This window comes from Bidens hawaiensis, unplaced genomic scaffold (assembly GCF_021521415.1).
Source record: "Bidens hawaiensis isolate Kalapana, Puna unplaced genomic scaffold, B.hawaiensis_p1.1 tig00001647_1, whole genome shotgun sequence".
Taxonomy (NCBI): Eukaryota; Viridiplantae; Streptophyta; class Magnoliopsida; order Asterales; family Asteraceae; genus Bidens; species Bidens hawaiensis.
The window spans coordinates 2,933,719-3,005,807 of record NW_027491093.1 but is presented as its reverse complement, the minus strand read 5'-3'; the positions used below and the strand labels follow the sequence as shown (position 1 = coordinate 3,005,807).

The 72,089-nt window shown below is 40.1% G+C and overlaps 1 protein-coding gene and 1 pseudogene across 1 annotated transcript; both read left to right on the top strand.

Moving 5' to 3' along the window:
- Positions 1 to 32,100: 32,100 nt before the first annotated feature.
- On the top strand, positions 32,101 to 34,795 carry LOC143590272 (receptor-like protein kinase FERONIA). The gene has a single exon (XM_077070806.1). The coding sequence runs from the start codon at positions 32,336 to 32,338 to the stop codon at positions 33,809 to 33,811; it is 1,476 nt and encodes a 491-aa protein (XP_076926921.1). The 5' UTR covers positions 32,101 to 32,335; the 3' UTR covers positions 33,812 to 34,795.
- On the top strand, positions 33,976 to 34,470 carry LOC143590627 (probably inactive leucine-rich repeat receptor-like protein kinase IMK2 pseudogene; annotated as a pseudogene).
- Positions 34,796 to 72,089: the final 37,294 nt, after the last annotated feature.

Below are 72,089 nucleotides of genomic sequence, written 5' to 3'. Positions count from 1 at the left end.
TTCAATACTAGTTGGCCTACTGACACATCCCAAGCTAAGTATGTTTTCTTTTATTTTATCTTATATATATTAGTAGTTTAAAAGACCAATTCTAGATTCTACTGTGATCTTTCATTTTTATTGCAAAAACGAATAATTTAAAATTTTGGGACATTTTAATTTTTTTTCGGTCTTCAATCAATTAATTTACTCAATATTTTTCTTATTTTTATTTTTGCCGAAAACATCAATTTCCATTCCAAGACTTAAATTTAACATTGTCCTCAATATAAGAAAAAGAAAATTATAAATAAAATTATGCAAAAATAAAAATAAACTAATCAATTGGAATAGCTCCCCTAGTAAATTGAAGATATGCCTCATGAGTTGTGTTATGCGCCTTCCAATTCAAAAGCGATTAGCAAACTATCTTCAAATAACTTAATCTTTCATAAATAAAAGCGGCAATAACGAAGCAAGTGGCATCCCACACTTGTTTAAAACCATATATTATCAATAATCTCATAAGCAACTCTGTAACAATATGCAAGTAAGAGAAGAAACACCTAGCAGAGCAAATAATTAAAACCAAAATAAAAATAAAACTAAAAAGGAAAGATAATACATGGGTGCCTCCCGAAAAGCTCTAAGTTTACAAAAATACTTCATCCAAACTTACTCCTAAAATAAAACCATATATTATCAATAATCTCATAAGCAACTCTGTAACAATGTGCAAGTAAAAGAAGAAACACCTAGCAGAGCAAATAATTAAAACCAAAATAAAAATAAAACTAAAAAGGAAAGATAATACATGGGTGCCTCCCGAAAAGCTCTAAGTTTACAAAAAGCCTTCATCCAAACTTACTCCTAAAACCTCAATCACTAGGCTTCTCCTTGATCCTCTTCCCATTAGTGATCCTCAACATTCTCCTTTTATAATTAGTTGGGAAGAAACTAATATCCAAAATCATATGGGCACAAAAATATGCATTCTGCTCGACCCACAAATTCTTGAAATTCTGATGATTTGACAAATTCGGCACATTTTGATTCCTGAGTCTAGAAATCCTCCTTCTTGGGTTCTTGATTTACGTGGTGATCCACGAACAAGTATTTCTAAAAGCCGATCAGCTTCACCACGCAGGTGCATATGATATTTCACAATGAGATGCAGTTCTTTATTCTTCAATCATTCAGATATCCATATTGATTCCTCTCTGACATTTAGTTTATTAATCGGCTCCCCGAATAACAATACTTCAAGCTCCTCAATATCTCTTTCGGAGTTAAAATCACCCTCATCCGTATCATATAAACCCACCAAATCTTCATCAAATTCATCCCTAAACTTGTCCTCCCAAGAGGGAATACACTCCTCTATCTTATTCTACAACCCAACATCCTCGAACTCGATCATGGGCTCATTAAATTGTATTTGACTCATTAAGCCTAGCCGAAAATCATCTATATTTAGTTCATGCATAATTGGTGTAACTGTATTACAACTATGGATAACACATAGGAAATCTCTTCTGGATGTGGTATGTGATCCATCATTGCGCCAGATGAGTCTTTACAACCGATAGCATTCCGCATATTATCACATGCAGAATTTAGGATAGTAGTAACACTCCATGACTATCACTGTAAATATAAAGTTAAACAGAAAAGGATCACAAGCACCAAATACTAGTAGTAAAGAATATATTAAAGAAAAATAAACTAATTTAAAGCAATAAAACTATACTATAGTAACCTAACTTCTACGACTCAAAACATACACGAAATCATAAAGAAAAATAAAATAAAATTTATATTAAAACTACTTAGACTCCTATGACTCAAAAACAAAAACGAAACAATAGCACGTATGTAGCAAATAAGTCTAATCAAATCTAATGAACACAATCGCCTATAATCCCTGGAAACGGCGCCAAAAACTTGATGTGCTAAAAGTAGTTATAAAATTATTAACTAATATTATGCTAATATAGACACTAAGTAATAATTTTAGACTCTTAACTTAACTAAAACTACTAACTGGCAAGTGTACTGGTAGACTCTAATACAATTTAGTATGTCCAAATATCGAATCCACAACCTCTTTAAATTATGTTAACTAGCTAAATTAGACTTAATTACAAACATGGTTATTTTTTTATTATTAAAAGTGAGGGTTTTACTAAAATACTAAATTTAAATTTATTAAAACTAACTAATAAAACTAGACATGACTTAACTTAGTACTCGAACTTAATTCAAATAATGACAAGTAACCACCTAGGCTAGAACCCCTAATGTGTCAATTAACAACTAGTTGGAAAATGCATGTTATGGAACCGGGATCTTAAAGTATCCACGTAATGAGAAACCCGATCAGGACCCTCGCTTACGGTCGCTAATTTTTTTATGACAAGTACTTTTATAAGAAATCCATCCTTACAACGCCGAAATCAAAGGTATTCTAATGAACTCACTCGATTAGATAGACAAAGCTAATAAATCAAACCTAGATGAACCCCTTACAGAGAACTAAATCTAGAAATATAACCAACTAAGACCTATCACATAATTTATTATCATACATCTATTTAGATTAGCAGCACACTTAGGACTACTTAATTAATTATTACTATTTCTATGGTTTTAATGTATATCAACCACAAACTAGTCAAAACACACAGTAGATTACCTAACAGAATTCTATTATATGACAGACAATCACCAAAAACTCTACGAAACAATAAAACTCGTCAAACAATACTAAGCATACATACGCATCGAATGAATATCAAGAAACCTCTTATTCAATCATAAACCATAGCCAAAGAAAGTCCAAACTAAAATCCAACGTCAACAAAAGTTCATCATAAAACTAGGTGGTGTAAGGGTTTAGCCAACAACGATACTCAAGAACAAAATAAAATAACTAGGTTCAAATAATGAATTCATGACGAAAACAATAAATTCGAACCAAATAATAATGAGGTTTGGATGAGTAGGTGGTAAACCCCCACACTCTCTACTCGAACCAATGACTTGCTTCACACCTCTTTCTCTCCGTAAAGCTGCCTAGTCTTAACCACTCTGTCGATCTCTCTTCCTTTCTTGCGTAAGGTTCTCCCTATCTTGTGCCCCCCTAGAGAATAATAATGACACAATCCTTCTTTTTTTCTTTTTAACCGTCAGCTCCACCGCCTCCCTAAACCCTATTTTGTGATGGCCTAGTATAATTGAAATCAATTCAGCCCAAGTTCTTAGTGGGTCCCCAACTCTCTCCAACCGTTTATTTTACTTGTTTTGTTAAAAGCCCATATAACAATTCATAATTATCCATTTGATTTGCGTTAGTGACTCTTTAGCGTCTTCTAACTTTATTAACTTTTGTTTTCATGTTCTAACTCATCAATTATATTAACATTTGGTGACCGACATATTTCTTTCTTTTTTTCTTTGTTTTTAAATCCAACAAAGAAAGAAAACACATTAAATAATAAATTAGATTTATTCTAGCATTCACTCATTGGTTAAAGGTTTATAATATGTACTCTATTTTAGCTCGTTGTCTCTTAGATTCCTAAAATCCAAATACGAACCACTTAGGAGTAATATTCAATAAAAACATGCTCAAAAGTATAGGAAATATGTATATAATAATATGTATATTGTAGACCACATCATTCGTTGTCATCAATGTAACTCCCGGTGTACTTGGAGTACTAGCACAAACCGGAACAGATATAACAACCCGTGGAATACTAGGTTGTGATCCCGGAATCTCAACACCCGAACCTCTACAAGGTCATTTCTTCTCAAGATTTTCAATAGCAATAGCCTTACCTTTAGCTTTACGCTTACGAGCTTCAAACACCTGATCATTACCAGCTTGTCCACCATCATTACCACAATCGTTCCCACCTTGATCACCTTCACGTTCGGAATCCGAATAGTCGTGGATCCAACAATCATTAGGTGGAGCTACATAATCCTCCCAGAAACATGACCAATCAACCTATTGAATCTTGGCTTTGTCTCCACAGTTCGACCACAGTTTGTCTCCGGGTCTTTGATTAAGTCAGGCTCGATGTGATTAATGAACAATTGCAGGAACCGAGGATACATCAGCAACTTCTCTTTCAGATGACAAAACACCATTTTGGATAAATTGAATGGTTTATTCAAGATCAGAGCGACAGAAGCCGACTATAACATGATTCTACATTCATCGAAGCCACCCTTTCTTCCTCCTAGGCAATTAATTAGTACATATAGAATGTACTTGTAATGTTTGCATAAGTTGGCCTTGTTGTACATAGGCTTGTCCAAATCTCCTTTATATCTTAAACGCCGGAATAAACCCTTGATTAAGTCTTTTTCGAACTCACATCGGTAACCTTCCGTATCTTGAAATGCTAATACTTTACGTATCACGTCAATGTCCACAATAATCTTCTTATCTTGTTTTGTTGCTTCAATGTGCTTCTCGTATGGAATGTACTTGGCCGTATTCCAGAAAGGTCGGATAATGTTGAAGTGCACAGGAAAATCAGCCGATATAACTTAGTGTATCCTGGACCTCTTGAGAAAAGCAATTACGCTTCCGAACATAGCGTGCCCAAAGAAATCTTCATTTAGAAAAACACATATGTTATGTTTTGAATCGTAAGATAACTCGATCACTTGTGCTTCAACGGGCTGTTCTTGAGCAAAGGGCTGATATTGCTAAACATTGGGTGCATCCAACTGCATATTTTCAGCCATTCTGTAAAAATGCACAATTTAGAATTTTTAAGAATACATTAAAGTCAACAATCTGTCAACATTTGTTAATAAAACTTTAATGAATTGCCTTCATTCGTTATCAATCATTAATGAATAGGCACATTCGTTAAAATTATCAAACGAATTGGCACATTCGTCAACATTTATTAAATGAATAGGTAGATACGTTAGCAATTGCACATTCGTCAGATAAACAAATGTCTCATTAGTTAGATAAACTAACGAATAAGCTTATTAGTTAAGTATCATAACGAAGGTGTACCATTCGTTATCAAAATAAACGAATGAGAATACGAATTTGTTACTAAATAAGGAATATACATTAACGAATCGTCACTTTGACCAATTAAGGTAAAACTCAAAATTAAGATGAACATAAAAAAGTCAAACAATGCAATTTGAATTTATGAATCATTCAAACCTCAATCTTATACATTAACAACTGGTTCAATGACATCGATACAACTTCGATAGTCAACCCTAATAGTCTAATTTGATTTTAGAAACCATTTTGATGTCCATTTAATTAGATTTGAGATCGTTATCAAATGTATGTGTAATACATGCAAATCTGACTTAAATCTATCATTACGTGTATCCTTATTTACCTGCTTAGTATACTCAGATAAGCAAATTCGCAAAATAATGATATTAATGATTTTAAGAAACTTTGGCAGGGCTTCTTTAGTATTTGGGAGGTTACAAGGTAATGATGAATGAGTTTCCATATTTTTCTAATGGATATATATACAATATACAATTACCCATTTCAAAAGACAACGAATTTCTCATTCGTTAATCATAACATTAACGAATGGGTCATCATTCGTTAAGAAACAAACGAATAACCTCCTCATACGTTAAATGCTAACAAATACCCCTTTGTTCGTCCTTCATTCGTTAAAAGTTTAACGAATGAGCCTTCATTAATTATTGAGTGAGCGGAAGCGAATGTGCGTGTATAACAAATGTAATACATTTGTTGTTTGAAATTCATGAATGAACACTCATTTGTTACACTATCGTAACAAATGTAACAATTGTTGGACTCGGTTTACCCAAGACACATATTATAACTGATTTGGCTAATATGTTATGATCCAAGTCAGGTCATACCCAATAACAAGCTAGACAAACACCACAATATTTATTTGAGATATTATCTAACAAATAAATATTTACACTTAGAATATTTGGAAATTGGGTTTCTAAATATTTGCACTTGTGAAATAAATTATATGGATAATTTATGTTATGAGAGATTTTGCATTTTGCATGTTACTTATAATGTTATTTAAGTTAGTTAAATAACAATATGCAAGACTTATTGCATTTTACATTTTGCATATACCATGTTATTTAAATTGGTAAAATAACAACATGCAAAGCATATTGGATTTTGCATGATTCTTGAATTATATTATGTTATATTATAGCATAAGTAGTAAATATAAGTTTTGAGTTTGAAATGTTTGGGTGGGAATCCCTTTTTGTTAGAGCATTAATTTCTAATGCTAGGTCTCGTGGGCTTTATATGTCATATTTGAATTGTAAAGGGTTAAAAATGTCATTAGTTGATAGTTGTTAAGTGGCGTATAAGTCTTAGAGACGTATTAGACTTATACGGCCCAACAGGTTTAGTATATATATGCTTACCATGTCATTATTTTGTAACAGTTTTTGAGAAATTCTCTGATCAGTTGTACTCACTTTGTTATATATCATTATATTTGAGCTTATGAGTGATTGTGTTGTGAATCATTTATGATATTATTCCGAAATACTGTTTAGTATAGCAAATACAATTTAGTCGATCCTTATCATCTCGTTTACACATTCACGATGTTATACATCATTTGGATCATGTTCTTTCAAGTGGTATTAGAGTAACAGGCTCGTATTTGCTACTGATTGCAACACATTCTTTGGTTAATTTATGAAGATTTGAATATTCAAAGTCAAAGTCTTAGCCGTTCACATATTCTTCAATTAAACACTCATTTATGGATCCATTATAAATTGCTTAAGTGAATAGATTCGTTATTACTTATTAATCACTTGAATGTAACAACCCCAACTTGTATCTTTAATGCTCCAAATTAGTTCCTTTAATCTACGAGTACATGTAATCATAAAACCACTCAAAGTACTCGTATTCGATATATATAAACAATTAAAACACCAAATATTAAACACTAAAAGTGCATCATTTCACTACACATCAATTATTCTTTCTAAATCTAACAACAAGAATATAATTAAATCCATATATGTACACATGTATGTGGGATTTTGGTTCCTCCATCCATACACTTTAAAAAACTCACTGACACGCACAAATGCACACTCTTTCTCCATTTCATCTTTCAAATTTCTACAACCATTGTAAGAAATATTAAGACATAACTAAAATTCAAAATACAACACTTATGAATTATGATTTTAGCTTGGATTTTTGGGTGAAAATAAGAGTTAATAAAGATGATAAAAGCTCCTAACAATTACTTGATTTTTTAATTCCTATAGCTTCCTAATCTACATGCAATCCACTTCAACCTCCATTTTAGCTTAGAATAGCTTAGAAAAAGAAAATGGTTGGATTCTTATAGATGAAGGAAAATTAGTGATATTGGTGGGGTTGGGAGTAGCCGACGGTGGAGAGAGGGAGAAAGAGAGATGGTGTTTTGCTTGTTGTGTTTTCTTGATTTGTGATGAGAAGAATTTGTGGTTAAGTCATTTTGTGTGCGTTTTTGACTAAAATTGAAAATGGTGAAGGTGAAGAGTTGTAACACCCCGCAACCGCAGCGGAAACGTAAACGGGATGCGACAGACACCTCTGATATCAACCACATTGTTTATAAAGAAAACTGAATGCATTAATATACTTCAAAATTACATTATCTCGTATTTCATTACCGTCTAGGTGATACACGCATCATACAATACGGTACACAATTCTATTTGTTATAATGTATCCTAACATCCTGCACGCAAATCTTACACACATCAAGCACTTAGCACGTAAGCAATCAGTTCATCTTAATTGTACCTGAAAAGCATGTGAGAAAACGGGTCAACTACGAATAGTTGGTGAGTTTCACAATTTTAGTAAACCATGATAAATCCATATCATAATATAATATTATCTGGGGACACTGTTAACCCAGTACTGTACTCATTCCGGGGACAATGTTAACCCAGAAACACATCCAATAACCTCTGGTGACACTGTTAACCCAGAAACACATTTAATAACCTCTGGGGACACTGTAACCCAGAAACACATTTAATACCCTCTGGGGACACTGTTAACCCAGAAACCCATTTAATAACCCCTGGGGACACTGTTAACCCAGAACACTGTTTCGGGCTTACACTGTTAGCAACTCAGACAATTACCATCTTAATACATTACCGTACGATTCCCGTACAATAAACATTATATAAATACATTCATTTCCATGCGATCAGCATGTACTTAAACATTTTGATGGAAACATGCTTTCCGCCCCGGGAAAATATTTAAAACAGTTCAGTAAAAAGGGGCTCGTGAAACTCACCTTAGCACATGCAAGCAGGTAACAACAATCATTATCAATTAACGCGTCCAATCTGTAATATGATCCCTAAGATCGTTATTATACACTTATTGTTTATATAATCTTTTAACCGTATCGACTGGTACATCTGGGGACACTGTTAACCCAGCACTGTACCCGTTCTGGGGGCAAGGTTAACCCAGAAACACTTCTCCGGACTCAGATTGTGATGTCGTTTAGAGTTCCATGGTCACGACTACTATTAGTCGTTTTTCTCGTTTTGCGTGCCTAGCACGGTTATCCGTTTTTATATTTCAAAAATGAGTTTGGTCACACACGACCCGAAAATAGTGGTTGACTGATAATTTAATTAAAGATGTGAAATTATAGCTCGGTTTAGACGTCCCGATTGGCCGCGGGACCCGTTTCCGTCTTTGGCGTACCGGAAACTGTTAAAATAAGTTAAAATTACTCAAATCATCCGAATTATTTTCGGATGATTTATTTTTACTTGTTTAACTCATTTATATGAAAATAGTCCATTTTTAGGGTTTTTATACACCAGTCAGCTCGCTTAAGCGGTCTTCACCGGGTTACGCGTTTTAACTTTAAAAGTTTGATAATTAGCACTATACTTATCCGTTTACTCTCGGATCTTGAAATTTTGCACAAATCACTTTTTAACAGTGGGGAATTTTATAAAAATATTTCCAGAATTAATTTCTATATTTAAAATTTATTTATCTATTTTTAAACACCATTTAAACACTAAATATGTCGTAAATACCAAACGATCTTAGAAAAATCCCAAATTTTTCCTGGATGTCCCTTGCCATCCACATAGTCCCCTGTAATTTTTCCAGAACCAAAATCCCCTTTTACATGCCATTTTCACTAAAACCGAGCTAGAAATCCCTAGAACTCGTTTAACCGAAAAGCCTACTTAGACATCTCCAACTGAACTCAAATTTTGTGTGTGACTAATAAATGATATAAAAAGCTTATCTGCAATTTTCCAGAATTTTTCATGATATTTAACTATTTTTCACCATTTTTTGCCAAAACCGAGCATTAAATTCACCAGATATTCATCCTTTATCCAAAAATTACCAAAAATTCACAGAACTCATATTTTCATGTGTTTAACACCTCTGTAAAATTTCATGACCTAACTCTAAACGACCAACAATCTGTCCAAAAACACATACACCGACATAAACCGAATATACCTTTCGTTTTCCGCCACTACAAGTTACAAACTCATCTTTCCGCCTTATCTACCACAAAACACAGAGCCTGCAAACAACATACCACAATACCAAGCAAGTTACACTCACGATCAAGTCTCTTACACTATAGTTTCGGTTATGATATAAAAACAAAGATTCTAACCGTAAAAATTCGTTCTTGGCTCGTTTAACTCCTTTCTTGAACCAAGATCCCTTGTATAACTTGTATACATCACTTGATCATGCAAGAATCGGTTTTCATCTTTGAAACCTCATTTTCTTGCAAATAAACTCAAGAAACGAAGATGGAAACGTACATAACTCGACTTTTTACCTCGGTTCTCTTGCTAAAATCTCGGTTTTTGAATCATCTTGTGGAGAGGAAGGATGGATAATATGGAATACTTGTGAAAAAAAAATGAAAGAATGGAATGGGGATAGGGATTCCGATCGGGATTGTTAATGGGGTGGGGTGGGACCCACCCCTTCAATTCTAGCCACATGTTTGGATTCTCGTAATCCGGATAATGTTTTGGATAATCTGGTTCAGTTCGTTTTTCGGTTAAACGTTTAATTCGGCTTAAAACGAGGCTAAAACGGTCGTTTTTCGACTTAAAATAAAATTTATATAAAACCGATTTAAAAACTTTAAAAACTTAATCCATGACATTTATTAACTTGAAACGTCATATTATTAGTTATTACGCATCTTTTTCGACTTGATCGATCGTCTCTTGCTCGGTTTGGTATTAAAGGTTTCGTTTAACGTACCGACGTACTATTAAATCGAAATCCTTTTTCTGTGCTTTAATCCACTTATCCCGAAGCTTTAATACTTCGTAACATCACTAAATATCATATATCTCGTCTATAATTGAACCCTCGATTCATTCGGGTTTCAATAACTATCGATCGTTTGATCGCATATTCAATACGGTGAATTATATATTCACGTACAATCAATACAATGAACCATGTATTCTCGTATAATTACCATGGTAACTCATGTACCCGACATTACATATGACGTAACTAACGTCTATCGGTTAGGGCATACCTGGTTTCGTCGGAATCGTTACATTCTCCCCCCGGTAAGAAATTTCGTCCTCGAAATTTTACACGCCCTCTATCTCCCTTCGAGAGAAAGGTGGGGGGTTTTTCCTTCAGAATTCACCCTCGCGTTACCAAGTATTATCTGGTCCTCGCTGTGAATTCCACTTAATCTTAATTAATAAAGCTTGGTATGTCCAAACTGTTTAGTTTTCCAGTCTACTATCTTTACGGAATTAGTTATGATATCAAGCATGTCTTCTATGAGTACCTCTATTACTAGTACTTTCGTTGCCTCATCGCTTAGGCACTTTTCAATCCGTATACATGGCAAAATATCCTGTATAGTACTTAGCCCCTAGAGTACTTTAATCGACAAACTAAATGACCAACCATGGAGATAGTTCTCATGGGGTCCAATTTATTAAGAAGCTATTTTCGGTTTTGCCAAACCTCATATCACCTCTCTCTAAGGTGATGCCTTAAAATGCCTTGTCACCCCTATTCAGTGACAATGGTTTCCTTTGAACGTTGGCATAAATCCTTTGCCAACCTCGCGCTACTTTCAACTTCTCTTAAACATTATAAATCCGATTGGTTGTTTCTCGAATCAATTCAAATCTTATGGCTCGATCGACGCCCATTTTCAATTTAACAAATTGGTGATAACTACTTCACCCATAGAAAGCTTCAAGCTCTCGATGCTTCCTTCCCCTCCTTCCAATAATGGAAGTAGGATGACTATTTCGATCTGAGATCATTGAAAATGGTACTCCACGACGAGTTACCATTTCAACATCATGAATTTGGGCGAGAATTCATTGTGGTAATCGTCATAGATTGGGATGAAATGCGAGGACTGGTTAATCGATCCGCGATTACCTAATTTACCTCATGCCTTTGATATATCATGGGAATTTGCGTCCCGAAATCCATTGTAATTTATTCCCACTATCATTGGCAAATTTTTCTGTCGTTGTGGCGTTCCCTAGGGTTTTCGGTGTGCAGCCTTATCTCTTGCATAACTCAATATTCACCAACACACGTAACCATATCTTTCTCCAAACTCGACCATTAATAAAAATCCTTTCAGATATCCGTATCATCAATAGTCAAATCCGATCCCGGATGTAAGGATTATTTCGATCTATGCGCTTCGTCAATGATTAATTCACGAAGGTCATGGAGGGTCGGGATCCAAACCCGATTTTTGAAGTAGAGAATTTCGTCCACGCGCTGTTCGAAATTCTTCTCATTGCCGTAAGGTTCCTTCTTTTCCAATTGTTCCTCTTTCAACGCCTCACGTTGAGCGACTCTAATCAGGTTCGAAGGTTCGACTGGACTATCATCCCCAGCACTCGCACTCGCAATGGCTTAACCCGATCTTTCTTACTCAAGGCATCGGCTACGACACTAGCCTTGCCAGGGTGATAACGGATGTCACAGTCATAATCGCTTAACAACTCGACCCATCTTCGTTGCCTCATATTCAGTTCCTTCTGATCAAATATGTGCTGCAAACTTTTATGATCGGTGAAGATGGTGCACTTCGTATCGTAGAGACAATGTCTCCACATTTTAAGTGCGTAGATAACCGCTCCTAGTTCTAAGTCATGAGTACTGTAATTTTACTCGTGTACTTTTAACTGTCGGGAAGCATAGGCTATAACCTTAATATACTGCGTCAACACGCATCCTAACCCTTTACGCGATGCGTCACAATACGCGACAAAACCATCGTCTCCATCGGGGAGACTTAAAATCGGCGCTTGGCACAATTTTAATGGTTTCTATCTTATTTGGATCTTTGTGAAATCTTTGTTGCTTTACAACATGACCAAGGGATTATGCCTTCTTTATTCAAAATCACATTTTGAAAACTTCGCGTATAGCTCTTCTTGTTTTAACACTTCCACAATTTTCCTTAATCGTCGTTCGTGCTCTTCTTTACGTTGCGAATATATCAAAATATCATCAATGAATGCTATGACAAATTTGTCAAAGTAAGGTTTACAGACTCGATTCATGAGTTCCATGAATACTGCCTGCGCATTTGTTAACCCGAACGGCATGAATAAGAATTCATAATGGCCGTAGCGAGTCCGCAACGCTGTTGCTGCAACGTCCTCCTCTTGGATTTTTTCATTTGGTGATAACTATATATAAGATAAACTTTCTAAAGATAAATCGCCCTTTGCAGTTGGTTAAACAGATCATTTACTTCGAAGAAGTGAATACCTATTCTTGATCGTCACTTTATTCAATTCTCCCTAATCAACACATATCCTAACACTTCCGTCCTTCATTTCCCAATTAAAACTGGTGCACCCCATGGTGACTAACTAGGTCGTATAAAATCTTATCCAACAATTCTTGTAACTGATTGGATAATTCTTGCATCTCGGACGGTGCAAGTCGGTAGGGTGCTTTAGCAACAGGGCCAGCTTGAGACATTAAATCGATTCTGAATTCGACCTTTTGGGTTAGCGGTAATCCAGGGAGTTCTTCTGGGAAAACTTGTGGAAATTTGCGTACCACCGGGATATCTTCTATATGTTTTCTTTTAAATACTTTGGCAATCACGTTTGTTAAATACACCACGTCTTCTTGTTTTAAATATTATAACATCTCAAGATGAGATTTGAGTGGCAACATAATACCGTACACTTTTCTCTGTATTTAATCGCTTCATCGTCCGAAAGAGAGCTTCTAATCATCTTCTTTTCGTATTTGATTTCTGCTTCATGTTGAGTTAGCCAATCCATGCTAACTATTTGTAGGTTCCTGGACGGATCGTACACGGGATGTCGCTATCTGCGCAGGTGCGGAATCCCTGCGTAGTTAGATACGAGCGTAGAATACGTATAAATCAAACACACGAGCAATAACCGAAACACGTTATATTGATAACACGAACACGTGACACGAGGTCACTATAACAGACTGACTTGTAAACACGTAACTCGCTAACCCTCGAACTCACGAACTCTTGAACCCCACCAAACTGTTACAGTGAACAGTTTATATAAGCACGACAACTTCGCCTCAGGCGAAGTTGTCCACAACTTCGCTTGTTCAACAAGTTCGCCTGAGCGAACTTGTTGACAACTTCGCTCGTTACATAAACATAAACATAATCAAAAACATAATTACATTACAGACTCGATTACAAACGTTAGACTATGAACTACTGACATACATGTACCAAGAGACTCCCCCTTGGCAGTAGCTTCATATCTTGATCTTCAAAGCTTGAGTCTTGTAATCTTGTAGCTTTACGCGTGCGCTCCTTCTCTAACACATACCGACACCACCCTTTGATATTTCCTTGCTTGATCCTTCCAAGCAGGAATGTAGAAGATCTTCTTTTCGTTGAGCATCTTCAGATCAGCTTGCGATAGATTAACAAGATGCATCGGGTCGTAAACCCTAAGCACTTCTTGTTCATCCTCATCTTCCATTACCGCCTCCGCTGTTTCACAATCCACGAACCACCATTTTAGGTCTTTGAGCACGTCCTTGGGCATAAGCTTCATCGGTACTTCTTTAAGGCACCGGATCGGTCTATACTTCATAACCATCCAAGGCTTTCCATCAGCTCTCAAACCTCTATCCTTGTCTTCGACAAGTTTCCCCTTTTGTGGTTTCAGTAGCTCAAACTTCTTCTCCTTAATGCTCTCTTTCCATACGATCTTTCCGATGACTCTAGCCATGTTATTGTCACTTCGATTTATCAACCCCAATCTGGCTAAGTCTTTAACCTCACATTCAGGCAGTGTGTTTAACGATCTCAAAGTTCTCCTGAAGTACTGAATCCCATCATATCTTTTGATCACGAAGAGCCGCAGCTGCTCATCATATATCCAGCAGATAATACCTTTCTTTGCTTCAGTGTATCCCTTAATATTGTAACTCTTTTTGAACATTTTAGGGACCGCTGGTTTCTTCGTCTTTACGAACCATTGAGCACAACCTTCCTTCCAATTCGGCTGCTCTTCCCATTCAGTATCTTCCACAATCGTCTCATCACCCATATCGGGCATCTCAACCTCTGGAATCTCGTGTTCAATATCTTCATCTACTATCTCCCCTTCTTCTATCACACTTTCAACAATAATTTGCTCACCGATCTTCTCAATCTCATCACTCGGCAGCACATCTTCTTCAAGCATAAAATCATCATCATCATCTAGCTCTTTCAACGCGTCGATTACATCATCAACATCATCACCAGCATCCATATCTACCACATCATCACCAGCTGCGCTTGTAGACTCCCCCTCAGCTGTGGAAGTACCAAGAGCTATGGAAGTTCTTGGCAGCTCACCACCTGCACCTTCCGGTGCATTGAGATCATCGTCATGATCTTCTCTCCGTTTTGTCCTCAACTCATCTCCCCTACAGCTCATCTCCCCCTGAGATGCCAAGAACGCTTTCATAGCGTCTATGATCTTCCCATGCTCGACCAGGAGGGAGGCCTGTAGTTGGTTTGCTTCCACTAGGCTTTGAATGGTCTTGGACTGCTCAGCTACAATCCTCTCTAGTGAAGCTATCCTTTCGGAGTCTGAAGTAGGCGTTGGAGTTGGCGGGACATCAGCAGCAGAAGTGACCGCAGGTGGTACACTTGGTAACCCTGCAGTAGTAGTGACTGTTGACTCAACAAATCGTGCTACTACCACCGATGGAGTAAGCGATTGAGGTGGCAGAGACACAATTGTTGGAGTCGATGTCTGGACGGCAGTAACCTGTGCTGTAGAAGTAATAAGAGACATACCAGAAAGGCAGGTGGAGCAAAACGTACCAGCCTTGAAGTTTCTCCAACTCCCGAACCCATACCTGTCCGTTCTCTTCTTGAACGTCTGAGCACTAGCTGAACTGCTTCTTCTTCATCATCTTCCTCGACATCGTCATCAACCGTTCTCATCCTCTTCCCAATCGTTCTCTCCCTAGACACCATCAATCGTCTAGCTTCAGCAAATGTCTCATCAAGATCGGAGTCAGCTACCGAAGTAACTGCTCTAGTAACATCCATGGCCTGAGAACCCGAGACATCCATATCAAACATTCCTTGGCCGCTAAAAGCAGCATCAAGGTCGACGTCTTCAGCAGTAGGCACAGCAGGCGCAGCTGATACAGCATGAGGTGCTGCCGCCTGTTGTGGTCTTGGGTCTCTGAACTCGTCCCCACCAGCAGGAACATACTCCGGGTTGACAAGATACCCGAACAGTGGAGTATGCCTGGGACGCAGCTCAGGCTTGCTTCGCGCGCTAGAAGTGCGACACTGAGCAAAGATACGCTTCGTCACACATTCAACGTATCTAATAGGACGTCTCTGAGGTAGCAACGGAGCCACATGATTGAGAATCATTTGTAAGAATCGAGGATACATAATAAATCGCTCACGCGCCACAGCCCTTCGCTGACGATCAATCTCGTAAAATATCAGCTGACTAAAAGAATATCTTCTGTTGTAAGTCAGGGCAGTCATGGCAGATTGCATCGTCGCGCCCATACCATCAGTTCCTGCCTTCCTCCCAGACATGCACACAATCAAGACGTGCATTAGGAAGCGCCACTGATCTAGCAAAAATCCTTTTCTCCTCTGCGTGTCCCCCAACGGACCTGAATAACCCATCCTGAGATATGCCCCATCACGAAAAGGAGCGACGAACTCCGTCGGGTCATCCCTAGTTTCTTCTCCAAACTGCAAAGCCAACCGTATATCTTCTGAAGAGAACTGCACAACATGACCATTTACGGTTGCTCGCATCACCGGTGGATCAACCCGGCAATCATACTCTACCGACTGCCAAAAGTCTTCAATGTTAGGTAGTGATATAGGCAGGGTATTCGTGATCGCATGGAAGATCCTTGAGCGCAGGAGAAATGTGATTATTTCCCTGTAGTCCTCCACGCCACTTGCGTCTGGGTCTAACATGATGTACTGGTTATGCGCTGGAAAGAACTGTCTTTGATCATTACCGTCATCACCACCAGCACCGCCAACAGCAGCCATATCTGCACTAAACGAACCAAATTAAATAACGGTAAAGCAATTCATAAGTTCGCGTTATACCATGAGCGAAGTTGTGATTAAAACTGTATAGGCGAACTTAAAGGTGAGGCGAAGTTGGGAACAACTTCGCTTCATCTGTAAGTTCGTCTAAATAACTGTTAAACAAACTACTTTAGGCGAAGTTGAAGATAACTTCGCCTGATCACAACATCGCCTCAGGCGAAGATAAGTGTTAGGCGAAATTAAGCTTCAGGCGAAGTTGTGGATAACTTCGCCTCAAGCGAAATTAAGCACCAGGCGAAGTTGCGGATAACTTCGCCAAAACCCTAACTTCGCCTAAACCCTAACGGCGACTGTTAGAATTCCAACATCGGAATTCCGGTGTTGTCGGCTAAATCCGACGATCAAGAACATCAATACACATGATATTAAGGATGTGAAGTTGAAAAGGACGTCCATGCACACGTTAACACAAGTTTTTAAGATTTCGGTTTTGAAGGTCCGACGACCCGAGGTCTCGAACCGGGTAAAAACGATCAAGAACGAACAAGTTTGTGATAGATATCGACAACACATACCCTCAATGATAATAGAAACTTGAAGCAAAGATCGAAAACGGAGATAAAAATCAAGTTCGCCGGAGCTCTCGCAAGTTCGCCGGAAAAACTCAAAAGTTCGCTGATATATAATGAAAGGTTACTGTTTAAAAATCAACTTATATAGGGTCAGATTTGGTCAGGCGAAGTTAAGGATAACTTCGCCTAGGCGAAGTTAGGCACAAGTTTGCCTGATTCAACAACTTCGCCTATATTTTCAGAATCAACCCTTTAAGTTTGAACATTTTGCAATTAACATTTGAAAGTTTCATAAAGAGTTAAACAAAAATGATCAAGTCTAAGTAACCAGTTATAAAATAATACAACTACAAAAATAGAAAAACTTATAAAAATTTAACGAAATAAGGGATCAAATTTCAGTCTAGTCAGGGACCACTATGTTTTTAGAAAAGATCCTAACAGGAATCACACTCACTACGTGACTGTCATATAGATCCGTGTTTAGCCGTATTATGACATAGAGAAACAGGTTGTAAGCATGTAAATAACTTAAATGGTTTTCATCGTTTCTGTGATACGGATTAAGGTTCAATTTAGCTCAAAATTTAAGTGGGCAACAACTCAGAGTTAATGAAACCTTCTTTCAATTCTCAAAGCGTATTTGGCTATACCCAAGTCACCCCGAATTGACTTCGACCCATAGTGTCTGATTAACTTGTAGATACTCGTTGTCTGCTTCCCGTTCTCTTCTTACTCCAGAATTGAGAAGTCTTGATTGTTACAATAACTCATAAGTACTTAATTTTTTTTTTTTTTTTTTTTTTTTTTAACCACACATACTTATAGACTTCGGAGTACTAAACCACTGCAAGTCCTGAATCTGGATCACTGCAGTGTCTTGAAATGCTTTCTTCACGGGAATCAGAACACTTACGGGCTCGTGTATGACTGGGTAGTCGCTTTTCTGCCTATCATTCGGAAAGAAATGCATGAAGACATTCAAAACTCTTAAGGAGTTTCCACGTAAAATCGAGTAATTTAAGTTAATATCACATACACTTTTTCGCACCATAAAAATTACCATGACATACAATGGCTGTCCTATAGTCTTTTAAGCCTAATAACTTCACTAGTTAAGCACACATAATCAGTATATATATCATTTTCCAAGGTTGGATCAACTTTCTGTTAAACATAGCACATTTACTTCATACGAAGTAATAGACTTGAAAAGTAATTTCATTTCCCATAAAAAATTTTGACTTCAGTCACCCCGATCAAGTCAAAGTCTTCAGGTAAACGGCAATCCTGAAGATCCAATGGATCAACTGGACCGACCACATACAAGTATGTGTCCTTCTAACTATGTATGACCGACTAATTTTCAGGGACAGAAAGAAAACACATCATAACTGCCCCGGTCACTTTCAGTCATCTGGTTAATGGCGACCCGCATTTTCTAAGTAGAAACGAGGACCAAAACATATCCGTGGATATGTCCATCAAACTGAGGTAACCGACTAATTTTAAGCAATAGTGACGTTTTTTTTTTCTTTTTTTTTTTTTTTTTTTTAAATAAACACAAAAATATGGTTACTCGGGATTGATCATCCCGTTCAGCTCAATTAGGTTTTGAAATCTGGATTTATCAAACGCTTTTGTAAATAAATCAGCGAAATTTTCGAGCGTATCAACTTTTTCGATCTTAATCAGTTTCTTCTCAGCACAATCCCGTATGAAGTGATGACGAATGTCAATATGTTTAGTTTTACTATGCTTCACGGGATTGTTAATTACTGAGATGGCAGCAGTGTTATCAATTAAAATAGGAGTGAGTAAGAAATTCAGACCATAGTAGCGCAATTGTTGCTGAATCCACAAAACCTGTGAACAGCAGTTGGATGCTGCCATATATTCAGCTTCACATGTTGAGATTGCAACTGACGTCTGTTTCTTGCACTGCCAAGAAACTAATCTTCCACCGAGAAACTGACAACCTCCAGTTGTTGACTTCCGACTCTGATTGCAGCCTCCATAATCAGAATCAGTATAAGCAACTAGTTCCACGTCTCCTCCCTTCGGGTACCACAACCCTAGCTTCGGCTTGCCCTTGAGATACCGTAGTATCCTCTTTGCACCTTTCAAGTGAGATTCTTTCGGATTTGCCTGAAAACGTGCACAAAGACAAACAGCAAACATTATATCAGGCCTAGAAGCAGTTAAATACATTAATGAACCTATTATCGCCCGATACAGAGTTGGGTCCACATCTGCGTCACCATCTGATTCAGTGCCCAATTTGTGATTGACGCAGATTGGAGTGTCATATGGAGAACTGTCCTCCATCTTGAATCGCTTGAGCACATCATGAACGTACTTCGTCTGATGAATGAACATCCCGTCCTTCTTCTGATCAACCTGCAATCCTAGAAAGAAAGTTAGTTCACCCATAGCACTCATTTCGAACCTTTTCTTCATGACATCCTCAAAATCTTGACACATGGAGACTCTTGATGCAGCAAATATGATGTCATCCACGTAGACTTGAACTAGTAGGAAGTCGCTTCCTTCTCTCTTCACGAACAGTGTGCTGTCAATTAAACCCCTTTCAAAACCATTCTCGAGCAAGTAGTCCGATAACGTTGAATACCAGGCACGAGGTGCCTGATGTAATCCATATAGCGCCTTGCTCAACTTGTATACGTGATCTGGGAAATCTGGGTCAGGAAAACCCGGAGGGTTGACCTTCTTGGGTCAGGAAAACCCGGAGATCCATGTGAAGTAGTTCTAGAGTACCGGCAATAGAGTTGACCTTCTTGGTGAGATGGGATTTCTTGTGTTGCTTTCCCTTCTTGCATGCTATACATTTGTCTTCAAAGTTAAAACTTTTTAAGGGAACGCCCATCACAAGCCCATTCTTGACAATGAAGTTCATCTTCCGAAGATGAATGTGCCCCATTCTCCTGTGCCACAACTCAGATTCTGATTCGCTTGCCTTTGTCATTAAACACGATTCTCCCGTGGCCATTTCAGTATACCTCATATCCATCACATATGTATTTGTTTCACGTGGAGCTTTCATTACTATCCACTCGTCTGGTATCTGGAAACCAGGCTTCAACACGATCGCTTCATTCGTCGTAAAATGGACAGTGTAATCTTTATCACAAATCTGCGACACACTCAGCAGATTGTGCTTCAATTCCTCCACAAAATTCACATTCTCAAGTGTCATCCTTCCATTTGACACTGTACCTCTACCAGTGATTCTTCCTCCGCTTTCACCAGCAAAACTAACTCTCGCTCCCTGAACAGGTTTTAAGTCTTGCAACAAGTGTTTGTTGCCCGTCATGTGCCGGGAACAGCCGCTATCTACAATCCAAAGACTGTTGGCAGCCCTGTTCAACTGTTCCTGCACAATAAAACAGAGAATTAGAATCTTGGGACCCAAGACCAATTGGTCTTGGATCGATACGTCCCGTACCCTGGCTTTCCAAAGTTAGCATCAGGATAATTCCTGTAAGTCCTGTTAGGAAATCTCCTTGAAGATTGAGTGTGATGCCTTCCAAACCTATGTGAATTGAAAGTGTTATATCTTGTGGTTTGGTTGAAAAACTGAGGTTTGTTTTTATGAAAACTTGGATTAGTTACATTTTGGCATTTTGAAAAGTTCTCATTTTTAGCAGTATCAAATTGATGCTTATTCTCAGTTTTATTTGGCCTCACACCTCTGTATCTCGGTGTCAGAGGGCAATCTGCAACAAGATGTCCTAATTTATTACATCTAAAGCAACACCTACTCTCCATTTTCTTTTCAAATGTTGGTTTGGATGTAGAGGCAGTGTTACCAGCCGTTCGTCTCACATAAGGTGGGACATACGGGTTGAGTGGAGCACTCTTTTTAGAAGATTTATCTTTATCTCCACCAGTGGGTAACACCACCTTCTCTTTCGTCTTACCTGATTCGGACAATTTATCCGAATCCGATGAGACTGGACTCATAACAGAAATATTTACACTAGAAACAGGCGAACTCGTTTCGCCATTACTAACAGTTGGTTCTTTACATGTAACCTTGATGGGAACTGTCTGAGGAACTTCAAACTCAGCAGATTTCTGTACACTAGGGTTGAAAGTGTAGTTGTGGTTATAAGGTGGTGGCACCTCGTGATAACCAATTCCTCCTCTCTTTGAAGAGGTACCTTGATCACTAACAAGGTGATCAAGAATAGCTGAGGAATTTCGGAACTGCTCGAGTTTTCGGTTCAGTTCCACCACACACACCTGGTGGTCAGCAATCTGCTTTTCACGTTCAGCAATAAGTTTAGTCTTTTCTTCTAAAACCTCATAACTTAGGTCAATTAAATCAATTTTTTCAGCAAGTTTAGTTTTTAAGCTTTTGACATCTTTTTCACATGCTTTTATTTTAACTTTAAAACTGTTTTCTCTTGCCTTAGTAAAATGATGATCTTCTTTAAGATTTTTAAATTCAGCATCTAAACGAACATACTGATCAGTTATGGTCGCAAGTTGCTCAGACAAATTCTCACATTTTTTACAAACAGGTTTAGGACTTACCTCGGAGGGTTGACCATCGTTATCTGCCATGAAAGCTTTCTCCTCACCAGCAGCTTTCTCCTCTCCAGTCATCTTCTCACAATCTTCATTTTCTAACTTAGCCATATTCGCCTGCTCACCAGTTTCATTCGCATGCAGGTTCCAGTTGTATTCACTGGCTTCTCTAGATAGCATGGCATTGACTTCTCTACTAATCCCAGTAGGCTGTGCAGACCGGCCTTGACCCCGTTCAACTCTCTCGTTTCTGCATTCTTTAGCAAAGTGCCCATACTGTTGACAGTTATAGCACCTCACTTTAGACTTGTCGAATCCGGGCCTACCACCAACAAACTTTCTCCCCGTCTTATTCATGAAACGCTTGATTCGCCTCACTATCATGGCCATTTGCCATTGCAAATCCATCTCCTCCAGATCATCAGCATCGATCTGGTCATAATCCTCATCCAAAACAGCAGGGTCCACTATCTTCCCTTGTATGTAGTTCTCATATGAAGCAATAAAAGATGCATAGACTGCAAACTGCTCTTCAGCAGATTTGACACTCATTGGCATCTTGGAATATTTATTGCTTGAGGCACTGGGTGAGAAACTACTGTTGGATGTTTGAGGTTTTGAAGCACTTGAACCTCCAGCAACGAAGCAAACATCACCGTTCATGTTTACTGAAACGTTTCCTTCCTGAGAAGAGTTAGAACCTGACTCTCCTTTGGAGTAGTAAGCAACAGATTCAGGCTTCGAACTTGAGCCTGAGTTAAGTTTGGCACCATACATACCAGGGTCTTGAATCTGATCTGTTGTTGTCTCTTTACGTACCATATTAAGCTCAAAGGTTCTGAGCTTGTTAACTGCAGTCTCCAAATCACAATTAGGAAAGTCTCTGTCTTCCCTCATCAGAACTGTGTACATTTCCCACTTCGGTGGGAGAGCATCGAGAAGCTTTTCAACTATCTCCTCTTCTCTGTAAGCAATCGAGTAGTTGTTTAGCTCTGTCATTAGATGATAATATCGAGTGATAATATCATCCAGAGATTCGTTCTTCAAATATTTGAAGACAGAGAACTGAGTCTTCAATAGTTTAATCTTCGAGGCACGAATGCCTACGTTCCCTTCGAATCTATTTTCAAGAGCATCCCAAAGCTCTCGAGCCGATGTATACTTTCTGAAAGTATGTAGGATCTCCTGTGGGAGAGCCATAGTGATAGCTGCGTGAGCCTTGCTTTCGGCTTCGTACATCTTCTTCTCCTCTTCATCCATCTTGCTGTACTTCTTAACTACATCACGACCTTCGTACACCATGGTCGGTGGGATATATCCATCCTGGATGCACACCCACATCTTTGCATCCTGGTATTTAATATACTGGATAAACCGATCCTTCCATGCAACAAAGTCGGTTCCTTTTAACAGCCTTGGGGCCTTAGTGGCTGACCCCGCTTCGACTTCCATTTTTACCAATTCAGAGATGTTAATTTCCGACATCTTCTCAAAAACCAAAAAAAAAAATTCAAAAATTTGTCCAAACAGTACTAAAGGCGAAGTTAAGAATAACTTCGCTTAAGTGTTAACTTCGCTGGAAAAATTCTTAAATTCCTGTGACTCGGCGAAGTTGAGAATAACTTCGCTTAAGGCAAGCGAACTTAGCAGGTCAGCGAAGTTGAGGATAACTTCGCTGAGGCGAACTTATGAGGCAGGCGAAGTTGTGAATAACTTCGCTTAACCTTATATCTTCGCCGAAACCCTACTTTCAGTGACGGCAACTTCGCCTGAAGAACAGTAACTTCGCCCGATGAACACTGAAAATATTCAGATCTGATATCGACGATTCTGCAGTTTCCGGTCTTTGTAAAGGCTTGAAAATGACTGTATATAGTGATTAGAACTCAATACGAACAAAAACTCGTCCCGTGAATAGGTCAAACGAGACGTTTTCTACACCCGCGTGAAATCCCGAACCTGACAATCGAGCCGATGGCTCTGATACCAATTGTAGGTTCCTGGACGGATCATACACGAGATGTCGCTATCTGCGCAGGTGCGGAATCCCTGCGTAGTTAGATACGAGCGTAGAATACGTATAAATCAAACACACGAGCAATAACCGAAACACGTTATATTGATAACACGAACACGTGACACAAGGTCACTATAACAGACTGACTTGTAAACACGTAACTCGCTAACCCTCGAACTCACGAACTCTTGAACTCTTGAACTCTTACAAACTGTTACAGTGAACAGTTTATATAAGCACGACAACTTCGCCTCAGGCGAAGTTGTCCACAACTTCGCTTGTTCAACAAGTTCGACTGAGCGAACTTGTTGACAACTTCGCTCGTTACATAAACATAAACATAATCAAAAACATAATTACATTACAGACTCGATTACAAACGTTAGACTATGAACTACTGACATACATGTACCAACACTATTACGTCAAAACTTCTTTGCTTTACTGGTCGTAGGTCAATAAGGAAAGGTTAATCGTTCAGAATAATAGGACAATTCCGTACAATTTAGTTAACCATTAGGGATTTACCGTTAGCGATTCTACAGTATAGGGTTCTATAGTTTCACTAATCGGTATCTTTCCAAAGGGAAGGAGGTTAGCAGGAACTAACTTCTATCGACGACCGTAATAATATCACTTAAGCCTATTGATTTAAAATTACAACGTACTTAATACCACTTTTGGATCATGACGTGCTTTATTTGAATTACTCACAAAAGCACGGCTCCTTGCTTGATCATAGGTTGATGCTTGTCATGAGGTTCATCTTCCACGACACCTTGGTTCAACTTTGGGCAATCTCTCTTGAAACGTTCTGTACTGCCACATTCATAGCAAGTACAACTGTTTGGCATAATTTGATTTCTTCGGATGGATTGTTATTGAAGTTGTTGGGTTCGGAGTGGTTGTACATGAATGGGTTGGGGTTGCCGGTTCACATGGCTTCAATTGATTCTATAAATGGGGCATTACGTCCATCTTTACCACACCCGTGGCCTACTATCACTCGACATTCTTCTTCCTTTATCATTTCTCTTCTTTATTACTCGACGTCTCACCTAACGTCCTTCCAGTCCACTTCCCATAGAGTAAAATATATCAATGCTGGCTTGCGACACAACCCTTTCAAAGGTTGTATATTTTACAGGATTGACTATACTCTTTATCGATGGAGTTAGTCCCCAATATTGCGCTCACTTCGCTTAGTTTCAGGAGTAATTAGCCATGTTACCAGACATGACAATTCCTTCAAACGATTAGCGTTTTCTAAGTGATCAGCACACAATATTTCTACCTTTCATAGCTCAGTTTCCAATCTCTGAACTTAATTACTCGAATAAAAGTGTTCTAGCCCAAGAATTTTAAATTCCGACCATAACATCTGAGTAACAATTTTCTAACTATAATTTTGTACCATCGTGTTCCATCACGATACAACATAATCTACCAACATATCTGTAGCATATTTCACTACACAATGTTCTAGACTCATACCAATATCCTTAACCATTTCGATCTTTTCTATCCACTCGCTAATCTATTCCTCCCTTTACCATCAGTAAACTATTAATAATTTCCTTAACACAACCGATAAACATATCCTTCATACCGGATCTAATTCATTACGACTACTATTCATGTTTAATTTATAACTACTACTTGTAGTCATAATAGCATTCGGTGGGACATTATCACTCTTAGTAATACCACTAAGAATTGAAATATTCATAATCATGTGATTGCTCGATCTATAATTCTGCGATCACATTTGCATCAACACTAGCAGTGATCTGTGATACGACATTCGGTATCATCACCTGCTATCTTTGAGCAATCCACTGAATCATATCAATCTCCATCATTGGAGTTACTCTTTTTATGTCATTCTGCCGTACTCATCCCGTACGCAGTAATCAATATTAATCTCACCGTTTAACTCGTTACCAGCTCAATCATAACAACAGGTATACATACACACCAAATATTATCATACATATTACGCATACCAGTATCTGGTATATATATGTCCCACAAATATGATCTCACATGGACTTAACCTGAAGTCGGTTAACGTTCAAATATGTTTCATAACCCTTGTCACCATCTGACATATAGATCTTTCTCAACAAAAATCAACGTTTAATATTCATGATTTCAATATCCTTCTACATGTCATCATAACCGATACATGCTCACCGTGAGCACCAAACGATTACCTACCACGGAGTTATAATATCCGTGTTTATTCGTATATCCGGCATACACAGTGTACCACCTACGAACGAACAACCAACTATGCTATAATGATTCCAACACTTCTTTGTGTATGGGTAATCATTCTATTCGAGTATACATGGGTATAGGCATCTAACGGATGTAAAGTTAACATAGGGAGTTGCAAGGTTCAAGGTAATCGCGCTACATGGGTTGCCTTCAAATATTATTAATTACTATTATGGGAAACTCTATCACTTGCTCAGCCAATGTCCTCAGGAGTTCTAGGTTTGCTAAAATCAGTAATTCTCGATCTGGAGGTGGTATGTCTCATATGTTGGAGAGTGAGCAATACATATATATATATTTCTATATATTATTTTTATCAGTAATTCTCGATCTGGAGGTGGTATGTCTCATTTATTATCCATTTTGTTATTATTATTTTATTTTTATTTTAATGGAACAAGGATGGGTTCAGGTACAGGTCCGTCCGTACGTGAGGGTCGACGGTTCAGGTGAACATCTGGGGTTATTAGAATATACGGTACCGGTATTGGTAGGGTAGGGGATTTATCAATTTCAGTTGGGAGGGATGGTTACTAGATATTTCTGGTTAATGTCAAACGGGAGATCTAACTTGGTACTATCATAACTATGGCCCAATAAGTCAGACTTATCATCAACCGATGCTCTAGAAATTACAGCATCCTCGGTACTTTTTATTATTTCCTTCCCCGGTTCCTTATCCGGGTCCCATTTCTCAATACATGTACCCACACGATATGTACATATATATATATATATATATATATATATACACATTAGCACGTATAAATAATATTATATACTTTACACATATGTTGCCATTTTTACCTATTAACGTACCCCGTGACTTCCCCTGAATTCCCTCGTGCGGACAAGTCTGTTATTACGTTCCGGACCATAATAACTCGCTTGTCCATCCAAGTTCATCCAGCTCTCATCACTATATATTATTAGTTGATATTCAGATCCTATAATACTTGAGCTACTGCTTATATTTTAGGTATCTTTTAAAGACATCCTAATTCTTTTATAACCAATGGCTCTGATACCAAGTTCTGTAACACCCCGCAACCGCAGCGGAAACATAAACGGGATGCGACAGACACCTCTGATATCAACCACATTGTTTATAAATGAAAACTGAATGCATTAATATACTTCAAAATTACATTATCTCGTATTTCATTACCGTCTAGGTGATACACGCATCATACAATACGGTACACAATTCTATTTGTTATAATGTATCCTAACATCCTGCACCAAATCTTACACACATCAAGCACTTAGCACGTAAGCAATCAGTTCATCTTAATTGTACCAGAAAAGCATGTGAGAAAACGGGTCAACTACGAATAGTTGGTGAGTTTCACAATTTTAGTAAACCATGATAAATCCATATCATAATATAATATTATCTGGGGACACTGTTAACCCAGTACTGTACTCACTCCGGGGACAATGTTAACCCAGAAACACATCCAATAACCTCTTGGGACACTGTTAACCCAGAAACACATTTAAAAACCTCTGGGGACACTGTTAACCCAGAAACCCATTTAATAACCCCTGGGGACACTGTTAACCCAGAACACTGTTTCGGGCTTACACTGTTAGCAACTCAGACAATTACCATCTTAATACATTACCGTACGATTCCCGTACAATAAACATTATTTAAATACATTCATTTCCATGCGATCAGCATGTACTTAAACATTTTGATGGAAACATGCTTTCCGCCCCGGGAAAATATTTAAAACAGTTCAGTAAAAAGGGGCTCGTGAAACTCACCTTAGCACATGCAAGCAGGTAACAACAATCATTATCAATTAACGCGTTCAATCTGTAATATGATCCCTAAGATCGTTATTATACACTTATTGTTTATATAATCTTTTAACCGTATCGACTGGTACATCTGGGGACACTGTTAACCCAGCACTGTACCCGTTCTGGGGACAAGGTTAACCCAGAAACACTTCTCCGGACTCAGATTGTGATGTCGTTTAGAGTTCCATGGTCACGACTACTATTAGTCGTTTTTCTCGTTTTGCGTGCCTAGCACGGTTATCCGTTTTTATATTTCAAAAATGAGTTTGGTCACACACGACCCGAAAATAGTGGTTGACTGATAATTTAATTAAATATGTGAAATTATAGCTCGGTTTAGACGTCCCGATTGGCTGCGGGACCCGTTTCCGTCTTTGGCGTACCGGAAACTGTTAAAATAGGTTAAAATTACTCAAATCATCCGAATTATTTTCGGATGATTTATTTTTACTTGTTTAACTCATTTATATGAAAATAGTCCATTTTTAGGGTTTTTATACACCAGTCAGCTCGCTTAAGCGAACTTCACCGGGTTACGCGTTTTAACTTTAAAAGTTTGATAATTAGCACGATACTTATCCGTTTACTCTCGGATCTTGAAATTTTGCACAAATCACTTTTTAACAGTGGGGAATTTTATAAAAATATTTCCAGAATTAATTTCTATATTTAAAATTTTTTTATCTATTTTTAAACACCATTTAAACACTAAATATGTCGTAAATACCAAACGATCTTAGAAAAATCCCAAATTTTTCCTGGATGTCCCCTGCCATCCACATAGTCCCCTGTAATTTTTCCAGAACCAAAATCCCCTTTTACATGCCATTTTCACTAAAACCGAGCTTGAAATCCCTAGAACTCGTTTAACCGAAAAGCCTACTTAGACATCTCCAACTGAACTCAAATTTTGTGTGTGACTTATAAATGATATAAAAAGCTTATCTGCAATTTTCCAGAATTTTTCATGATATTTAACTATTTTTCACCATTTTTGGCCAAAACCGAGCATTAAATTCACCAGATATTCATCCTTTATCCAAAAATTACCAAAAATTCACAGAACTCATATTTTCATGTGTTTAACACCTCTGTAAAATTTCATGACCTAACTCTAAACGACCAACAATCTGTCCAAAAACACATACACCGACACAAACCGAATATACCTTTCGTTTTCCGCCACTACAAGCTACAAACTCGTCTTTCCGCCTTATCTACCACAAAACACAGAGCCTGCAAACAACATACCACAATACCAAGCAAGTTACACTCACGATCAAGTCTCTTACACTATAGTTTCGGTTATGATATAAAAACAAAGATTCTAACCGTAAAAATTCGTTCTTGGCTCATTTAACTCCTTTCTTGAAACAAGATCCCTTGTATAACTTGTATACATCACTTGATCATGCAAGAATCGGTTTTCATCTTTGAAACCTCATTTTCTTGCAAATAAACTCAAGAAACGAAGATGGAAACGTACATAACTCGACTTTTTACCTCGGTTCTCTTGCTAAATTCTCGGTTTTTGAATCATCTTGTGGAGAGGAAGGATGGATAATATGGAATACTTGTGAAAAAAAAATGAAAGAATGGAATGGGGATAGGGATTCCGATCGGGATTGTTAATGGGGTGGGGTGGGACCCACCCCTTCAATTCTAGCCACATGTTTGGATTCTCGTAATCCGGATAATGTTTTGGATAATCTGGTTCAGTTCGTTTTTCGGTTAAACGTTTAATTCGGCTTAAAACGAGGCTAAAACGGTCGTTTTTCGACTTAAAATAAAATTTATATAAAACCGATTTAAAAACTTTAAAAACTTAATCCATGACATTTATTAACTTGAAACGTCATATTATTAGTTATTACGCATCTTTTTCGGCTTGATCGATCGTCTCTTGCTCGGTTTGGTATTAAAGGTTTCGTTTAACGTACCGATGTACTATTAAATCGAAATCCTTTTTCTGTACTTTAATCCACTTATCCCGAAGCTTTAATACTTCGTAACATCACTAAATATCATATATCTCGTCTATAATTGAACCCTCGATTCATTCGGGTTTCAATAACTATCGATCGTTTGATCGCATATTCAATACGGTGAATTATATATTCACGTACAATCAATACAATGAACCATGTATTCTCGTATAATTACCATGGTAACTCATGTACCCGACATTACATATGACGTAACTAACGTCTATCGGTTAGGGTATACCTGGTTTCGTCGGAATCGTTACAAGAGTGGTGGTGGTGTGAGCCGTGGGTTTTATGGAGGAGAAGAGGGAGAGTAGGTTAGTGAGGTGGTGATGTACTGTTGAAAGGTAGATTTGTTTAGTATGTACAACACATGATCTCTAGGTTAGGTAATCATTGCAAGAAGATTTCATGCAAATCAATGGATTCGTGAGTTAGATTATGGGGTGCCGATTTGATGGGAGTATAGGAAGGGTTTGTGGTTTTGAGTGGTATTTAAACAAAGTTTTAAGTTTTCGGTTTAACGTATCGTGAATTCTACACTTTAATCGAAATCAAATTCCTGACAACATAAGCTAAAGAAACTAAATTCTAAAGATACTTGGTGTCGGGTTTCTATAGTGTCCGAAACTAGCTCTGGATCCCTATTTTCAAATTTTCGTGATTTGAACATTCTATGATTTAGTTTATAACTTGTTACTAATAGTTTCATAAAAAACTTAACTATTCGAGTTTTTCCTAACATGTTTGAACTTTTTTCAGTTTTAGATTGTCGACAACGGTCATTTCACGTAGTGTTCACTATGCTACGAATTTGAACTTTTTCGAACATTAAATAACATATTTCTCATAACATTCCAAATTTGGACTTTAAATAATATTACTTTTATTTATTTAGTTATGTTATTACATAATCACAGTTATATTTGTTACTAAATTTTGCGGAATTTTCACATAACGTTGATTCTTGGGTGATAGATTCTGATGCATTGTTTCATGCCACTTATTGTTGTGAAACGATGAAGAATTTAAAGTTTGGGATTTTGGTAAAGTTTGACCTATGAACGATGATATTCTAGAGGTTACACGTTTGGGTTATGTTGATTTGATCATTTCAGCAGGTACTTCTGGAGTTTAATTAAGAGATGTTTGGGTTATTCCAACTTTGAAGAAACGTCTAATTTCAGTCAGGAGGTTCAGGCATAGGTAGTGAAAGATAGTCAAAGGGAAACTCGTATTGGCTATGGCAAGTAAAGGGGATCATTGTATATGGTGAACATATCACCATAAGGAGTTGATATAATTCCAATAAAAGGCAGTCTGATTCACAGAATCTCATGGGAAGAATGGGGTTCATTTTGCATGTGATAAACCTAGAGACAAGGTATCGATGGTGGACATCATGATCGTGGGAGCACGTGTGGTGTTTTAGTTATAGTTACAGGCTGACAATGGATTAAGAAAACTAGTATTCCAACTGACAAGATCTCTCCAGTAGATTAGATGCTAAATATTGAGAGTGTTTCTTCACCGGATATATTAGGATCCAACAATTTCTTTCGATGGGAATCGGCAGGGAAAAAACGAGTTTAGGGTTAGAAATATACAATGTTTCATTGAAATGTTGTGTCTGTTGGATAGGTATATATACCATCGGTACCTGTTGTAAACATACGATCGATCATAATAAAGAAAGTTCAATTCAATCTTTGTTCTTCAGTTTCTTATTCATCATATTGTTTGTGTGATTGACTCTTGATTTACCAACATTAAGTGGGTACGGTTGTTGTTGTTTATGCGATAGTAGGAAAAAAAATCTATTGGAAATGTGATCGTCGATGTTCCGTTAGAAAAATATGTTGGTAATACATCCAAAACAACATAATGCACAACCAATAAATCAACCAATATTCCCTTTGTTTGTCTGTGAAAGTCCAATTTTATAGTAATTATATGGAAATTATCATAGAATTAAGCAATCTCTCAAACACTTATTAAACCTTATTTGTTTGTTATTTACAATTCCTTTCCATTTTCTTTAATAAGATCTGTGTAGAGACCTATCATTCATGAATATTTAGAACAAAATCATATTGCAGCTCTTAAGTAATGCATTTCATATATATTTCAGGGACATTGACGTATTTAAATTGTAATAGTTTAAATTGGCAATTTGATGTTGTGGCATGAAATACATTTTATTTTTGCTCATTGGTGATAACAATATGAAGACAAACTAATTCAATAGAAGATGTATAAGACATGACATAAGAAACAAGAAGGTCAAAAAAAAATATGAAAGGACAAGACAACACCATCAAGGAAAAAACCATGGAAGGTGACTCTCTAAATTATTGAATGTGGACAAATTATGCTCAAATTATTTCCAAAGTGTTGTTGTTTCTAAAGTTCATTAACCGGAAATCTTTAAAATCATTTTTAATTAGATGTTCTAACTTATGGTCATCTTCCCCAAGATCACAATAAATTAGTTATAAAGAGAATAGTTGCATGATGCCTAGAACAGCATTGGATTTTTATAAGTCGCATATATCACCTCCTGATGAAATTTGTCGACGGTTTTCGCTAAGTGAGATTCAGTTTTCCACTCAAGCGTTCGATGACAGATTAGTAATTGGCCGTGGGTCATTTGGAAAGGTTTACAAGTGTACAATTTATCATCGGTTTGAAACTATCGTTGTAGCAGTGAAGCGGCTAAATTTCTTATCCAGTCAAGGGGCACCGGAGTTCTGGGCTGAAGTAGAGATGCTTGGTAAACTCCATCACTGTAACTTAGTTTCTTTAATCGGTTATTGCAACGAAAAACAAGAAATGGTACTCGTTTACGAGTACATGAAGCATGGCACCCTTGAAGATCAACTTCACAAGGCTGAATACTCTCCATCTTGGTTACAACGACTCGGAATATGCATAGACGCTGCTCATGGGCTGAATTACCTTCACACAGGGACAAACACGCAACATGGAGTGATACACCGAGATGTAAAGACCTCAAACATTTTGTTGGATGAGAACTTTAGAGCAAAAATTTCGGATTTTGGTCTAGCCAAAACAAGCCCAACAAACCAAGCACATAGTTGTGTTAGTACCCAAGTCAAAGGGACGTTTGGTTATATTGATCCGGCCTATTTCTATACAGGAAAATTGACAAGAAAATCAGATGTCTATGCGTTTGGAGTTGTACTGTTGGAAGTGCTGTGTGGGAGGCCTGCGGTGGACGCAACTCTTGATGAAGAGCAATGGGGTTTAGCAGCCTGGGCTCTTGACTTTATTAGAAAGGGAAAGCCAAATCAGATTATTGACCCTAGAATTCGAGGACAAATATCACCTAATTGTGTAAAGGAGTTTGCACGCGTTGCAATATCTTGTTTACATGATGATCCAAAATCACGCCCTACCATGGTTGAGGTTGTGGCAAAACTTGTCTTTATATTATCACTACAAGAGAGGATGGGCGATTTGAATTCAAACACAACATTTATCAAAAAGGTAAGATCACTGTTTGGGTGCAATGATTATATGAAGTGCAACTCTTGGACATTGGTAGATGATGACGGAAGTGACAGCGAATCCATAGAGGAAGATATTGAATTGCTCAACACACCAGTTCCTGTGGATGCTGACAATTTGAAACAGGAGCAAGATGATTCTGTTCCACTAATTCGCTTTGATGCTACATCTTTTTTTACGATGGCAGACTTGCTACGTGCACCCGCTGAAAACATAAGCAGGACTGGTTACTCTTCAATATATCGAGTTAGGTTGGATGATGGTCACCACCTTATGGTTAAACGATTGATAAAAAAGTTTTTCAATAAAACGTTTGAGATACAAGTTTCTGTCCATGGAAAAATTCGCCACAAGAATATTATGCCTCTTCAGGCATGTTACAATCACAAAAGTGAGGCTCTTCTTATCTATACTAGTAGCGAAAACGGGACCCTTGCATCATTCCTGAACGGTTAGTTTATTTGACAAACTCTTTGGTATTTTAAACTAGCATATAAATATTGGATCTCAATTCTTTTTGTGCATCTTCAGCAGGTAGAAAGTCTAAAACTGCCATTGGGTGGGCAACCAGGAAGAAAATTATTGTCGGCGTCACAAGAGGCCTAGTCCACCTGCACGTAATGGAACAAATGATTCATGGAAACCTCACATCAGGAAATGTGATGCTGGATAAAGATTACAATCCCTTTATCATAGACATCGGCTTTTCCCGGCTTAGAATTAATGCAAGACCAGATTCTAGCTATAATCGTGCACCCGAACTCTCGTATTTCAAAAACGCTAGTATGGAAACTGATGTGTATAGCCTGGGGTTGATTATTTTTGAACTCTTGACAAGAAAATCAACCCATTCAGTAGAGCATGGTTCTAACATGCTTAACTGGGTGAGATCACTTCGGAAGGAACAGTGGACCGGGGAACTATTTGATGCTGAAATCATGTATGAAGCTATCAATAATGTGGAATTACTATGTATACTGCAATTAGCTATGAATTGTACCTGCGTCTCACCCGAGGATAGACCCAAAGTAGATGAAGTGCTCCAACGACTAGAGGAGATTAGTGCCACGAGAAAAAGCTTGATTAGACGGAGGAATGCAAGAAAAAGTAAGTAAAAGGATATTAAAGCAGAAAAAGGAATATGGCAAACAACAAGGAGCCATGAAAAGTTATGCTGCATATGATAAAGAACAAGATACAAGATGTTAGAAGTGTTAGATTTAATCACTCCCAGGTTAAAATTTAGGCTTATGTATGTAATTATGCTAAAAAGTATGTTTTTGTTAGAACTTGTTAATTATGAATCGGTTTATAAAGAACCTATGGATACCTATTAATGTTAAATTTCAAAATACCGTTCTTTTTTTTTAAATTAGACAAGTAACATTGTGAATTGGTTGACCTGTTATTATTGGGTTTGTTTGATGTAATTTCCATCTTAGTAGGCCTGTCACGTAATGATGTAATGAGTTTATGAGATTTGCAGTTGAGGTTTTATTATATTTGGTAATGTCTTTATTAGCAAGTTAGGTTAGTCTATATAAACCAAGTTATTATTAGGCATTATGGATTGTGGAGTGTGAAATGCAAACAAGTTAGGGTTCATCTAGAGACACACACAAGATGTAACTGAGTTAGGATTCATCCAGATGCAACCGAGTTAGGGTTAATCAAGAGTCAATCCGAGTTAGGGTTTAAGATATTGTAATCAGTTTTTTGAGTTATATTTTCTTATTAATATAAACGAGAGTTATCCGTTTTGTTCGTGTTTGATTATCGATCTGGGACTTGAAGGTCATTGTAGATTATCAAAATTCATTGTTTCTAATTCCTAATTAATCTATAAAATATCATCACCAGTATAGTTTCGATGTTGAATTTTAATGAACACAAAATCGGGTTATTGTTTTGATACAAATTCATTTAACTTGTTTGATTGAGAACCAAGTTTTCTTAAACTTTGAATTGTATCTTGAAGTTAATAATTTAAAGGTTAGTGTAAAAGCTTGTTATACTTTGTATATAAATTTTTATTCTTGTAAAACCGTTGGGACTTTTAAAGAGTCGAGAACATATATTTCGAGACACTTTGAATGAAGATCATGCTAAATGAAAATGATCTTTGGAAATAATGGAGTCCACTAGTGAAACAAATATGGATATCAAGAAAGATAACCCATACTCTACCCTGAAGATTTAAATGGTGTTTGCCAATCACAATAAAACCTTTTATTTTAGCTTTTCGAAAGGGTTAAAAGCAGTTTTCTAAAAGTCCCAAATGCTGGCTTTTTAAAATGGCTTTTTGAAAAACCATAAGCACTTTTAAAACTCAATCTCAAACATGCGCTTACTCTTGCATGTAAAAGATTGTAATACAAGAAGTGTGTGTGATACACTAAATACGAAACATGTGGGTGCTAATAAACGCAAGAAGCACGATCGCAAAGAATTAAGTTTGAATTCTTTATTCTGTAAATGAAAAAACGACGAAACTAACAAGGCTGACAAGTATTGTAAGTAAGGCGACTATTTGTGGTGCAAAATTTGATAGCCCAAATTAGTTAGAAAAGTCTTTGGCATCTATACTGATAAATTCATACAAATAATTGAATTTTTTTTATAAATTGGGAATATTGAACTCCAATGGTTTCTAGGAAAGAAAAAAGGTTTTTGTGGTTTCTAGGTGATATGTCATTTCAAATGACGGATCCTAAAATGGTTCCAGATTGTGTCTGGTAAGCTGGAGTGTTATCTCCTGAATTGATAAAGTTATCTTGTGATCCGTCATTACAAATGGCGGATACCACTCACTCTCCTCACTTCCACTACTTTGAAACCTTTAACAAGCATATGCCATTTGGAATGGTTAGTATGGATCAGACATCCGCCGGATCAATTGGTAAGAGTGAATAGTGCCTTTTCTCACCGATTTGACGACTCACACATCTCCTTTTTGACCAATACTATTAACACCATGGCAAATAGGTCACCTAAAAACCTTAAATACAGTTTCTCTTTCGTAGAAACCATTTGAATCTATTGAATATTCCTATTTTGTAAAAATTTTCCATATAATTGCCTCAATTGGCCAGTTCACTAATCTCGTAAAGTAACTCTAGATGATATTATCAGGTGAGTTAAAACCTATGAAGGAAAGAAGTTTAATTCTTTACGAAACAACTGGCATGACTGTAAGGGAAAGCAAGAAGTTAAGGATGTGTATTCTCAAAATTCCCATAAAAAAATAAAAAATAAAAAAAAAATCATAGAGACACGAGTAAGGTTAGATGAAACAAGTGCAAGAAGCAGTCACTATTCCACTTCATGTACCGATTAGGCACATGAACAATCATAGATAGTATATAATGGTATTTGTCTTCGTAAACTAGTTAGGTGTCGATCATTTCTTGTACAGTATGAGTGTTTATAGATGTATGATCTTAATATCATTCAGTTAATAGAAAAACATTTGCTTAAATCATTTTACACCTACTATTTCTAGTTCGCTATTTATACTTGTAAGAACGCATTAAAATACCCCCCCTCACCTCCCCCCCCCCCTCCCAAAACAAACACACACACACACACACACACACACACACACACATATATATATATATATATATATATATAATTTGATAAAACAAAAATAGGCACATAAAAACTCATACGAATACAAAGTTGCTAGAGTAGTAAATTGTTGAAGAAGCGTGGATCGACTCACTGGTAGACGATCTACTTTCCTCAGGTGTGATTATGCTATTTCACCGATGATTTCTCTTGGATCTGGGTTCTTCCACCTACAAAATGAACAGCACCGTAAACTTACCCCTCAGAAAGGGACAGAGGGGTCCTCTTTGGGGTAACCCTCCGGTGTGAGAATAAGTATTTGTGGGAGAAGATAATAATATGTGAGAGTAAGGAATTTAGAGTGTATTGCTTAATAGCTGAATACTCTGTGATTGTATGTTATCAGATGATATTTGATCATCCTTCCTTGTGGAGTTGATGTTGTATTTATAGTGCTAGGGTTTTCACTGATTGGGCTCAGACCCAATTAGGGTTTTGTTGGCCTCCTCCAATTGCTTGGCGCCACGTGTCCTTGGGGACACCTGGTGCTTTTTCATTGGTTGTAATCACGTGGTAGCACATGGTCTATGCTGAGTTGTCCACCTTTCATTGGCAGCTGTCGACATCAGCATATTCTTATTCCTTAAAAAGATACCTTCTGGAAGGTTGTCTGACGTGCACAATCAAGGTTGCCCTAATCCTGATTTGGATGACGAGGTTGATTATGTGCATGTGTGATATGCGCCAATCCTGAGGATGCTCGAGGTCTTCTCTTTATTCTCACGCGCAGATGTTTCATGCGCAGATGTGATATGCGCCGCGCGCTGATGCGCCGCGCGCATACGTGATGCGCGAGCATATGTGTGCCTGGGCATATGATGCCTGAGCATGTGTGGTGCCTGGGCATATGATGCCTGAGCATGTGATGCATGAACATATGTGATATGCGTGAGCATATGTGATATGCGCCATGCGCGTAGGTTTTGGCTTTGTGCCTTCATAATGTCTTGATTTCAAGCTTCTTGTCTATATCTTGTGGGTTGACCACCCTTGCTCGGTGTTGAGGCGGGTACATACCTCTTCAAGCCCCCCCAGTCTAATGTGTGTCTTGTCTCGCGCGAGCGAGGCAAGATAGATATTAGACTTAACAGTTTGCTCTTTTAGTAGGGGTTTGTCTTTTTCTTCTTATTATTCATGGTTGCGCGAAATTCTATCCTTTTGGTTGCAAGCGAATCGTCCCGGTACGTGGTTGGTTGTTGCTGACGTGGGCCAGTGATTGGGACGTGTCAGACCTTTTGTGTACTCGAGGTGCTACAGTTGCCTTTCGTGTCCCCTCACATGCTGTCAGGGACACGTGTCGCGCTCGCGTTGGTCCGTTCCTGCGAGTGGTGGCGCATGAATTCTGGCAACAGCTGTAGAGTTTCTTTTCGTGTCCCCTCACACAGTGTCAGGGACACGTGTCGCGCTCGCGTTGGCTTACACCTGCGAGTGGGGGCGCGTGAAGTTCGATCAGCACCAATATTTCTCTCTCCTGGGCCTATAAAAGCCAGCCCTTAGAGTTTTTTACCTTTCATCTTCTTGTTTATTCTTCTGAGCTTTTCTTTCTTTCATTCTATTACTTTTCTTCTGCTTCCAGATTTCTGTTGTTCAGAAGCATCGTTTGTTTGTTGTCACTGTTGTATGTCTGATAGCTCAGACAACACAATCTCCCCCATCCATTGCCGTAGAAAATCGTTAGTAATGTCTACATTGAAGAAGACCGGCAAGGGGAAGAAGGCTGCTGACGGCTCATCGGAGGAGGTAGGGAGGACCAAGGCTGTGAAGAGGTGGAATGAAATCCCCTGCAAACTGAGGCAGGCGGATCTTGACAGCCTCATCGCCTCTCAGGGTTTTCCCCCCCTGTTTGGCTGCATGTTGCCTGCGGCCGGGCAAACGGCGGCGGACCCGCCTGCCGGCTATATATCCGTATATAGCCATTTTTTCACCCACTGCAACCTTCGTCTTCCGATGACAAGGTTTGTGGGTGCGGTGCTTAGGTTTTACGGGATTCATATATCCCAAGTCCATCCGTTTGGACTTGTGCGCATGACTCACTTTGAGTTCATGTGCAAATCCCAGCGCGAGGAGCCCACCCCTCGGCGCTTTCAATTTTTTTATAAGCCCAAGATCCAAGATTCTTGGTTCTCCTTCGTTCCTCGCAGTCAGAAGGTGAAGTGCTCCACTGTTTCATTCAAGAGCCTTCATGACTGGTCTGAGAGGTTTTTTTATATAAGGGCTGGTGTGATCCCCATCCGTATGACCATGCGCTCGATTTCCTCTGCGCCTGCGGATGTGGGTGTCCTCAAGAACCCAACTGGCGCTTGGGTTAATAAGCTGACCGCTGAACCATCCCCCGCCAAGAACATTTGTGAGGAGGCGCTGGTGGGGGTTGGTATGAGCAAGAGGTGGGCGGACAGCGCGCTTGAGCCCGTTATCCAAGTCGACGGGTTGTGTAAGTTTATCTCATTGCTTTTTTTTTTTCTGCGCGAATATAATTCTTTTTGCTGATATCACTTGACTTGTTTTGTGCAGTCACCAAGGAGTATATCCATGCCGCCTATGATGAGCACATGGAGGGTGGCTCCGTCACGCTTGGCGCTGGGGAGGTTGGTTTCCCTGATCGCTTTGATGACATGTTCATCCCTGTTGATCTGGGATTTGTCTTCGACAGCGATGCGCCTGGTAAGCCTTTGTACTTATGCATTTGCCTTTATAATACCCAATTTGGCTAACACTTCTGTTGCATGTATTGTAGATGCGCTTGAAAATTACGAGCTGGAGCTCGCGGAAGAGGAGGAGGAAGAGGAGGCGCCCCAACTAAAGCGTAAAGCTAAGGGGAAAACTGGCGCAGGGGCCAGTAAGAAACAGAAAAATGATGTTGCCCCTGTTGTTCAGGATCCTTCTACTCAGGCGGGGGGATTTGGGAAAACCCTGGAATTTACCACCAAGGTTTCCTTGGCTTCCCTGCCTCAAAAAGTGGGCAGACCTCCTGTCCACTTGAGGTATGGTGGCGCTACCTCCTCCCTTCCCGCGGCGGAAAAGGGAAGCGGTGTTGCGCCCTCGACAGGTATACTTTTCTTATCTTTTGCTTATCTTTTATGGTTCTATGAGCGCGATTCTGATAGAATTACTAATGAATCCTTGCTCACTCAAATGTTTGTAGAGCCGGCGACCGCGCAACAAGATGCCGAGGCTGCGCCGGAGGTCGCTTCGAAGTCCCCTGTTTTACCCTCAAAGAAGGGTAGAATGGACTTCATGGCGATGTTTGCTTCGCGAACGGAGTTGCGCCAAGGTACATATTGCGCTCTTTTTTTCTGACTTTCTTTTAGATCAAGTCATTAACCATTTGTTGTTGTTGATTTTTTCATAGAAGCCGTAGCTGGCGTACAAGCTTCTGGCGGCACTCCTGGCGCTGGCGCCAGCGCCGCTGGCTCTGCTCCTGCTCCTGCAAGCGATGAATCTCCCCTCATTGGGATTACTAAGGAGCAGGAGGCCGTTTTGCGCGCCGACCTGGCGGCGCCGAGACCTCCCTCACCTCCTCCTGCGCACAGCCCTCCTCGCGAGACCGATTTTGATTCTAGGTCGCAGGAGAAGAGGCCTATTTCAGAGGAGGATGAGGAGTTTGCAGTTGAAGATTCCGATGCCGCCCGCGCCAGCCCTGCAGCGCCACGAGGTTTCGCGGCGGAGCCTTCTCGTGGGGCTGGCGCTGACTTTTCTGCTTCATCCCCACAGGTATAGGTTCTTTTTTGCTTCGCTGCGCGGACTTCCATCTTAATGTTTTGATGACTTAGATAATTTCCTTGTTTTTGCTGGAAGCCGATCACACTTACCGCCCGAGATGGAATATTACTGAAGATAGCACATTTCAGTCCATGGGGGTGTGTGCGGAATTCTGGGCTCATGCGGTGCCTCCATCTGAAAGGAGGTTCTAGGAGGACCGCGCTCGCGACGACCTGCTCAATGATCATATGTTTGCTGGGTCGGCCTTCATTGCTGCCTCCCAAGAGCTTCGCTCTGATTACGTTAAAGTACGTGATGCTCTTGCGGAAGCCAAGCAAGAGGCTAAGGTGTCTTCTTGGCATCTTTCTGATGCTCGCGAAAGAGCTGAGAAGCTCCAAGCAGAGCTCAGTGAGAACCGAGCCAGTGCCAACAGCGCCTTCGTGAAGCGCGGGCATGAGCTCCAGGCGGCGCGGGAGAAGCTGCAGGCGGCGGAGGCGGACGCGTCCAAGTACGCGCGCAGAGCGCGCGACTTGGAGCTGGAGGCGGAGGCGCGTGACCAAGCTCTTGTCCAGTCTATCACTGAAAAATCATCACTGGAGAGTGAGGTTGCGCGCCTGAAGAGGGAGCTGGCGGCCGCGCAGGCCGATAAAGATGAAGCCTTGGTGACGGCAGCGTCTAGCCAGGAAGCACTTGATGCTGCGCGGGCTGAAAAAGAAGAAATCTTGGCGGCAGCAGCGTCCGACAAAGAGGAGTTGAAAAAGACTAAGGAAACTGTTGTGTTATTAAACTCTCAGGTTCCTGCCCTCGAGACGTCTGTTGCTGGCCTCGCGCAGGATCGCCACTGGCTCATCTCACAGGGCATGACTTGTTGCGCTTTTGCGATGAAATACTCAGACGAGTTTCAGGCCCTTGTGATGGACTGCAACGCTGCCCGCGCGCTTGGTGGTTCGAGCTGAAGGGTTTATGGATGGCTATGAATATGGCATGCTGAAAAAGAACCCATCCGAGTACCCTTATCAGAGCTCCGTTGCCTGCGCAGACATGGCCGCGATGGGGGAGAAGTATATGAATACTCCCATTCCCATCCTTGCGCAGGTATTTTAGCTTTAATGAGATTACTTTGATTTATTTTCCAAGTATCTTTGTACTCATATTTTCGCTTATGATTTGCAGATATCCGCGCTTGCTGACCAGCCCGATCTCGTCGTGCTAAAGAAATTACTTGACGAATGCGAGGGGGCTGGCGGCGGCGATGATGGCGCGGCGAATGCTGGCGTTGCTAGCGGCTCTGGCGTGGCCAAAGGATCCGCTCCTGACACTGTTGTGCTAGAAGACTCCATTCAAGACGAAGAACTTGACTATGGTCAGTTTGGAGATGACGAGGAGCAGGATGCGCCAGATGCCGAGGGCGATGATGAGGATGATGAAGAGGCTGATGTCAACGTGGAGACTTGAGAAGCCCTTCATTTTTTTTTTTTTTTTTTTTTTTTATTTGTAGTTTGTATCTCATCTTGTAAACTTGTAAATTTCAATGCTTTAGAATGAAATTTTGTTTTTCCCTTCTTCGCATCTGCGCATTCCCATTCATCTCTTTATATAAGATGTGCTTGCACGTTGGAATAAGAACAAGGTTGTACGGAATTTATTATACTCAACCCTTGTCATATTGTAAGTGATTTTGCCATATCTTGATTATGTTGACACGTGTCTTGGCTCTTTCATTATTCCTCTTTTGCGCGACGTTATCGCGCGTTTATGGAATTATGAGTTTTTTAGCCTTACGCGTCAGTGTGTTACTCAGATATCCATTACAATTTTATGCGCGACCTCGACCTGAGACCTTAACAACTATGTTTTGGCGTTTGCTTTGCCTTAGTTGTGTTTAGGTATTTTATGGTCAGGCTGCGCAGCATGCAGGATGGATGTTGTGAGTTGTTTGAGCTAAGGCTCACATAATTGGGCTAAGGCCCTAACGTTTTAGAGTTAAGACTCGTTAACGCGTTTGAGCTTGAAGCTCGCGCATGTATGTTTTACTTCGTTTTATTTCATTTTGATGTCCATATTGCTCAAAATTAATAAAGGGAAGTGTGAAACATGTATGCAAAAGGTAGTAGAATTGGGCTAAGGCCCTGACGTTTTAGAGTTAAGACTCGTTAACGCGTTTGAGCTTGAAGCTCGCGCATGTATGTTTTACTTCGTTTTATTTCATTTTGATGTCAATACAATGTTATCATATCGCTCAAAATTAATAAAGTGTGAAACATGTATGCAAAAGGTAATAGAATCCACATTAAGAGAAGATAGCGCATATCATTATTCATAATGGCTTAAAAAGCCTTGATTACAAACTTGACATTTACATGAAACATTTTCTAAGCTGTGCCGCGTTCCATGCGCGCGGGATCTTCTTTCCATTCAAATTTTTTAAAGCATATGCGCCTTTCCCAATTCTTCTGAGATTTGATAAGGTCCCTCCCAATTGGGGGACATTTTTCCCGAGGGTATCGCGCGGCTAGCTTCATTGTTGCGAAGGACAAAATCATTTTTCTTAAAGTGGCATTCTTTCACACGCTGGTTGTAATATTTTTCCAGCTTTTTCTTGTATTTGGCTTCACTGATGATAGCCGCCTCTCTGCGCCCTTCAAGTAAGTTGAGATCCAACCTTCTTTCGCGCTCGTTATCAATCTTGCTCATCATGAGCACTCTATGGGATGGGCACCCAATTTTTGCTGGAATCATTGCCTCTGTTCCATAGGTTAGGCTGAACGGGGATTCGCCATTGCTGGTTTTGCTTAATGTCCTGTGTGCCCACAGGACATTAGGTAGCTCTTCAACCCAAGAATGGGATTCTCCCTCTAACCTTTTCTTCAGTCCATTCAGCAAACTTTGGTTCGCGCGTTCCACTTGTCCATTCCCCTGAGGGTGATAAACTGAAGTGAAAATTTGGTTGATGCGCAATTCCTTGAGCCAGCTGGATATCTTCTTGTCAGTGAATTGCTTGCCATTATCGCTTACAATTTCCATGGGCAAGCCAAAACGGCATATGATGTGGCTCCAGATAAACTGCTTCATCACCTCGGCTGTGATTTTTGCTAGTGGCTTGGCTTCAACCCATTTTGTGAAATAGTCTACTGCCACTACCAAAAATTTTACTCGCCCCGGCGCTTGCGGTAGGGGACCCACAATATCGATTGCCCATTTATGGAAAGGCCATGCGGAGGTCACCGGAATCAAGTTGTTCTTTGGCCGCATGGTGTTTGGCGCATAGCTCTGACATGCTTTGCATTTTTGGATCTCTTTTAAAGCGTCCAAGTACATGCCTGGCCAATAGTAGCCTGCGCTCATTGCCTTGGCAACCACCATGCGCGGGCCAGCATGAATTCCACAGATTCCTTCGTGTATCTCTCTGATCACATAGCTTGCTTGCTCAGCATCTAGGCATTTCATGAGCGGCCCAAGATAAGAGCGTCGATATAATGTACCATCAAGCAGTTCATAGTTCTGCGCCTTGTGTCTTATCTTCCTCGCTTGCGCGCGATCATCTGGTACCTTTCCCTCCTTCAAGAATTCCATTATTGGAGTTATCCATGATGAAGGGGTTGTATGAGTTACCAGGACAGACTTCGCTACCACCGACGGGTTGCTCATTACTTCTACCCTGACATCTTTACCAAAGTGATCAAAACTGGTTGATGCCATCTTACTCAGCGCGTCTGCAGATTTGTTTTCACTGCGCGGAATATGAATGATTCTAAAGCAGTCAAATTGCTCGATGAGCTTTTTCGCCTGCTCTAGATATAGAGGCATGGTGTTCTCCTTGGCATCATAAAGGCCATTGACCTGTGCTGCTACCAAGTATGAATCAACATGGGCCTCTAGCTTTTTAACTCCGAATTTGCACGCGATGCGCAGCCCAGCCAGCAGGGCTTCATACTCAGCCTCATTGTTGGTGCTCTTGAAGTCCAACCTGATGGCATAAGTATATTCATGATTCTCTGGATCCACCAGCTTGAGACCTGCGCCGGACCCTTCGTTGTTTGAAGCTCCGTCAGTGAATAATCTCCAAACATTTTCTTCATCATTGGCTCGCGGAGGGTCTACCTCGCGCTGAGCCTCTTCAACTCTTCCTTCGGGGATTTCTGCGATGAAATCAGCTAGAACTTGCCCCTTTATTGCTGGACGGGGCTTATAGGCGATCGTGTGCTCGCCTAATTCCAGCGCCCATTTTGTCAGCCTTCCTGAGAGCGCGGGGCGCCGCAAGACTTGCTGGATGTTGTAACCAGTCAGAACTTCAATGGGATGACCATTGAAATATCTATGAAGCTTGCGCGACGCGTGTGTTAGTGATAAAACTAACTTTTCCATGATGGAGTAGCGCGTCTCAGGATCTGTCAGCACCCGACTCACATAGTATATTGGCGTTTGGATTCCCTTGCGATCCACCAATAATACTGCGCCGATGGCGCGCTCTCCTGCTGATAGGTATAATGTCAAAGTTTCACCAGGAAGTGGAGCTGTGAGCGCGGGCAGATTTATCAAACATTCTTTTATCTCCCTGAAAGCTTGCTCGGCCTCAGGAGTCCATTTGAATTGGCTTTTCTTTAAGCAATTCCTCAATGTGTTGACAAATGGGGTAGATTTGCTTGCATGGTTCGCTAGGAACCTGTTGATTGAAACCAATCTACCATTCAGCTTCTGGACTTCTTTCATGGTGGATGGCGAGGGCATGTCAAGGATGGCCTCCACCTTCTCAGGGTTCACCTTGAAACCATCCTTGGTGACCATTACACCTAGAAATTTTCCCTCTAGTATGCCGAAAGTACATTTGCTCGGATTGAGCTTCATGTTAACTTCCTTTAGGCGCCCAAGGGTTTCTTCGATGTCTTTGAGCATTTGCTTTTCCTCCCTGCTCTTGATCACCAAATCATCCACATAGACTTCTAGGTTTCTTCCGATTTGCTCGCTGAAAACGGCATCCATAAGTCTTTGGTAGGTGGCGCCCACATTCTTCAAACCAAAGGGCATTTTTGTGTAGCAAAAAACACCCTTGTCGGTTCTAAATGCGGTCTTGTCCTCATCTTGTGGTGCCATTTGAATCTGGTGATAGCCCTTGTAGGCATCCAGGAAACATTTGAGTTTGAATGGCGCCACGGAGTCCACCTTTGCATCGATGTTTGGTAGGGGGTAACAATCTTTTGGGCACGCTTTGTTGAGGTCCTTGAAGTCAATGCACATCCTCCACGACCCGTTACTTTTCTTTACCATCACAGGATTGGCTACCCACGTCTGGTATCGTATCGGGCGGATGATGTTTGCGCGCAGTAAATCCTCAACCTGCTCATTCATGGCCCTCGCTTTCTCATCCCCCATGACTCTCTTCTTTTGAGCAATTGGCTCTACAAACTTGAAGGTGTTTAGAGAATGCTGCGCCAGGTCTCGCGGAACCCCAGTCATATCAGAGTGTTGCCACGCGAAGACCGACATATATGCTGTGAGCAACCTTTTCATTCTCAACCTCGTGTCGTCTGATATCGTTGGGCCAATTGTGATTTTCTGCTCCGGGAATTTTGGGTTGAGAATCCATTCCTCTGGCGCGTTGTCTGCCATTGGAAGTTTCATTCTCCCCTCCCGCGGAGTACTTGTCACTGCACACAAATGATCCCGGTATACAAAAGTTACACCTGTTGGTGTTGGGAACCCCAACGCGCCGTGCGCTGGCGACGGTATGGCGTTAAATTGGGCAATCGTTCCTCTACCCAAGATCATATTGTGGCAAGAAGTGGTGGGCAGGACCAAGAAGTTGACAACTTCGGCTCGCTTGTGTTTCTCATCCCCCATGGTTAGTTCAAATTGTATTTGACCTAGGGGATGAATGATTTCATTGGAAACACCAGAGATCGGTGCATTCACAATTTCAAGCCTTGCTTGGTCTGCCGGATCCAGTTTCCTGAAACATTGCTCATACATTATGTCTGATTCGCTGCCAGTGTCCACCAGGACTTTTGACACTTCGTAATGAGCAATGTGTGTAGTGATGACAAGAGGACTGCTGATGGAAGGGCCTCCCCTGATTCTCGGGAAAATGACTTGTTGCTCGCGCCAATCTCCTTGGATTTGCGCGCTTCTCTTTCTTGATATTTGCCCTTGCCTTCCTCCCTCGGCTACACAGATTCTTTTGTATTTTTTGCTGGCAGAGGCTCCTTCTGGTTGTTCATTTTCTGATCTTGAGTTTTTCACCAGGTGAGCCAGCTTGCCTGATTTCACGTCCTTTTCAATTGCATCCTTCAAGTGGTGGCATGCATCAGTGTTGTGCCCTGTGGACTTGTGAAATTCACAGTACTTGCCACTGTCTGATGGTCCCTTGTAGTGTAGTGGCTTGGGGCTTTTGAATTGGACATTCTCAGTGCTTAACACCTCTGAAGGCGTTTTAGTGAGGGGAGTCCATATTCTTGGCAGAGGTCTGTTAGGATCTCTGCCGCCCTCCCTCCTGTCACCCTCCCCGCGATTACGAACATCTTTTTGGGGCTGGGGTGAGCTTGGTTGCGCCTGCTTTTCTGCTGAAGAAAAACTGGTTGGTTGCAACCTGGACCATACAGAGTTCTGGTTGCCCCTCTTTTCTTTGCTGCGCGGTGACTCAGCTTGATGCGCTATTTCTCTTGCCCTATCTTGGGCAATTTGTTTTTCATTCCTCGCGAAAACTCGCGATGCTTCCATTAACTTGGCCCACGTGGTGGGCATGCCCTCTCTGCTTACGAGAGCTCGGCGGAGTTGATCACTGCGCGCGCCTTGTATAAAGGCCACGCGCAGGAGTTGCTCAGTTATACCTCCGATTGCCAGAGACTCCTGATTGAAACGAGTGATGTAGTCTTCAATCGTTTCATCATTCCTACGCACGCAGTGCATGATGTCATCAGGGTCGCGCGTGTGTCTGCGCTGCTGTACGAAGTGGGCTTGGAACTTTTCCAATAGTTCCTCGAACCCATCAATTTGCCCGGTCGGCAAGCTCTCGAACCAGACACGCGCCGCGCCTGTGAGGCAACAAGCAAACATGTGACACCATGTTGGCATCGTCCAGCTCTCTAGGTTTCCCGTGTTGTAAAAACCTTGCAAGAAATCATCTGGATCTGTTGTGCCGTCATATTTACCCAAACCACTTGGCATCTTGGTTTTGTGCTGGATGGGAGCCTGCGCGATGCGCGCAGTGAACTTTGAATGTTTCACCAAGATGGCTGGTCTGTACGGTTTGGTTACGTCCACTTGCCCTCTAACTGGTGGGCTGTACGGCATGTGCAGATCCAGATCGGCTCGGGCTCCAGGCGCCATGTTCACAGGCGCGCGGAGCTGTGAGCCTCCTGCATGAGTATCTCGCGTCTTCCTCATGCTGTGCACTTCTTCATCACTGAACTCAGTGTGTGCAGTGTGAACAGAATGTCCTTCTTCCGGCGCGCGCGGCCTTTTTGTTCCATGAACAGTTTTCTTATCAAGCGCTTGCCTTTGTGTTAAGTCGGCTAGCTTTTTCTGTTTGACCATCTCATTATACTTGTCCATTAGACGCCGCTGCTTGTTTATGAGCCATTCTTTAGGATCATTTGTTTCATCTTCTGGACCCATTGGTCCTTTTTGCTTCGCGCCGGCAAGATTTTGTAACGTGAGATCGTCTGGAGGAGTTTCAGTCTGGCCGTGAGGAGTTGTGATGAAGGGACGGTTACTGGTGGTGCGCGTAGAATCACGCGGCACCCTCAGAAACTGTTGTCCCTCATTAACATCCTCACGTTCAATATCCTCCAGAACTTGATCAACGTTATGAACGCCAGAAACCAAGGTGATTTTTTTTTATATATAGATCTGATGAGATCTGATTGCCGTTGTAACAGTGGATGGCGCCAATGAAGAAGCGTGGATCGACTCACTGGTAGACGATCTACTTTCCTCGGGTGTGATTATGCTATTTCACCGATGATTTCTCTTGGATCTGGGTTCTTCCACCTACAAAATGAACAGCACCGTAAACTTACCCCTCAGAAAGGGACAGAGGGGTCCTCTTTGGGGTAACCCTCCGGTGTGAGAATAACTATTTGTGGGAGAAGATAATAATATGTGAGAGTAAGGAATTTAGAGTGTATTGCTTAATAGCTGAATACTCTGTGATTGTATGTTATCAGATGATATTTGATCATCCTTCCTTGTGGAGTTGATGCTGTATTTATAGTGCTAGGGTTTTCACTGATTGGGCTCAGACCTAATTAGGGTTTTGTTGGCCTCCTCCAATTGCTTGGCGCCACGTGTCCTTGGGGACACCTGGTGCTTTTTCGTTGGTTGTAATCACGTGGTAGCACATGGTCTATGCTGAGTTGTCCACCTTTCATTGGCAGCTGTCGACATCAGCATATTCTTATTCCTTAAAAAGATACCTTCTGGAAGGTTGTCTGATGTGCACAATCAAGGTTGCCCTAATCCTGATTTGGATGACGAGGTTGATTATGTGCATGTGTGATATGCGCCAATCCTGAGGATGCGCGAGGTCTTCTCTTTATTCTCACGCGCAGATGTTTCATGCGCAGATGTGATATGCGCCGCGCGCTGATGCGCCGCGCGCATACGTGATGCGCGAGCATATGTGTGCCTGGGCATATGATGCCTGAGCATGTGTGGTGCCTGGGCATATGATGCCTGAGCATGTGTGGTGCCTGGGCATATGATGCCTGAGCATGTGATGCATGAACATATGTGATATGCGTGAGCATATGTGATATGCGCCATGCGCGTAGGTTTTGGCTTTGTGTCTTCATAATGTCTTGATTTCAAGCTTCTTGTCTATATCTTGTGGGTTGACCCGCCTTGCTCGGTGTTGAGGCGGGTACATACCTCTTCAATTGTAAAATTCAACATAGTTCATTATGATGGAATGAAAAAAAAATGTGTTTGGTTAGTTAATGAAATGGAATCACTCATTACAAACACCCCAAATTCATTACATCCACCCCCATGGTTTTTTTTTCATTTTATCCCTCTTTCACACTATACACCTCCACCACTACTATCCATTGCCCTCTCACCACCACCACTACTACACATTGCCCTCTCACCTCCACCACCACCCACCACTGCCTCCGCCGGGCGCCACCACACTCCACCGCCTCCGCCACCAACACCCGCCTTTGTCTCCCGTCGCCACCAACACCCGCCTCAGTCACCCGCCGCCATCAACACTCGCCTCCGCCGCCCACCACCACCACCATCCCACCGTCACTCACTACCATTTTTATTTTATTCTGACTTTTTCTAGCTTTCCAAAAAATAAAAACTAATAATTCATGTTGTAACAACTCGGGTTTCATTTATCCAATACCCGACCCACTTTCGTTTTCAGGTTATTTTTGTAAATATAAAATATCGCGTCTAACAAGTATTTATTTTATTGATAATTACTTATTATAATTATTTATTAAATATAAATTAACTTTGAAACATATTCAAATTATAACCTAAACTATACATTAACCTATTTTTGAATCCACACTTATAGTTGAGAGACCAAACTACAAATTATTTAAAAGATTTTATTTTATTAATCAGGAACCCATATACCCGTTTACCCGTACCCGTCCTCGTGACCTGTTTAGTATTCTTGCACCTTAATTATCGTATTGATTTAGGAATTGATTTGTGTTTAGAATACCCCATGCCATTTTTGGCCTAACCGACATGTTTAATTTGGAATATACAATCTTGTTAATACGAATTGCTTAATATACGAACCGTCTTTAACCCGTAATCAATATACGATACATCAATCACCCAAAATACAATTGAACTTGCAGAAACCATCACACCAGCATCGACTGCCGATCCCCAATATCTAATTATATTATCTTCGTCGTCTGATTGGAGTTTTTAAGCTTTACTAGCCGGCGATGTACTGATCTAATTGACCATCGCTTAATAATCGTTGCAGGTAATTAAATGCATAGTTATGATCGTCGTCCTTCATTCTTCATTAACCCTAAGGTTAATTGAATCAAAAGTAAACAGATTAATACATTGTTTCTAGGGTTCTTATGGTATTTGTGGGGGGGGGGGGTCTATTTTGGTTATAAACTATCATTATCGATAAAAACCAAATAACACACCAGTGTGTGTGGCTGGTGTGTGGTTGCGTTTAGTGCTTGTGCCGGCCAATGGCGCCGGTTCAAGTCCAGGCCATGGCAGTTTTGCTTTTGTTTTCTTTAATTGTTTAAGAGATAAAAAATGGTTTTATAAATTTAATATAGTTAATATTAAATATAAAATAAATGTCTTTCTATTAAAACCGACATATAAGCCGATTAATGTTTTCAAATCTTGGTTAATACTACACACACACACACATATATATATACATATATATATACTAGAATTAAAAAATTAATAAAGGTTTTAATAAAGATTTAAAAAGGTTCTATATTTAAAATATATAATTAAAATATGTATTATACCTTAGTATTTTATATAATTGTTTAGTTTAAGTATTTTATTAAAAGATTATATTTTGTATAAATATTCTTATTTATTATTTGTTATCTGTTATTTACAATAAGTATTTAAAAGAAATCTTTATTAATAATAAAAATATACTATTTAAACTAATAAAATAATTATAAATCTTTATAATGCTAAACTTTCGTTAGAATGTACCCAATCACCGAATCTCGAACCTTTATCTAATCTTAGTTCTGTTATTCAAATTATATTTGTTTACACAATTATTCTTTATTAGGATATCTCATCGGTATTTCCCGAAGAGCTTGATCTACCTTTGTCTTTCTTGTCGAATCATATCTCTTGCTTATTTACTAAGGTGAGTATCTCACTCCCCCTTTTAACTCATTTTAACTGTTTTTGGAACATATGCGTTTGTAGATATTTTACTATTATTTAATACTCAAACTTTCAACTGTTAGTCATGTGTGTTTAACAGTTTATACCTAACGTTTATTATGCTTACTTGCTTTGCTTGAATACATGTCGGAGAGGTCCAACACATTATCAGTCTAGTATGATCATACGTCTGTCGTGTTAGCCATCGTTCAGTTTATCTGACATTGAGCTTACCTAGAACTCCTTTTTGGTAACCAATGCCCATCCGCATGGCAACGGTTTATCCCTTACTTTATATTTGTGTGTTTGTTTATACGTTATGGTTTAAATTGCTTATCTCACCTAGCACTGTTTGCACTTTTCTTTATTTATTATATATTATTACTGTTGTACTTTAAACTGATGTTTTACTCACTTAACATGTCTTGTTGACAAACCTTTCTATTTTATATGCATATGCATGTTATCGTAGGAATTTAATGCAAGTTGGTGAAGACTTAGTGAAAAATTAAGTTAGAAGAATATTTTAGTCAAGATCATTAGAAATATATATTTGTATTATTGTATTTACGGATTACGTAGTTGTTTGTATTTGATTTATTTGAAAATTAATTTAATTAATAGATATTGTCATTTATATATTGCATGATAGTACCTTGAGAGCTGTGAGCAATCAGCTCATCCCTCAGCATTTCCGCCTTAGGTTGGGGTGTCACACCCTAAAACACGGCCTAGGAGTGTGACGACTATGTTGGTACCATATTTTTGAACAAATCAGAGCTGCGTTCGATTAGCGGAAGTCTTATAATACTTGTGGATTAAAGTTGTAATATTATAAAAGACGGGATTATAAAAGATTCCCGTTTAAGTTCAAAAGATTACTTGTTTTAATTACAAACCACCAGTTTTAACATATTAAGTTCAAACAAAACAAATCCGAGTCATCGGATATTTATAGCACTTCGTCACTCAAAGCGTTATCCTTGTTCACCTGCAAAATGTAAATAAAATACGTCAGCAACGAATGCTAGTGAACACGCTGATGCTAAAACATTTTCTTTTACTTTATTACCCCTCGAGACTACGCCTGCCTCGGCCCATCGTGGCTTAGGAATAACAAAGTTAAATAACACATTTATAAATTCAAGTCTCTACTCAAGGTCAACTCAGCAAACACCGCAGCGTTCGACTTAGTTAAGTACCCGTAAGTATACACAATGATCGTACTTCCCGCGGGAAAGCGTCCTACGATCAGGGTGGTGCGATGTGCCCATCGCGTACTACCACATATGTAAGGATCCAGACACACGTATACCACAACCTGAGGGCTAGGTTTATACTTTCATTTATAATGGTTTTAGGGACACGTAGTCCCTTGTAATCATTTTCATATAACATGTTTGACTCATTTAAAAACAAGTTTAAAAGTTTGGGGGCTGATGCAGCGGTAAAACCAAACACAAGATCGAATCACGTTGATTCAATCGAATACCGTGATGAACTTCCAAACCCTAGAAAATCCCACCCAAAGGTCAGGGAAAATGAAGAGAAAAATTAATTATTATCAAATTCAAGTCTGCCTTTAGAAATTACATTACTAACATATAAATAAGAGTTCTAATACGAAATGGGCCTAAAACGGGCCATGGGCCAAACACAAACCCAAAATTAAAACATAAAAAGTGCTGAAAAAACAATAAAAGGCCCATAACTTTATTTAGGAGTCGTTTTTGGGCTTTGGACAGGGCCAAACTAGGGTTGGCTGTTTGCTACAACTGGCTCCTCGTCTCAAGCTTCGATTGGACTGGTAATAGGCCTGAAACGGAGCTTCGTGGGCCAAGTTATGCCCGTTTTCGGGGGCAACCTTTGGAGACACGATCATGGGCCTTCAAATATAACATGGCATGTTCGTCAATACTTGGGCCTGCATCATTCCCTCCTAGATAGACAAAATTCGACCTCGAATCTTCAATGACCTCATCATCAGACAAATCCCCATAAAATGGCAGCAAGTGTTTGACATTAAAAACATCTGAACAACGAATATGACTTGGTAACTTCAGACGGTAAGCATTCGGATTTATTTTCTGCACAATCTCCAATGGCCCGATTTTCTTGGCTGACAATTTGTTATACTCCCCAACTGAAAAACGATCTTTAGTTAAAACAGCCCACACAAAGTCTACTACTTCAAAATCAACTTGTCTTTGCTTTTGACCAGCAGCCTGCTTGTACTTTGAATTGACTCGAACCAGGTTGTCATGCACATCTTTATGAACCTCATGTAGTCCTTCAACAAAATCTTTCACCTTCTTAGGTACAGAACCAGGAACAGGAAGTGACATCAGGTAAGGGGACCTCGTGGCTGAGCAGAATAAACCACCTGAAAAGGACTAAACCCGGTACTTCTATTGACAACATGATTATGAGCAAACTCAGCTTGACACAGCTTTTGATCCCAAGACTTCACATGATCACCCACAAGACATCGTAAAAGATTACCAAGTGACCGATTAACAACCTCCGTTTTCCCATCCGTTTGAGGGTGATAGGCACTACTGAAGTTAAGCTGAGTGTTCACCATTTTCCATAGGTTGCGCCAAAAATAACTCAAGAAACGAGTGTCCCGGTCAGAAACCATTGAAGATGGCAAACCATGAAAACGGTAAGCATCCCAAAAGAATAATTGAGCCACATTAACTGCATCTGTCATCTTCTTGCAAGGAATGAAGTGCACCATCTTAGAGAAACGATCAACAACAAAGATCGAATCGTTACCCCGCTGAGTCCGAGGTAACCCCAACACAAAATCCATACTAATATCAGTCCAAGGCTGCAAAGGGACTGGCAAAGGCGTATAAAGACCCGCATTAGTGGCCACACCCTTTGAAACTTGGAAAATTCGACACCTTTTAACATAAGGATCTACTTCTTTCCTCATAGTAGGCCAAAAGTAGGAAGACTGGACCAAATGTAAAGTATGGTCACGACCAACATGACCCTCCCCATGTAACTCCTAAATGATTTTCAACCGAAGGCTGGAGTCAGGAATACATAGCTGATTCCCTTTGAACAAAAACCCATCATGCAAAAGAAAGTCTGACTTTTAACCCGCTTGCACATCCTGCAACACAACTGAAAAATACGGGTCAGTGGTTAACTGCTCACGAATAACATCCAACCCCAGCACATTGATCCTCACAGAAACAAGCAGATTTACCCTCCTGCTCAAGGCATCAGCAACACGGTTCGAAACACCAGTTTTGTGCTTGACCACAAAAGTAAACTTTTCAATAAACGATAACCAACGTTCGTGCTTATGAGATACCTTGTCTTGCATGCGAATATGCCTTATAGAATCATGATCTGTAAATAAAACTAACTCTTTATGAAACAAATAGTGACGCCAATGCTTTACAGCTTGGACCACTACATAAAACTCCAGGTCATAAGTACTATATCTTAACTTTGCCCCTGTTAACTTCTCACTAAAATAAGCAATTGGTCGACCCCCCGAGTCTATTTCATGTCATCTTCAACTGTTGCCACCATGTTGACGCCCTCCCACGTAGCCTGGTAGCGATCAAAGAGACCCGCTTATTTTCAGGGACCTCTCGGAACTCAAACACCTCTTCTACGATAACCAACCAATCAATGAACCCCTCCAGATCCAAACTAGTCCCATCAAATTCTGGGATATCAATACGGATCCCAGCGTCCCAACACCGGTTTCCATCTCAACGTTCTGGTCTTGGTCCCCTCTCGTAACCTTCTTAGGAAGACGAACCATCATTACCAAAAAACGGATTATCGAAATCCCTATTTTCTGGGGCCGGTCTCCGACGATTCATCAAGCCAGCCATTCGATCAGTGAGTTGATCGACCACTTGATCCAGTCGTTGCTCCACCCACGCTATAAATCGTTGTTCTAACTCTCGCTCGTAAACCTCATCGACCGGTCTTCTCCTTGGAGGCATTTTTGAACAAGAAATTCGGCTCTGATACCAACTGATGCAGTGGTAAAACCAAACAGAAGATCGAATCACGTTGATTCAATCGAATACCGTGATGAACTTCAAAACCCTAGAAAATCCCATCCAAAGGTCAGGGAAAATGAAGAGAAAAATTAATTATTATCAAATTCAAGTCTGCCTTTAGAAATTACATAACCAACATATAAATAAGAGTTCTAATACGAAATGGGCCTAAAACGGGCCATGGGCCAAACACAAACCCAAAAATAAAAAACATAAAAAGTGCTGAAAAAACAATAAAAGGCCCATAACTTTATTTAGGAGTCGTTTTTGAGCTTCGGACAGGGGCCAAACATTAGTTGGCTGTTTGCCACAACGGGCTCCTCGTCTCAAGCTTCAATTTGACTAGTAATAGGCCTGAAACGGAGCTTCGTGGGCCAAGTTATGCCCGTTTTCGTGGGCCACCTTTGGAGACACGATCATGGGCCTCCAAATATAACATGGCCTGTTCGTCAATACTTGGGCCTGCATCAGGGGCGTATTCACCATATCGCTTTGGGATCGGCTTCAACACCGTCCGAGGGTCTTTCCCTTGCTATCTCGCACCTATAGTACGAGTTTAACCAATTGTTAGTCGGATATACAATCCGGCTTAAGACCTTTAGTCTTATATTATAACTCTACCTCGATGAACCTTTAGTTCATAGATCTCTTTTACTTGAAAACATTTAGTCTAAAAGTAATTATAAACCTTTAGTTTATTTATAAAACCCGACGTTTCTTCTTCTCAAAGAAACGTATTCTTTTATTTTATTATTTAAGAATACTCATTATAACTTAAACAATATTTTCATAACAAAGAATATATATACTTGCACACATATATATATTTATCTATCACAACATATCTTTTATTCTTTCTTTGTTATGTTTTCTTTTCTTTTATCGAGGTATCGAGTATAACCTCGACTTAATGTTTAAGTCTTATAATATTTCATTATTATATTCATTTGGCTAGTAAACCTACCTTTGTTTGGCTTTATACATTCTAACGATTTGAGCAGCACTCCAATGCCACTTGATCTCTTTTGACTTCTTGATCGCGTCACCTTTCTTTTGATACGCCAAACAAATAAACACCCAACGTCAACACTTGTCGTCACGTCTTTCAAGCGCTTTCGCCATCTTATGAAAAACGCCTTCTTGGTATGGGGTGGAGGGTGGCACAAACTTCTGGGTAACGTTGGCACGGAAATCGAAGGATCGAGACATGGAAATCAAGGTATTATGGCACGTTTATCGAGGTGGATCAAGGGTCGGATTTTCGGAGTTTAGAGAAATGCTAGAGAGAGAGTGGGATACAGATTTTGGTGTGAGTTTTGATGAATCCCGGACCTGCTATTTATAGACAAAACCTGACGTCCCATTGCGGTACGCGACGACCTCCTGGGCACCCGTCGCGTACCGCGACGTAGCCTTGGCCAGTCACAACGTAGGTCTGCCACGTGTCGCTACGTGGCAGACGGTGTGCCACGTGTGGACACGTGGCGGACGACATGACATGTGTTGCTACGTGTCGGGACACGTGGCAGACGGTGTGCCACGTGTGGACACGTGACAGCTCTTGTGCCAGAGGTGTCAGGCCACGTCAACGCGATACGCGATGACGTTGGCTCAACAGTGATCACATATCGCTATTGACTCCATCTAGAACCTTTGACCAAGCCTCATCGCGATACGCGATGGGCTTGTCCTTTATCCCGTTGCGTATCGCGATAGGACAAGAAAACATAATTTTGTTTTATACCCTAAGGTTTGGAAATTTGGCAAATTTGATCCCTTAACTTTGGAAAGTTTATAATTTGAACTTGAAATTTTCTCGATGTTACATCCTCCTCACCTTGAAATAAATCTCGTTCTCGAGATTGCTTTACAAGAACAAATGGGGGTATTTCTTTCTCATTTCCGATTCGAGTTCCCATTTATATTCGGGCCCTCTACGCGAGTCCCATTTAACTTTCACAATTTTCAATGTCCTTCTTTTAAATTTCTTTGTTTTCGAATATTATATTTGAATTGGAAGTTCTAAAAATTTTAAGTTTTCATTTATTTCGACGTCTTTTAATGGCATAATGATATGGTCTAAAATATACAATTATTATATGAATACTCCATACAATTTTGAGTTGTTTTGAGGTAGTTCTTATTAAATTATATGCTTCATGGTTCATATTTAAAGTTAGAGATTTAAAGACAATGAGCTAAACAATGCATTTTTACTAACTTGAAACACACGAGTTAATAATAATAATAATAATAATAATAATAATAATAATAATATTAAAGTATACGAATTCACGTGTGTGTGTGCAGTGTGTCACAAGAGTGTGACCAAATTATAATTATTATCATTTATTTATTTAGTTTTGTGTTATTTTTTTTTGCATGCCTCAACATTTAAAGAAGTTAGTTGGGCCTGAAGTTAACTAGGGCCTTTTCGGATGGACTGAACTTTAACCCATAATTGTGAAGTAGGTTACGAGAGAAATTAAAAAGTAACAGACTTGGAAAAAAAGAAAAGATACATATATATAGACAAAAGGAGGTGCACGAAAAGAAAAAAAGGGGGGGGGGGGCCTAGGCTACTGTTCGCAATTGGAGATCGGAACAAAGAAATGTCTTCCATGTATGGATGCGTATTAGGTTGTTTACTGTGTGTTTACAACTAGTTTATGGTTTATTGTTAACGTTTTTCATAGGAACAAAAATTGAGAGTTTAGAGATACCTTATATTTTGCCACTTGAGAGACCGGGAGGTAATTAAGTGTCGTCTATTTTGGTTTTTTGCGGGTTTGGGTAGTGATTGCACGAGAGTGAGTTACCCTAGATTCCATTAGATTCTTACAGATCCGAATTATAACCGAATTCAATAGAATACCCCTTTATGCCTTAGGGTGTTTTGTGATTAGAGAGACCGAGAGGTGATTTAATCTTTGGGTACCTTAGCATAGTTAGGTAAGGTGAGACCGGGAGGTGATCCGAGCCATTAAACCGTTGAGCTTTACATGATATTTAGGGTTCTTAGGTATTGTTGGTGAGACCGGGAGGTGATCTAGCTTACTATAGTTATTTCTTAAATTTAATATTTTTAGAATACGGTATCATTCATTAGTCCATTACCGAGAGTTTACGAGTTGACTAGTAGGATTCCTTACCTAGGTAGTTGTTCCCCCTATTTGAGTTCTAAACTTGTTTGTCCATGTCTTGTTTCTGTGTCGTTTTAAGTTTAAGAATTATTTAGTTTATAGTTAATAATTAAAAAAAGACAAAAAATCAATTAAATCAATTTATTTAAGTTAATTAATAGTCAGAGTCTAGTTTAGGTGTCGCTAGTGTCATGTGGGTTCGACATCCGGACTTCATTAGGCTTTACTACAGTTGATAGGTACACTTGCTTGTCTAGTGGTCTCGCATTAGGATAGTCTAGATTTAAAAATTTGAAACTAGAGTGTCTAAGTTAGGTTAATATTTTTATAGACCGCGTTTCGCACATCAAGTTTTATTAAAGATTCATCAGTTAGACATTTACGCATATTCGAAACATGGAATACATCATGTATCCCTTGCATTTCCTCGGGCAGTCGTAATCGGTATGCAACGGTGCCAATTCGTTCAAGTACCTCAAAAGGTCCAACGAATCGAGGGCTTAATTTTCCGTTCTTACCGCAGCGAACAACGCCTCTCCAAGGCGAAACTTTCAATGTCACTTTGTCACCAACATTGAACTCCAACGGCTTACGACGGACATCGGCGTAACTCTTTTGGCGATCACGTGCCTTATTAAGTCGTTCTCGGATTTGAAGGATTTTTTCGGTGGTTTCTTGGACTATCTCGGGTCCAGACAATTACTTTTCCCCTGTTTCAGACCAACACACAGGCGTTCTACACTTTCGACCATATAACACTTTAAATGGTGCGGCTTGAATACTTGTGTGATAGCTATTGTTATACGAGAATTCCATTAGGGGTAAGTGGTCATCCCAACTTCCACCTAAGTCGATCACACAAGCTCGGAGCATATCTTCCAACGTTTGCATCGTCCTTTCGCTTTACGCATCTTTTGCGGATGATAGACGGTGCTAAGGTTTAGTTTTGTACCGAGTTATTGTCGGAAGCTTTTCCAGAAATGGACGTAAAACGACTGTCTCGATCAGAGATGATAGAAAGTGGTACTCCATGCAAAGCAACGATGGTGTTTACATAGATACGCGCTAATCTATCCATATAGTATGATTCATTGATGGGTATAAATGTGCAGACTTTGTCAATCGGTCCATGATAACCTAAATGCGTTGTGTTGTCGAGCCGTTTTAGGGAGTTTTGTAATGAAATCCATGGTTATTAACTCCCACTTCCATATAGGAAGTTCGGGTTGCTGAAGCAATCCCGAAGGCTTTTGGTGTTCAGCCTTGTGTTTTAAACATGTTAAACATTTCGCCACATGCGAAGCGACATCCCTTTTCATTCCATTCCATCAATAATTTGATTTGAGGTTATGGTAAATTTTGTCGCTCCCGTGATGCATCATATACTTGGATTTGTGAGCCTCATTCAAAATTTTCTCATGCAAGTCTCCAACGATTGGTACCAAAATTCTATTGCCGAGTCTAAGGATACCATCGTCACCCTTGACTAGCGAGTCAATGGTGTCGTTCCGTTTTTCGCCGTAGATTTGGTTTTCATTGATCGCTTGAGTTTGGGCCAATTTGATTTGCTTGAAAAGGTCGAATTGGAGTTCTAGCCTCAACGCTCGGACTCTTTTTGGCTTTTCGTGCTGTTTACGACTTAAGGCATCAGCCGCAACGTTGGCTTTGCCTTCATGGTAAACAATTTCACAATCGTAGTCGTTGAGAGTCTCCATCCAGTGTCGTTGGTGCATATTGAGCTCTTTTTGATCAAAGATATGCTTTAAACTCTTATGATCGGTGTACACGGTAAATCTTACTCCATAGAGATAGTGCCTCCATATCTTAAGTGCAAAGATTATGGCGCCTAACTCTAGATCGTGAGTTGTGTAATTCTTTTTGTTTATTTTGAGCTGATGAGAGGCGTAGGTGATTACTTTCTTGCGTTGCATTAGTACGCATCCCAAACCGGAATGAGACGCGTCACTAAATACCACAAAGTCCTCAGTACCTTCTGGTAATGCCAATATAGGTTCTTGGGTGAGTTTTTGTTTGAGTATATCGAACGCCTCTTGTTGCTTTGTTCCCACTCATATTTGATGTTCTTTCGGGTTAAGGAGGTTAAGGGAACAACAATTCGGGAAAAGTTTTCAATGAACCTACGGTAATAGCCGGCCAAACCTAAGAAACTTCTGATCTCGGTTGGCGATTTTGGGATCTCCCACTTAGAGATAGCTTCAATCTTAGCGGGATCGACTTGAATACCTTTGACGTTAATGATATGACCAAAAATTGCACCTCGTGCAACCAGAACTCGCACTTCGAAAACTTGGCGTACAACTTCTCGCTTCTAAGAATTTCAAATAATGTTCGGAGATGGACTTCATGATCAGCCTTAGACTGACAAACTGAAAATTTTTGCCTTTTTCAGACACCCATCGCGACTTGACTCAAATTTTCGGGACGAAAGTTCTTTCAACATGGGAATGATGTGACACTCGTCAATTTCAGTTTAACTCCGTTAATCCGAACTCCGTTAATTCAAACTTAAGATCACACGAACCATAACGCATATCTCATTACATTTAAACTAGGGTTTAGATGACGCATGACAATCACTACACAAGTAGTCTTTCGGAATTTCACCAAAACACACACGAGTCGACTCAAACCATTGGTGAACAAACGATGAATATTATAAACAAATACTTGATATAATTATGTGTTATGTTTATATGTATAAATGTGTGCTTGTATGCATGTCATTATATTATGGAGGTGATTTATGTTTTATGCTAGAATTATACAAAATAGAAGTTGAGGGTGCTAGTTGTAACTTGTCATTTATTTAATTAATATATTAACAACCTTAACCATAAACCCTAACCCTCTTCTCCCTCTCCCTCTACCACCTGCGACGGCAGCCCCCCTCCCCCTTGGATCTACCGAAACACACAACACACATACACATACAATCATCCTCGCAACTTGTTGAAGGCTTAAAGTGTTAACTAGGTAAACTAAACACTATATGTAGCCTATTCTATTGATTTTTGGCATCATTTAACACATTAATCATAAACCCTAAATTCTAAATATGTTGATTGTTGATTAGTTAGGGTTGTATGCATGATTTATAGTTCATAGGTTATTTGTATGTTGAGTTTTGATGAAAACTGATGCTGGACAAATTATTGAATTCGTGTTTAAATGACTGTAACTCGATGTTAATTACATGTTTTGATGTGATTGTTGATTCTATAATATACTATGTCGAGTCTAGTTTCAGAAAAGTCCGAGTTTGTAATTTTTGGATGAATAAATGTTAGTTTTTATTATTTTACAAAATTGTTGTGCAAGGCTGATTCAGGAGACCTGCTGTTAGGCTGTTTTGCGACTAAGATATCTCCTAAAATACTAGATCAAATGGGTTGGTTCCACTTCTGAAAGAAAATAAATTTAGTTAGGAACCTAACCCAATTGGTCTTGAATTAATTGGATTTTTCATTTAACGGGAATAAAAAGTAACATTCTGTTGCGCATGATAATGATTGCTGTGTGTTTGCTGTGATGTTTTGATCTTTGTGATAAAACCATATATGATAAAAATATAATAAAAATAGTTTTAGAAACCTAACTCACGTGTGCTTCTGTGATGATTTTTGGTGATTTATTTGACTTGTTAGAATTTATTAATAAGAGTAATCTTGTCAAGTGAAAATCTGCATGGATAATTTAGCTGCTGTATTATTTAAATTGTCATGAAAAGTGCATAACCGATCGATGTTTGCTATGTTTTGTCCAAATTGCCCTTTTGGGGGATAATTTCTAGTAATGTACAATGTTAATACTTGACACTTAAGTAGTTGTTCACACATGTAACGTATCATCAACGTGTTTGTCGAGTCGCACTTATTTCACAAACGAAACACGAAACGCATCTCATGCATAAGTTGTATGTGTCGAGTCTAGGGACTCACTCGTAGTTTAAATACTTAGAAAATCTCGCTTTTGTTTTTAGAACACTGGTGAGGATTTTCTGTGACGCACATCTTTTCTCGGATCTTTTTGGTTATCTTCGCAAACAGTGAGTTTCACGTGCCCTTTTTACTCTTTTTAAACGCTTTTATTTGGTGGAGATAACATACTCCAACGCTGTAGATTTTTTTTAGTTTTTATATATCACTTGTAAGGCTAAGTGGCAAACAAACCAACCAAAGTCCTTCGTAACATCGAACCGGTTAATATTTGGATATTAGCGAGTCATTGTTGAGTAGTACTACTGGGTTTGACAAACCCCACCCAACTCTAAACTCGGCTGTAGGTCGAGTGGGTGTAATCTTGGCTAACACATTACCATGGTCGTGGTTGACATGGTGGCAAGGCAATTGATAAACAGTCAGCTTCGGTGTCGAACACTTAGTAATACATGCTTGATAGGTTAGCTACCTATTGATATATAATTGACTTAACACTATCTGGTAACGCAAACGCAAACGCAAAACGCAAACGCAAATGCAAACGCAAACGCAAAACGTAAACGCAAACGCAAACGCAAACACTTTATTTATATAAACCTGTGAACTCACCAACCCCGTGTTGACACTTTTAGTATGTTATTCTCAGGTAGCCGAGGCGGGCGCGCGGTATAGGAACATGCATTACATTGAACTCTATCGTTTTTGTAAACATGTTTTTAAACTGTTATTAATTGGGTTTTAAGTCGTCCTGCGTGACGCAACACTTGGATTATGATTTTACGCTTCCGCACTTATTTACACTTAAATATTTTCGTGGTTTGAAAACTTTACTTATGGTTTGATTATAACTAATGATTCCGATCCTGTTAGTTCAAACCCTCTGATGGTAAAACTCCGTTAGTGGATTTTGAGGGCGTGACAGATTGGTATCAGAGCCATTGGTTATAGCGAACTAGAATTGCATTCATACTAGACTATAGCCGCAACGACCCATTAGTTATGATCTTACGCACTGCATATAAGTATATAGATATGATATATATTTAGTTACTCATTTTCTTTATCTCTTAACCTCATTCACTCGTACGCGCGTAACCCATACACGACTTATCCTGTAAGGATGTCGACGCCATCGTCATCATCATCCGACCCGATGTCTCACGCCCCTGGAAATGAACCGCATATTCCCACTCATCACCACCTCGAGTAGTCCCGGCACTAGCAGCCCCCGCACCGAAGAGGTATCGCCCATCTGGAGACGTGTACGAGGACAATGGTCACTGGAGTTGGTACCCCGAGTCTAGTTGAGTGGATCGTTTACTGTGTGCAAGTTCCACCGCTACCTCTCCCAGGTTGTCCTATATCCTTCAAAACGCTACCACCCCTGACACTCCTGATGGAGCGCGCTTTCGCAGCCCTCGTTTCTTGTTTAGAGCGTGAGGTTGACATTATGCACTCGACTAGAGCAAACGTGAGAGAATTGAAAGAGAATGGAATCGATGTCCGAGAGAGAATTTCCTTCCTGACCGAAGCCATGAAGGAAGTTCAGGATGCTCATGTTCAGCAAATGGAGATAATGAACAAAATGCAAGCAGAGATGATAGATTTGCGTGACCAAATTTTTAGTGCAAGGGCCCTTGCAGCGACAGCTCTAGCCCGATGCGACACACTAGGGGCGCAGATTGCCCCGGATGCAGAAGAACCTAAGGAAGAACCCGAGGAAGATACTGAGGAGAATGCACACTCGGACGTGTTCTCAGGCGACGACATCTCAGGATGATAACACCTAGATGTTTGGAAGAAACGCTGGTCATGGTCGCGGTAACATTAACCTAACCGCAGCAGAACTCCAAACCCTACTGAATGACCATGCGGCGGCAGTTCTAGCTGCGCACGTTCAGAATCAAGCCGGAGTCTGTACTTTCAAGAACTACCTAGACTGCAAGCCTAATTCATTTGACGGAACTGAGGGAGCCATAGGTTTCCTGCGTTGGACCGAGAAGGCAGAGTCAGCTTTCGAGATGTGTAACGGTCCACCAGCCAGTAGGGTCAAGTTTGCTGCTGGAACATTGCAAGATTCCGCCCTCACCTGGTGGAACTCTAATGTGCAAATTCTTGGGTTGGAATTGGCAAATGCTATGAACTGGGAAGAATTCAAGAACATGATGCGAGAAGAGTATTGTCCTAGAGAGGAAATCTCAAAGCCGTAATCGGAATCTTTGGCGTTAAAGATGGTAGGTTCTGAGATTGAAGCCTACACCACCCGTTCCCACGAACTGGCGGTGATGTGTCCACGGATGGTTGACCCGCCGAGTAAGAGAATCGAAATGAATATCGATGGTTTGGTACCCCAGATTCAGGGTATGGTGACGTCTTCCAAACCGGCTAAAATTCAGCAAGCGATCCGAATAGCCCACAAACTGACGGACCAAGCAGTGGCACAAGGTGCGTTACCACCTAGAGGTTCCACCTCTAAAACCCATGACAACTTAAGCACTGACAACAACAACAACTCTGGGAATGGAAAGATGAAGTTTGACAACACCAGGTCCTCATCATCGAACCCCCCACAACAACAACACCACCGTAAACCTGAACTCGCTCGGAACTTCAATAACCAGGGTTCCAACAACAACAACGGTGGTGGACAGGGTTCGAGTGGCTATGCTGGAAAGTACCCGAAATGCAACAAGTGAAACTATCACCATGCTGGCCCATGTGACCGTATCAAGTGCCTGCGATGCGGAAAATTAGGTCATTAGGCCAAGGACTGTAGGGGAGACCTACCGGCTAAGGGTGCTCCTAAACAGCCTGCAACAACGAAAGGGTGCTTTGAGTGTGGTCAGGAGGGTCATTTCAGGAAGGATATTCCCAAACTGAAGCAGAATGAGAACAATGAAGGCAATAACAGTGGCGGGAGCAGTGGTAAAGGTAGAGCTTTCGTCATTGGGTCGGGCCAGGCCCGCAGCGATCCGAATATGGTTACCGGTAAGTTCCCTGTGAAAGACTATTCTGCTTCTATTTTGTTTGACACTGGAGCTGATAGGAGTTTTGTATCGAAAGCCTTTAGTAAACTCTTATACTTAACTCCAACCCCGTTAGATGCTAAGTTTCCTGTTGAATTAGCTGATGGTAAGTCTATAGAAACAACTCATATACTAGAGGGATGTAAGTTGAAACTGTCGGGTCATACCTTCGATATCGACCTCATACCCTTTACGCCTGGTAGTTTCGATGTCGTTGTCGGCATGGACTGGCTATCCGAGAATAGATCTGAGATTATATGTCACGACAAGATAGTCCATATCACTACCTCTTCCGGCGAAATCATCTCGATACAGGGCGAGAAGAGCGGCATGACTACAAGCGTCATCACCCTCATGAAGGCGCAGAAATATTTGCGAAAGGGCCATCCAGCGATTTTAGCTCATATTGTTGAGAAACCCGCGGAGGAGAAGCGAATCGAAGACATACCGATTGTACGAGATATTCCGGAAGTCTTACCGGAGGATTTGCCTGGACTCCCACCTATTCGACAAGTCGAATTCCAAATCGAATGGGCCCCCGGTGCAGCACCCATAGCCCGAGCCCTGTATCGGCTCGCACCGGCAGAGCTTCAGGAGTTGTCCACTCAATTGCAAGACTTGTTGGATAAAGGTTTTATCCGACCTAGCTCATCACCATGGGGAGCCCCTGTCTTATTTGTTCGAAAGAAGGACGGGAATTTCCGCATGTGCATCGACTACCGAGAGCTGAACAAGGTGACGATCAAGAACCGTTATCCCCTACCCCGAATTGATGATCTGTTCGACCAGCTTCAAGGATCGAGCTACTACTCGAAAATCGATTTGAGATCAGGTTACCATCAATTAAGAGTGCGCGAAGAAGATATTTCAAAGACGGCCTTCAGAACTTGGTACGGTCACTACTCGTTTTCGGTTATGCCTTTTGGCTTAACTAACGCACCAGCCGTATTTATGGATCTCATGAACAGAGTATGCAAGGCGTACCTCGACAAGTTTATGATTGTTTTTACTGATAATAACCTCGTCTACTCCAAGAACAAGACCGACCATGAAGAACACCTGAGGTTAATCCTGGAATTGCTAAAAAAGGAACAATTGTACGCTAAACTCTCGAAATGCGAATTTTGGCTTCGCGAGGTTCACTTCTTAGGACATATGATAAATGAGAATGGAATCCATGTCGATCCCGGCAAGGTAGAAGCCATCAAAAAATGGGAAGCACCTAAGACTCCGACTGAGGTACGACAATTCCTAGGACTGGCTACTACCGGCGTTTTATCGAGGGATTTTCAAAGATTGCTCAACCCCTCACCGCTTTGATTCACAAGGGTACTAAGTATAATTGGGGTGACGCGCAGGAATCTGCCTTCCAACTGTTGAAAACCAAACTCTGTAGCGCACCTATCCTAGCCCTCCCCGAGGGAACGGAAAACTTTGAAGTGCACTGTGATGCATCGATACAAGGTCTCGGTTGCGTGCTGATGCAACTCGAGAAAGTTATAGCCTATGCCTCTCGACAACTACGGATTCACGAGAAAAACTACACGACCCATGACTTGGAACTCGGAGCTGTGGTGTTTGCTCTTAAGATATGGAGGCATTACTTGTACGGTACCAATTTTACCATTTACACCGACCACAAGAGTCTCCAACATATCTACGATCAGAAGGAGCTGAACATGCGACAACGTCGTAGGGTCGAGCTGCTTAAGGATTATGATTGTGCCATCAATTACCACCCGGGCAAGGCCAACGTAGTGGCCGATGCTCTCAGCAGAAAAGAAACCGATAAACCTAGACGAGTGCGAGCATTACAACTCACGATTCACGCCAACTTACCTGATCAGTTTCATGATGCTCAACTCGAAGCCTTGAAAGACGATAATCTCCCATCAGAACTTATGCGGGGCATGAACAAGCAACTTGAAGCCAAATCGGACGGGGTTCGACATTTCGAAAACCATATCTGGGTCCCTCGATACGGAGAGTTGAGAAATCTAGTGATGGATGAAGCACACAAGTCCCGATATTCCATCCACCCTGGCTCAGATAAAATGTACCATGACCTGAAAGCACTTTACTGGTGGCCAAACATGAAAGCCGACATTGCCACCTACGTGAGCAAATGCTTGACTTGTGTAAGAGTCAAAGTGGAATATCAAAAACCATCTGGTCTTCTACAGCAACCGGAACTTCCAACGTGGAATTGGGAACACATTTCCATGGATTTCATCACGGGATTACCCAAAACACCGACGTGATGCGATACCATATGGGTGATCGTTGACCGGTTGACTAAGTCTGCGCATTTCTTAGCGATCAAGGAATCGGACAAAATGGAAAGACTGACTCACATCTATATGAAAGAAGTAGTGTCTAGACACGGAGTGTCTGTCTCAATCATATCTGATCGAGATTCCCATTTCACTTCGCACTTTTGGAAGTCGCTACAGAGCGCACTAGGCACCCGCCTTGATACGAGCCTATGAACACACCATTCAGACCTTGGAATATATGTTGCGTGCATGCGTGTTGGATTTCGGAAAAAATTGGGAACCTCGCTTGCCTTTGGTAGAGTTTTCGCATAATAACAGCTACCACGCAAGCATTAAAGCAGCGCCGTTTGAAGCGTTGTACGGACGAAAGTGTCGATCACCTCTATGCTGGGGAGAGGTGGGTGATAGCCAAATCACTGGTCCAGAATTAGTACTTGAAACCTCTTAAAAGATTGTCCACATCCGAAACCGCATGGCAGCAGCACGAGATCGCCAAAAGAGTTACGCCGACAAGCGCCGAAAACCTCTGGAATTCCAAGTGAACGACCAAGTTTTACTCAAAGTCTCACCTTGGAAAGGTGTAGTCCACTTTGGAAAGCGAAACAAACTCAACCCACGATACGTTGGCCCATACCGGATAACAGAACGCGTTGGTTCGGTAGCATACCGATTGGATTTACCAACAGAACTCAGTGGCGTACATAACGTTTTCCATGTATCCAACTTGAAGAAATGCCTTTCTGACAAAACCCAAGCCGTTCCTTTGGGCGAGTTGCAAGTTGATGAACAGCTACGATTCATCGAAGAACCAGTCGAAGTTTTAGATTGGGAAACCAAAACACTCAAACACAGCAAAATTCCAATCGTTAAAGTTCGTTGGAACTCGAGACGTGGACCAGAGTTCACGTGGGAACGCGAGGATCAAATGATGAAGAAGTATCCTCACCTTTTTGAAGGGCTAACCAAGCACCGAAAACCGCGAAAGCCGAAAAACCGCCAGAAATCACCAGAGGCATGAATTAAATTTCGGGACGAAATTTCTTTCTACTAGGGGATGATATGACAAACTGAAAATTTTTGCCTTTTTCTGACACCCATCGCGACTTGACTCAAATTTTCGGGACGAAAATTCTTTCAACATGGGAATGATGTGACACTCGTCAATTTCAGGTTAACTCCGTTAATCCGAACTCCGTTAACTCAAACTTAAGATCACACGAACCATAACACATATCTCATTACATTTAAACTAGGGTTAGATGACGCATGACAATCACTACACAAGTTGTCTTTCGGAATTTCACCGAAACACACACTAGTCGACTCAAACCATTGGTGAACAAACGATGAATATTATAAACAAGTACTTGATATAATTATGTGTTAAGTTTATATGTATAAATGTGTGCTTGTATGCATGTCATTATATTATGGAGGTGATTTATGTTTTATGCTAGAATTATACAAAATAGAAGTTGAGGGTGCTAATTGTAACTTGTCAGGTCCCTTCATATGGTCGATTCAGCTCGGATCTTAATCAATCATGTCATAACTCACACAAAATTAATCGTGTTGACAAGAGAGTTAATGACGGGTTAATATATTTAGAAGGATGACCGTTTGTTAAAGGCGGAATCAATAACAAACATACGGTTGCAATGAATATTCAAAGATAGATGGCACACACAGGATCACTCAAAAGATTTCCATTTATATAATGTTAATCATACAAACGGGGTAATCGATTTAGGGTTTTATAAGGAATCCTAGGACAGCCGGCACACACAAAATATTCTCAATTAATGTGTCGGTCTTATTCGTATCATGTGTCCATCTGCCTCTCTTTGGCGGCGTGCCCTAAATATTCTATTTATTTGCCTGCCAACCTAGGACAGCTGTCATTCCTTCTAGAAACCCTAAATACAATCATACGTATTCAAATTACATATTCAAAAGAAGCTAAGTGTAAAACAAGTCTTCTGGGTAGGCTTTTCATTAATCTTTAGTCTCCGAGTACGCGGTGTACTCGGCCTTCCTTCAGAGTTGGTAAACATAGAAGTGTACTCGGGATCAGTTTCCGGGTAGACCTTACTTAAAGAATATTTTACCAAGTAAAATATTCACCGAGTAGACTTCAATCTTCTTGAACTTATCAAACTTTGCCCGACAAATCCTTACGAGCAACCTTTTTCTTCTATGGTCCTGTTCGGCTCATTGTCATTGAATAACATGTTGATAAGGCGTATACGGGAGTACATACCTTACTTGAGTAGAACCTTACTCGATATAACTAAGAGATATTCCATTAACTCATCAAGTATACTCGGACCATAATTATTAAAGAATACCTTGCCCGGTCTTCCAATCACTTGGCTTCATGGACTTGGTTAACCAAACCTTACTCGGATGAGTAAAATATTTGGTCTTGAAGAACAACCCTGCTTGACAAAGGGAACCTTGCACGGAGATGCCAAATCAGTGATCCTTACTCGGGAAATCACTAAAAAGCATACCTTGCTCGGATATCCACTTAAGAAGACTATTTGAAGTAAACCTTGCTCGGAAGGCAAAATCTCGTACTCGGCTAAGTAAAAGCTTGCTCGGAGTTCCAAGGTGTGCTCGGATTCAATACTTAGCAGTTTCTGAGGAGGTTGAGAAGATTCCAATCTTCCATATTCTTCGTTTAGGTCAAATCTCCTCATTTGGGTCAAACTCTTGACCCAACATAACTTGTCATTTCTTTAATTAATATATAAACAACCTTAACCATAAACCCTAACCCTTTTCTCCCTCTCCCTCTACAACCTGCGACGGCAGCCCCCCTCCCCCTTGGATCTACCGAAACACACAACACACATACACATACAATCATCCTCGCAACTTGTTGAAGGCTTAAAGTGTTAACTAGGTAAACTAAACACTATATGTAGCCTATTCTATTGATTTTTGGCATAATTGAACACATTAATCATAAACCCTAAATACTAAATATGTTGATTGTTGATTAGTTAGGGTTGTATGCATGATTTATAGTTCATAGGTTATTTGTATGTTGAGTTTTGATGAAAACTGATGCTGGACAGATTATTGAATTCGTGTTTAAATGACTGTAACTAGATGTTATTTACATGTTTAGATGTGATTGTTGATTCTATAATATACTATGTCAAGTCTAGTTTCAGAAAAGTCCTAGTTTGTAATTTTTGGACGTAAAAATGTTAGTTTTTATTATTTTACAAAATTGTTGTGCAAGGCTGATTCAGGAGACCTGCTGTTAGGCTGTTTTGCGACTAAGATATCTCATAAAATACTAGATCAAATGGCTTGGTTCCACTTCTGGAAGAAACTAAATTTAGTTAGGAACCTAACCCAATTGATCTTGAATTAATTGGATTTTTCATTTAACGGGAATAAAAAATAACATTCTGTTGCGCATGATAATGATTGCTGTGTGTTTGCTGTGATGTTTTGATCTTTGTGATAAAACCATATATGATAAAAATATAATAAAAATAGTTTTAGAAATCTAACTCACGTGTGCTTCTGTGATAATTTTTGGTGATTTATTTGACTTGTTAGAATTTATTAATAAGAGTAATCTTGTCGAGTGAAAATCTGCATGGATAATTTAGCTGCAGTATTATTTAAATTGTCATGAAAAGTGCATAACCGATCGATGTATGCTATGTTTTGACCAAATTGCCCTTTTGGGGGATAATTTCTAGTAATGTACAATGTTAATACTTGACACTTAAGTAGTTGTTCACACATGTAACATATCACCAACGTGTTTGTCGAGTCGCACTAATTTCACAAACGAAACACGAAACGCATCTCATGCATAAGTTGTATGTGTCGAGTCTAGGGACTCACTCGTAGTTTAAATACTTAGAAAATCTCGTTTTTGTTTTTAGAACACTGGTGAGGATTTTCTGTGACGCACATCTTTTCTCGGATCTTTTTGGTTATCTTCGCAAACAGTGAGTTTCACGTCCCCTTTTTACTCTTTTTAAACGCTTTTATTTGGGGGGAGATAACATACTCCAACGCTGTAGATTTTTTTTAGTTTTCATATATCACTTGTAAGGCTAAGTGGCAAACAAACCA

What these genes read in the sequence shown, in the direction of transcription:
- LOC143590272 (XM_077070806.1), top strand. Translation starts at nt 32,336, where the DNA reads ATGATGCCTAGAACAGCATTGGATTTTTATAAGTCGCATATATCACCT.